Genomic DNA, 72,089 nt, shown 5'->3' with positions numbered 1-72,089 from the left:
CGCACACACTCAACAGTCAAGTCGGACGGACACACCTCCTTTGAGTACAGCGGGCGGATGGCGACCCCTCCTACTTCGGAGGCGCCCAGTTGAGGCCCCGGATGACGGCCGAGGGCATGCCACTCGAGCGGAAGCCCCAAGGACATGAGCAGGGGGCCCTATTTCAGCACTCCATAGATTCCCGAACTGAATTATCACCTTGGCGCGCATTTCTGCAAAAGGGGCGCCACGCTCTCCAAACGGCATTCCCGCAGTCACTTCACCGCCGCTCTCCTAGGCCGGCCGATCCACACCCCCAATTCTCTATTACGGCATTGTAAAGTATCATGCAATGGAGGAGCTTTTTTTAATGTCAATATATGGTTAGCACGCACATAATCCTCAAGTAGTTTTAGTACGAGTACCTAGAAGAGGCGACTGGCAGCTGAGGTCATTTGTGCCATTGGGGATGGATGGGAATGGAGGAAGGGTGGAGAGAAACTCGGCGGAGTCGCTTGGGTGCTCACCCTGTAGGACCCCTCAACTCCGGCCCCCGGTGGTGCGCATTCCTAGAGGCTCGTTGGGAAGACGTTTGCTGCAACGCGACCGGACAAATCATGGCGATTTCAACCTTCTGCCCAGAGAAATCAAATCTTGAGGAATTCGCCAGGATATCTTTGGCGTTATTTCTCGCATCTCGGAGAATAGGAGGACTTTGAATGCGATTAGGGTATTGAAATGGTGTGGTAAACTATCTTTGCATGCCGATTCATTTGGTTAGATCCCCGATGTCTGAGGATTTAAGAGCGATGTCCCGATATTCACGCGTTTGAGGCGTGGACTTATCCTTGGGATGCGCAGGGCGTCACTCGTCGGATGGGACCGGAGTGGGGTTGGATCCTTCCCTATAACGACCTTGCATGCTAAGCATACCGACTCATGATGATATGAAATACTTCAGCAGGTGAGAAAATAAAATTTGATGCTACTGCGAAAATATTGAGGCTCAAACACGTTCCCGGGGAATGTCATTACTGCCGTAAATTTAGCAACTTAGTGATTGTTCTCATTTTTTTAATGATATACTCCAGCCAGTTTCAGGGCCTACGCTTCATTAACAAGAGGGCTATGAGATGCAGTGTGCGTCGTGTTCTCTTTAGGTCACGAGGAAGTGAGAAGGCGAGCGGGGGAGTGGTTTTGGGATATGGTAGAGACACCACAAGGAAAGAGGGGACTGCGAAATTTAGGAATAAAACAGTTACAGAGATAAAAGACAAAGTGCGGCGGAGCCGAGGCCAGTTCTCTGGGAACACGTTAGAGGAGTGGGGGGTTTTGGCGGAGAATAAAGAGGTAATAGATCCGTGATAAACATAACATTAAACAGTTTCGAACCGAATATATTAGTTCAGGTTATGATGTGGCTTGTTATATGGCATTCAAACACCTTCGTATTCAATTCGTTAAGCACTATGATGTAATTCACTAGTGTGCATCGTATCAATCAATATTTTGGAAAACCCTTTTCTAGGTATTGCCCCGATCACATCTAGATGCCAAATAATCCGACGTTCTTGCATTATATATATGCTTTCTCTCCTTTCTTACATACTTTCTACCTTTTCTTTTTTAAAGTTCATTTAGGTAATGTTCATTTTAAAACATTAAATTCACGTATCTCAGCATCAAAGAAAATAAATTATTGGACCTACTATGCCGATAACAGACAAGGGCATTGTCTCTATTGGCCCTGCACAGAAGTATGGATGGACCAGGTATCCGTTGTTAAGTATTCTTGCAATGAAATCGGTTGACTTATATTTAAAGAGAACCAAGTTTTTGTCTCCCTTGGTCAACATTTCTGTGTCAATTGATGAATGCTTTTTATTTCGAGAGAAAATTTAAATGATGTAAATGAGAGTGGCGGCCGAAGTCCCCGGGGGTGTAACCCGCCAATCGCAATCCCTTCGAGCATCTCGACTCGTATTCCCCTTTATGTTCTCATTAACGATCCCCACCCCGAAACCATGTCATGTCCTGTTTTTCTCCTGTCAGACATGACTCTGCATCATGACACATCGATACCGATGTCCCGATTCTTTGAGCAATTGGTCAATTTTAAATAGCCCTTCCTTTTCCACATAGCGAGAAATGCATGCAGTTATTAAGCTTCTGATATAACAGTTTGTAGCAGTTTGTGTACTGTATTGCAGTGCGAAGGATGTCTCCAAAATCTTAAAACACAATTTCAATTTTTAGGAATGGGTTCCAGTTATGCAAAATTTGCCCATTCATGTTTTGTTTGTTTCCTTTTTCGATCCATTTTATTTTCTCCGTTCTTTTCAAATCCACGGCTTAAAAGCCTCCAATCTACTCTAGTGCTCTTGGTTTAGCGACCAAGCGTCGGATACATAAACGGCGACAATCCTCATTGATGTTCCCTCCAGTATTCTCTTCTGAGCTTAACTTAAGGCATCTACCTTCAACTCCCTTTTTTGTAATTCTGTCATCCTTCCTTCTGCTAATGTCGTTACTGCTTTACCCACCTCCTTCTAAAACATTTCCTAACTGGCCAAACTGTTCTAATTGTTCTATTTTATACTCCCAACTTTATAAATTTAATGACTATCTTAGCCTTCCTATTTCTTGCGAATGTCATTACCTTAGTACTGACCCAGTAAATATTGTGACCCTGTAGCTAACTGACTAATATATATCCGACCCCCCGCAAGTCTTCCTGATTTAAAGAGTTCCCCGGCTACTCCCACGCCAGCCTCCAGCCAACCCGTGTCTCTCCATTTTCTCCGCATATGTATACTCATAATGCTCATGATGGGCATCCCTTTCCTATCTCCATTCCTAGAGCTCCCCATCCCCACTCTCCATTCACTACACATGCCCTTGAAGGGTCTGCCACGCACACGGGTTTTACACTTAAGGTCCTCTCTACTAGTGAACTCATTACATGCAATAATACTGTCAAAATATATCCATGTGGACATGAAAAATATTTTAACACATATTTTATGGCAATTCCAAAATCTTTAAGAGCCATCCAAGGCTTCCATCAGTAATTACATTAATTGCCTCTATGTTTTGCCTTAATAGGCAATACATTATCATTTTGGGGAATATTTTGCGGAGAATGAAAATATATTCAACTAAATAAGAAGGAAAATGAAAAATTCTACGTATAATGGGGAAGAAAAGTAAATGCCACGTGAAATTAAAGCAAGGAATTAAAATAGCGTGGGAAAAATATGCATTGAGAGTTTGTAGAGATAGATAGTAGAATGTTAGATGAGCGGTGTGAAGGGAATAGGAAGGGTTTTCAAGTGGCATCACGTCTGGTAAAAGCTAAGAATGAGTAAAAAATAGTATCGAGACCTTAACGATGACGGATGCTGTCGAAATATGAACGAGTTTTTTCTCGATTTAGATGATTTTTAGAAACCATCTAAACCGAGCTTTAGTGGTTGGGCTATGAACTGTTATCAACCTCCAAGAAAAGTTTCATCAACCACACGGCCTCCTTCGCAACTTCATCATGGCCGTCGGGTCAATGTAAGTACAATTCAGCACCTGTAGAACAAAGTGCAAGGTGCCGACCGCTTGTCATGCTGAGAGAGAAAGGGCAAAGCCTTCCGGGAAGGAATTCGGGGATGAGTGATTTCAAACCTTCTCGCCTCTCTTGTTTTGCCGAAATGGGAACAGCCCGACGCCTCGCGAACTTCGACTCCAGGGATCTCGCGTGCTATCTCACCCGTGTCCATCGCGAATTTAAAAACACCATTTTCCAGAGACACTCCGAACGTACCGCTCAAATCTCTCCCGTCATTACCGCGAATTCAGAAGCTGATGAACGCATTACGCCTCGCCGGTGAAGCACCACAAAGACCAAGTTGGTGAAAGGGAGTCCGGTCGCGTTTCCACATCGAAGGAGCGAATCCCCCCACCCCTAATCACTCCTCCTTCCCCCCTCCCCCCAACCTCCGGATCCGTTTCGAGTTAAGTGTTTCACACGTGCGCTAATTCGACGGCGGCATTCTTTACCGCGGAGGTCACGTGCTCTCGCGCCCGTCCACGGCATTCACACCACAGCCTCCCCTCCCACCAAACGTCCCCTTTCCAAGAGCTCTTTCGTTGTGGAACTACTTTCCCGGAATTTCCGCGAAACACAAATGGTGTGCGCCGAGAGGGATTGCAGGAAGAGCATGACGCTCGAATCGGAAGGGTGTCGAAATTAGACTCGCTTCCTCCTCAGTCGAAGGCCATTGCAGTCCAAAGGAGCAGGTCACACGTCAAGGGCAGAAACTAATTACGGTCGTAGACAGATGCATTTGCCGCCGTGTTCTCTCCATTGGGAGAAGGGGCGGGGGACTCGAGGGGTTGCGACGATTGTGATGCAATTATAAGTGAGAACGTAGCATATTAAATGCGTGAGCTGCAACAGTTTGCAAGTCACGATAATCCCGTGACTTCGCGGGACACAAGCCGGATGAGTGCACTCCTGGAAATAAAAAAAAACAAAGGAAAATTTCTGCAATGGACGACTCGGTATCAAAGAGGTCGACTGACTGAAAGAATTCCCTCAAGCCCATCATCAAAATCCTCACTCCAAATGCCACTCCCATTTCTTACGCAATGTTCATGGCATATTGATCGGCCAAAGTAGGTATGCTGTTCTCATTCGTTACGTTGGGTCCACTGCACTGCAATCCCAACTCTTCCTTGGCGGGCACTTGCGCATGGAGTCCATGTCAACAGCATCGCCTGCTGAGAATCCCAAATCAAAGGCCCCGCAAAGAGTCATGAATCAGGGTGGAGAGAGCATGGAGGACTTATAATATGGACTTTAAATGTTCAAATAGACCCACAGCCGTTGGACATTCCCACATTGCTGGGCGCCCCTAGCCACCACCATTCACTGTGCTCTGATTGCGGCAGCACCGTTGACTTTTTAGTCGAAATACGCAAGAACTAATCATTTTGAATTGATGACCTCTCCGTTTCGTAATGATCCCGTGGGGACACATCCACTCTGCGTTAATCTCTTTGATTTTATGCGGGGGCGATTGGCAGGGGGTGCTCAGACAGCTACCATAAAAATAATTTTATCATGGCATTTCCCTGTCTTCATAATGAGAGTTTTTGCGTGGTGTTTACCATCTAATTTCACGCAAGTCACTGCATTTAGTGATTTCCATGATGTTTTGGAGAGGTTTGGAGGCCGTATATAAATTTAATTGGTTTATTATGTGACTGAATAAAACAAATCCGCAATAAATACGATCGCATTTTCTAATCTTCATTTGTTAGCCATTATATTTTAAACCATTAATGCGAATAATAATAATGATTTGTTTGAAATAATGTTAATTATTAATAATGGATAAGTGATTTAATTTTAGCATTTCACTGTAGCTTCCTTCAGTAATCAGACTGAAGGCAGAATGCTAAAAGGACCAGCACTTGCCTGAAGTAATCAATTTATTCAAAGGTTTAAAGTAAATATCATTAACAAGTAAATATAGAAGCCCATTCACAGGCCTTCCAAAAATATTTTTCAAAGTTTAAATTTTAAAATATAGAATATTAAATAAAAATCATTTTTCACCTTTTATATAAAATAAAGAACGATAAAAAGACAAATAACTTATTGAATTTGTAAATTAATTAGCGATTCAGGGAACAAATAAACATTATGAAAGCATTATTTTGAAAAATTAATGAAATAAAATACAGGAATTTGATATGTATCAAAAAGTAAAAGGCATATGATTCCGGGGATATGAAATCATTGCGAAACAATCTGAACTATCAGCGATTGTAAAAAAATATTTCCAGGTACGTATCAATTCAACAAAGCTGTATCACTAATTTTTTTCTTCTAATAATATTGCTTCAAAAATTTTATATCATGTGATATTGTTAGTTAACGCTGAATGAGTATGTGGCATAAGTTTTCATTGATTGGCCTCCAGTATTGAGTGAGCGGCGGTTGCCATGAAATATTGAAACACATCAAGTTCGCGTACGACAACGACGCAGGTAGCACGAGACCCTGCTGTGAAACTTTCCTTTTTCCTGAATAAATCTTTAGCCGAAGCCAATGCAATACTACAGAAGGCTTATAGATACCCTGCTCTTTCATTATGATGCAGCTAAAAGTGTATAACTTGTTGAAAATGGGAGATAATAATTGAATAATGGGGAGAAAAATCGAGAATGTAATTTTCCCCCGGTATCAGTGAAATCGAATATGAGGCCAGACTGTGTGCGTTGGTTTTCCAAAACCCCTATTTTATCGTAAAATCGATTTGAAGTATGCTCCTCATTTTTCGCACAGTCCGAAACTATCTCCATGTGACATTTTCCAGCACGCCAATGTGAAGGAACACTTTCCAGGAGAGTGTTTCCCATCATCAGAGGGCAGGCCAGTGTAAATGAAATGGAAATATTTCAATTTTCAATAGCTACCGCTTAAGCCAAACTTCAGGCCGAATCAATGAAACTTGAACCACACGGTACACAATGAGCATATAATTTAAAATATAAAATTTTTTGTAAAATATAAAATTTAAAATATAAAAGGTTTTGTACAAAAAAGTATGGGTCTTAAAAGAAGCAAAAGGAAGTAAAATAACTTTCTGTGTACATATTCAAAGATAGGTTACAAAAATATGTTATTGAAGAAAAGAAATTCAGAAGAGTAGGAAGGAATATATAGGGAAACCATATGGTATCAGGCCAGACTGGTTAGACACAGAAAGAGAATGTGAAGAGGGCTTTGGTCCAGGTTTACTCGATGGCGAGAGAGAAAGGGTATTCAGGGAATTAAAATCATTCAAGGCCGTGCGGGTGGACAACACTTGTATTCCCGCGGAAGTGCTCCTGGGTGCAGGAAAATATGGGAAGAGGAGTGTACGTACGGATTCATCCGCATCATTAATGAAAGAGGAGTTTGGCCGGAATATTTCCACAGATCAGTATCAATGCCTATCACAAAGAAGATAAGCTCAGCAATATGGGAAGACTACAGAATAGTAAGCTTTGTCTTGCAGGCTTCTAGATAGAGTGCTTCTGAGTATCATCAACAAGAAGAATGGAGGGCAGGGTAAATGATTAATTTGGGGATGACCAGTTTGGGCTCAGGGAGAGGAGGGACAAGTATGATGCTAAAGTAAATAAAGTCAATACAGAAATACAATCAGGAGGTGTTAATTTGTTTCGTAAATTTCAATAAGGTACTTGTATTCAACACCATGAACTCTGCCGAATTAATTGTTGCAGCGCAGAAAAAAAAGTAGTTTGGAGGGAGAGAGGGGGACTTAAACTCACCGCTCACTCCGGTGCGAGTGATGGATGGAGAGTCGGGATTGGCAGTACAGACCGACAGCTGAGGTCATTTGCGCCATAGAGGATGGATGGGAAAATATGAAGGTAGGAGAGAAACCCGGCGTCGGCATTAGCCTACTCTTAACGACAGGCGCCAAGGGGTCCGCAGCTTAACGTCCTATCCGACGGACGGCGTAATCACTCGAAGTGCCCTCCACAAAGCACCTCGAGTAGGGATCGGGATACCACTGAACGATATCTTCCTCCTCCGGGTTTCGAGCCCGGGCCCTCTCGGGGGAAGATAGTGGGCTATTATTTACCTCATCATCCCGACCCCTCTCGGTTAAGTTTTCACATGAAATGGCTTAAGTTTTGCCAGTCAGCCAAGGGATAGCAAGTATTTATAAATGCACCAGAAATCAGTATGATACATGTCGGTACAGGATTGAGATCAATTTTAAAAAGGATAATTAGGTTTTCAAGGGAAAGGATGGAAAAGTAAAAGTTGACCTTGGACCGCAAAAACTGGAGCTGTTGGCGGATTTTACCTCTCTTGGGAGTGTTTTGGGTGAAGATTCCGAAATTATTTGGGACCCCATAAGAAGAATTGCGATAAGTATAGAACTTGAGATCACCAGGAGGAAGGATTTGAAATCGACGCTGAGAGCGGATGTTAAACTGGAACTGTGAAACTTGAGCACGGAGCGTGGTATGTTCAGGTGCCGAAACTTGGTCGCTGAAACAAGATATCAGGCGTAGAGTTCAAGGCTCTTAAGCGAACAGGTTCGAAGAAAAATGGCAAAAGGAAAATTGACGAAAAGAGAAAAGAACCATAAGATACAAGGCACTGATGTTAGTTGGAAAGAGAGGGTTGTCGGGGGAACCCAAACGAGGCGGCAAAGATGAATGCAGGGAGTTTGAATTAACGCAGGGATACTGAAGAATATCATGGAGAGGGAAGAATTTTAAGAAAGCAAGGAAGGGGGAGTAAATTAAAGGCATGTAGGAGGAAACAAAGAGAGGGAGAATATTTGCGGAATTGAAGAAGAATTTACAGTTTCCGTTGCGCGTATGGTTTCCCATGAAGATTTTGAACCCAAGAAACCACACGGAATTGGTGGAGTAGCATTTTTCCGGAGTCATCACCCGGAATTGTACCAGGGCCTCACATCCCGCTAGAGTTGAGTCATGTGGAGATGGTGTAACGAAAGCATGTGCTGAGAGTCGCATGGTCTTTTCATCTTCCACCCCTGCGGGCCCCGCCCCTGTGCACGCACCTATCTTCTGTGCGCTCCCCAAAGGATACGGGGATTAGGGAGAAATTTTCACCCGGCCGCATGCGGGCCGTATTCCCAGGGCCCGTTTCTGATCGTACCGCGGAAAAAGGGAGCGGTGACTTCCCGCGCGCTCGGCCAGAAGGGACCTCCATCCATTCCCCACGGCCGCAATCGAAACTAAAATGCGAGTGGCCGCTCGAGGAGCAGCCGGCCCTGGCGAGGCGAAAAGGTTCTGTTTGCGTCGTCACATTGAGTTAGACTTCTTCATGGCATGCTCATTTTCCGCGAGTGCCGGCCCTCAGAGGCGCACGGGGAGCCTCCCTCGAGGGTGCAGTTTGATTTCACTCCCACGCTGCAATTTAACTGCTACGCACCGATCTCAGAAACGGGACTCACCTTCTCCTCACCATGCCATGGCCGCTGTCTTCATTCAATCACTTCTGCGAGCAATTTGTTTATCACGGAACCCCAATGCCTCACTTTAGAAGACACTTGATTTGTTAACTCCCGCGGTCACCCGACGTTCTCCAAGTATGTGTCATCGTTGGTTGGTTGCACCATCCTATGGGTATTTTATCATAAACTCAGAGTATAATATAAATAAATAAATTTTGGAGGCGTAAGATCGAACCTAAGCATAACCCTAACCTAGTCATGGAAAAACTTCAGTCAGAAATTCGTTTCACTGGGATCAATTCAGACTTCTCAGACACGTTAGTTTATCACAAAATCACTTCTTCTGGTTCCTGATAGTTCTCCCCCGTCAAGTACCGTAATACCAACCCAAGCGTCATATATCTCAATTCAGAGACTTCGACACAGTTTTGTAGCCATTTATTTACTGAGGAACCAACGCAATTCACTGACCAACAGAAATGATATCTCCGCTTTAGTCATAATTCAGTACTCTAGTCACTACTCCTAGAAAGCTATCCAGAATAAAAATACGCCAAAATAATGTCGTCATATTGAGGTTAGGGGGAATAAAAAAGTCCTCCGGGGCCGATTCCACTGGACAAGCTGGGGGGAACTGTGGCTAATCCTTGGGGCGAAACCATCGAAAGGTGAAGAGTTCGGCAGAGAAAAATCAAGGCCAAGAGCGAATGTTAGCACAAGTGAAGCATTTCTAGAAATTCAGGCGGAGGCAGAGTTCATCCTTAGGGTGAATACTTTCCGTGCGTTATCGCAATGGATTGCCGAATCGCGTCTTCAAATTCCCGGGTTGTCCACGACGATCATATCAAAAGTGAAAATCAAGGGTTTGACATGGAAATTACTGTACATTGAAGTTTCCCAATTGTTGGTTCTGCGCCAAAAGCAAAGTTGTGTTTCCTTATTTTTAAATTTCACATTGAAACAACCAAAAGATTACAAAAGCATGCGCCTTTCCCGATAAAGCTAAATTGAAATGTTCATGGGATACGGTGAGGAATGGCCCACCAATAAGACCACAAAGCAAACCAATGCCTGCTCGCGAGCAACCAGGAAGACCGGTTCCGGGTGCAGTGCGTTGCCGTCTGGTGAGTCAACGGTAAGGTCGTTATGTCGCTTACATTATATTTTGAGGGAAGTTGGGGTCAATGAAGTACGCCCGGGAGCAGTTTGGACGATAAAGCACGTGGCGGCCAGGGGCGGGGCTGTATGTGAACTTCTGGTGCGACGCCAGGGCCGAGCCCCCGACGATATTTACGAGGGAAATTTGTCAGCGATCGCTATTTCATAGCCCGGAATTCGTAACTCTCTCTCGGGAAATTCATGGGGATGCATTTATGTCGCCCGGCAAGATAATCGCTATAGTTTGTATCGCAACCACAACTAACGATGGCGTCGCCCTCGGTGACGTCACTTGAGTCCAGACGAACGGCCGCATCGCTCCAGCGATTCGTGAAAGGGAAACTCACGGCACAAAGTTATCTCAGGAATGCAACCGCTCCTGAAATTCGAACGAAACGCTTCCTCTCGTTGAGTTTAAGTGGTGAGACAGCGTCAAGCCTCCCAGGCGATTCAGCGAATGATACTCTTGGTTAGTTAAGTATTCATTTTAGATTGGAATTGATGATAATAGATTTTTTAATATTTTATTTCGAAGGCTCCTTTTATATCTTTTAGAAATTGCAGTCATAGTTCTCACATAATATTGCGTGTAAATATAAAGGGAAAATTAAGTGCGATCGATATTAATGCTGGATTCAAGAAGTCGTTTGTCCTATTAAAATTATTTGAAAGCAAATAAAATGTCTGATGGGCAATTTATTTCGGCATCAATTGACCACTCTCAAAATCCAGTCCCAATGAATACAGTCGAAGGTCACACCGCCAATATTCTAAAGCAACTAAACAGCGATCGTGCTATTGAACGAGAAAATCAAAATGGCCGCTTTTCCCCGAAAATCGAAAAAACTGGAGGCAGTCTCAATTCCTTGGATAAATCAAAAGGAACAGTGCTTAATTATTGAAGAAACGGGGCATCTTATTTGTGATTTTGGAGTTATCAATAATGATGCTGCCATTTTTGGCCATGAGAGATTTCAGTTCACGTGATGGTTTGTGTGAGGGAACGAGGTGAATGAAGAGATGGTGGACCTAGGCGATGCGAGTGGCAGGCGCAGGGCGAGAACATGTTTTCTAGAAGCGAGCTTAAAGTCATTTTGATGACGGGGAACTTAATTTTTATAACTTGAATCGGCATATTACCGAGGAGTTTGAAAATGGTGAAATTTAGTATCAAGCCACTGCTTTCAGGCAAAAGCTTTGAGGTATTAGAAAAACTATTGTAGGTTTCACCAAATTCTGGTGTAAAAATTGAAGGTGCGATTTTACAAGGTTGAGAGAGATACCGTTGTATTTATTTAGGGCGTACTTTATAATCTTTCATTATGGGCTCTTGAAATGGACATCGTTATGCTGATAGAGAGTCGCCCGGCCAGTCATTGTTTTGGGTTAATTGGCGGATGCAATTTCCACCCGACTCACGCCGCTGGATTTGGAGGACTCTCGCGCTTAAATAAACCCATTAGCGCAGAAAAATACCCTCGTTGCCGCACGCACATCGAAACACGCAGACAAGCACGCAAATGAACAACACCCGCGGATCGAAACGCGGCCATCCTCTAGCTTTTGTTTTCCCTCCCGCTTTTAATTGTGCTGGTCGAGTTCCCTCGCTCACACTTGCCAGTACTTAAACCAAGTGGACACATCGGCTCTCGAAAATAAATTCGCTCCTCTTCTGTCTTTTCTTGCTGCCGCTGCTTTCCACTCCGCGCCACCCGTCGCCTTTCCCCCGCACTTCCCACGAACGCGTTCCCCTGGAAATGAATTACGTATCCAAACAAATTCTCGCCTCTCTGGGAAAAGCGAATGCAGGGAGGGGGGCGACGTGGCGACGAGCCCCGCGTGCCATCTCTCGACGACTCTGGAACCAAGCAACGATACATGCCATCTACACCGAAACGTGACAACCAAAGCGCCAGAGGATGACGACAACTTGAGAGCCAGCTAGTTTACCTCCTCCTCCTCAATTATTCCTTTTTTTATATTGCTGATGGACTATTTTCCGTGCTTTATTCCTCGCCCATGGATAAGAAGAAGTGGAGAGCAGGGGGATTGGGGAGCCGTAAAGCTTCACTTCCACTTTAGCGAACAAGCGCCGCATTTGACGCCGACTTTCGCGTACTCCCCCCCTCTCCCGGCAACCGGCTTTTGTGACCAGCCTCCTCTGTGTGTGTGTTTGTACGTCACGCCTTTTTCCGCTCTCCTCCGCGGAAAACAGTGGAGGGGAATTCCGCGTCGTGCACGTTTGCGAACAGTGGTGCCGCCGCCGACGACTCTTCACAATTTTGAAGCGCCTCTCGCGGCGAAGAAACGAAACAAAAAAGGGAGAGATTTGAGCCAATTTGGCTGATTGAAGGGGCCGGGGAGGGCGTGGGGGTGGGGAGGCTGGAGGAGAGGGGTGAAGAAGGGGCGAGGAGACGGGTGAAGAAGGGGTGAGGAGAGGAGCTGGGGGAGGGGTGGGGCGTTCGGGGGATTAATTCACGAATGGTGTTTCCCAGGAAGAGGAGAGGGAGTGCTCTCGGAGCGCAGTGGCGTCACTCTTTCGTCATTTGGCCGGATTTTCGCGGAGCATGCCGGGGTGCTGAAATGCCGAGCGGACTCCAGAACTTCGGAGGATGCACGGCCTAATTCAATCTCCGGCTCCATTCCAAACATTATTTCGTTTTTTAAAGCTGCAAGTATCACTTGGTTACCCTTCTGGTGTGTGTGTGTGGGGTCATTTGGACGGGGCGTCAGGGTGCCGAGCGGTCCAGGAATTTGACCGAAATCGTCTGGGGTCAAACCTGGACAATTGTTGCGAGCATTCTCTGCTTCAGCCAGACGATTCGGTTCCCTGGAAAAAGTGAAAAAGCTCAGACCTCATACCCAGGGAAAGGAATTGCACTTCATGCGTGGGTTGCGGCGTACGATTCGGAATGAGTTACGCACCGAAAGAATCTTAGGATTGAAATGTAAGTTATTTCGACGGATTTTTTCTCTGGGGTCCATTAAGGCGGAAGCGTCACGTGTAGGCTCGTTGCATTGGATTGTAGTTATAGCGTTTACACTTTCATGCAGCCAAGGGCTGCTTTGATTTGATTTGGCAGCAAAGTGCCCTTGGAACCCGCCCACGAGTTCATCCATTAAAATTACTCCAAAGGAAGACAGTCAAGTAGAAGTCTAATGGCAGTCCTAAAATTGAAACAAGATATTGGTAACAGTGCAATTGTGCACCAAGTCGGTATCTTCGCTTTGCACCAAAAGTTGACATTTTGATAAAAACAGTCGAGTTTCATCATTTCTGCAACACGGGTTACTCATTAGATTTAGACTTCGGGGTTATTTACTTTCCGTCAGAAATAGAAAAGGAAAATGGAAAGTAGTTTGTTAGCAGAAAGATTCGATAGATTTATTTTGAATGTTTAATTTATTAGTGAAAGAGAAGCAAAGGCATGCCTTTTCATAGTTGTTAGGGACAATGTGAGTGAAAATGATCAGCGTTATCCGGTGTTGGGGTTTACCTCCAGATGCAAATTTAGGGCCATGGATCTGAAATCATTCAGACACGCCATTATTCGGTTGGCTCGTTCACTTTTTTTTAACCCACACGCAGTTTAATAGAAGTAACGTGGGGCAACGGAAAATTTTAGAGTTATTTTTGTCATCGAACTTTTAAATTATTTTTTTAAGTCTTCTTTTCGATTGTTTTATATTAAAAAAAGTAGGGTGAGTAGATATAATTAAAGAAAATAGTCAAAATTTTGTACGGCGATATTTAATATCATACGTCTATGCATAATTCCTGATATGAGAAAGTTTATTAGGCATATAAAGTGAAGCTAATAAATTTAAGAAATAAAAGCAATAACATGTCCAATAATGTTTAATAATCACCCTTCAAGTTGAATACTTGTCATCACTTGCCACGCTCACTGTTCGGCGGGAATGCTGCCCCAGAGGAAGGAGGGGGGGAGGGGATTTTAGCGTTGCTTGCAAAACCGGGGGGAGGGGGGGGAGCCCCTTCCACCGAGCTGGTGTACATCTGGAGGCGTCGTCGTCGCAGGTCGCGCCGCCTTCGCGTTTGTTTTATTCCTCAAATCGACCCCTGGGTCACTCCGCCCCTCGGCGTGAACAAGACGTCCCGGACATTCACGTAATCCCTCGCGCAGCCGGAGGGAAACATTTTCCGGCGGTCGCTTTCCAATATGGCCTCCCGGCCGTGACTCCCCGGGAGTAATTGAGTGGAGATGGAGAAGCAACCAGGTTTTGAAAAAGAAGGGGGAAGCGTGCTTGCTTACTGCAAACGCAGCTGACGTCAAAAAAGGATGCGTGATTGAAAAAGGAATCATAAATTGAAAAGGCAGTTAGTAAGCGCATTCTTACAAAGAAGGTCCTAGTTATCCTTTTTCCTTTCCGATGTAATAAGAGGGACGTGTTGGTCCAGGGGTAGAGCGTCGAACTACTGTGCGGACGACCCGGGTACAATATCCGAGCGCGCCTCTGGGCTGGGCCCTTCCAACTTGCAGCGTGAATTTTCGGGAACTTCGAGAACCTCGGGTTTATAACTGCGTTTATGGTTTACAAAAAGTATTTGGAACAATTTTGAGGGAGATATTGTGCTACGCTTATGTTAAAAATTAAGGTATGCACTTTTTATATGTATATATTTTACACAGATTTTAGTACTCAGGGCTTATTGTGTGACATGACGCTTTGGGAATACGTTATGCATCACATTTGAATGATTTTAAAATGCATGAGCTAGTAACGAAACAAGAGTTGCTGCAAAAACGTACGAAAACCCACACATTTAGCGTGAGTTCCGGAAATTTGTTTCCCAAACCGCAAAAAAATCTTTTGCCAATCCTTGGTAAAAACTTCACCTACTCTCTTTCCATTAATCATTCTTTTTCAGTTGATCCTGCCGTACATGTAATGTAGCCCTTACATTTCTTTCGGTGAGTTACAATCCTTTCAATATCTGAACCGAAAGAGTCAAAATGTGTCGTGTAAACACCTTTTTTCATTTAAGGTGTCTCAATTGTTTGGATTGCTGAAATTTATTTCCAAATATTAAGGGAAAACGACTTCAAATAGAGAACCAACCGACTTTCCTTTGCGTGTTGCTTTGTCCAGCACTCAGTGCAATCAACGCAGGGAACAATCAAATGATTCATAAAAAAATAAAAGTAAGTCAGGGGAACGGCATGCATTGCTTTTATTTATAATGACAAACCAGTAAATGGCTTCAAATTAATTAAATTTTAGCGTTTTGAGGCTACGCAAAGAGTAATTTCGAATATCCTTGGAATTTTAACAGTTCACAAACTCACGAAAATTTTAATTAACAGTTGGCAATTTTTCAATAGAATTTCGAAAGCGGTAGATATAGCGATGTCACTGTATGTTTGCGACAATGGTGGAAGTAGGGAAGGTACGTTGGACAGCTAAACAAATCAATTGGTGGAGCCAAGAGGTGCACTGCTGTGGTGCACGGCAACAACTTCCTCGCAGAACTTCATTTAACTTCCTCGTAAACGAATCACGCAATTCGGAATAAGCGACAACATTAATACAATATTTAGACGGAAGTTGAACCCTCACTTCACTGTAGAGCAAAAAGAATCAGGTCATGGATTCCGTGGTACATTTTTTACCTTACATCTTTTCCTAGTAGTAGTAGTTTTGAGGGGAGGCGACCGACAGCTAAGGTCATTTGCGCCATAGGGGATGGATAGGAAAGGATGAAGGGTGGAGAGAAACCCGGCGTCGGCATTAGCCTACTCTTAACGAAAGGCGCCAAGGGGTCCGCAGTTTAACGTCCCATCCGACGGACGGCGTACTCACTCAAAGTGCCCTCCACAAAGCACCTCAAGTAGGGATCGAGATACCTCTGAAAAATATTCAACACCGCCGGGATTTGAACCCGCGCCCTCATGGTGCATCTTTTCCTTTAATCTTTCATCGAATATTTATTTCTCGATTGACTTCACATCTGCTCATTGACACAGAGTTCAATCCAGCCTCCTGTGGCTATTGGATCAAAAAGGTTGATATAACCGACTTGCCCTAGCCTTGTATGGTTTAACCTAATGTCAATTAACCTTCAATTGTGATTCAGTTATCGTGTAAAATCTCTGCTGGAACCTCCATAAATGGCTTAGGATTTCGTAATATTTCATGTTCCCAGATATTATCTGAAAAAACATGGAAATGGCGGAATTTACTTCAATAATCCAAGGCCCTGCTAACGGCCATGGAAATTGACGTGCATACTTCGAGACCACAAACTGCAATAACTTCAATTGAAATTGTAAAAATAGGTCAATAATCAGTTTTCGAACATTTCGAGTGCAACAGTAGATGTTATTTTCCTTTATTGAGAGCCATGTGGTTGTCAAAATGTTCTCCTCGGACGACTGTAACCCTACTTTTGATTGTCGCTAATTCTATCAGGACGGTCAGTCAATTCTATCGGCGAAGTTAACACAAAACCCTGCGCGAGGTGGCGTTCGATCTTGTGATCTTTGGCGTAAGAGGCATCATGCACTTTACTCCATAGACTAAATGGGCCTACAAAAGAAAAATTAAAATGAACATTATGAAAAATGTACCTCTTTCAATTATAAAACCAGTGGAACTGTGCCTAAATTCATGCAAGTTGATTTGAACTGATTTCTCCATAATTACGATATATCTATTAAAACGATTTTATTTTATTAACTAGCAAGGGGATGGAGATGGGGCGGGAGCTAATGTACTGGATTCCCACCCAGAGGGCGCGGGTTCAAATCCCGGCGGTGTTGAATATTTTTCAGAGGTTTCAGAGGTAATCCCTTCAGGTTTCTCTCCACCCTTAATCCTTTCCTTTCCATTCCCTATGGCGCAAATGACCTCAGTTGTCGGTCGCCTCCCCTAAAAACTACTACTACTTAATTAGCAATGAGTAATAAATTACCAAGAGATATTAGGAAAAATATTTATCACACAAAAGAAGAATGTAATGAATATGACGTGTATATTTTTAAGTGTATTATCTGCTAATCTACAAAAGATTTTATTGCCAGTAACCATTTAAACACCAAAAATATCACCTTAATATAACCGGATGCTTAATATAGTTAAAATTGTCGCACCAAAATTATCAAACGTGATGATTAATTTATGAAAAATAAAGGAGTACTTATCTCCTAATTTATCAGTCTTGATTAGTGACTAGGACACATCTGTTACCAAGTCTGTCTCGGACGATATCTACCCTCAATATAAACTCAAGCGTCATTATATAGTGCTAATGTCAATTTATACAATGTACTAAGCTTGCATGCTAAAGAGTAAGCATTCAATTGCTATACTTGCGAAAGAAGTAATTCATTAATGTTTGTTTTAATTAATTTTGGAGGGAGGTTTTAAAAGTGTCGATGTTTAATCAATTCTTGGGTTAAATGGACATGAGGTGACATGTTTTTGTATAACTGCTTAGTATTAAATTGAAATTTATTTGAAATAAAAATTTGTTCATCCTTAAAACACCACATGACGTGTTTATTAATACAGCGCTGCTATTTATGTATCTGAAATTAAAGATCATGTGAATAAATCAAAGTGAGGGCTAATAATTTCGTGTTATGGAAATGAACCACAAAAAGAGGTACGGTGGACATTTGAATGAGTAATTTTCAATGCAATGCAGCTGGAATTAATCACGTTTACCAGTGACAATTAATATCGTAGTAACAGGAGCATTAGCAAATTGTCACTTCTCATATGGAATACGCACAGATAAAATGGACTCTACTTTAAATAATGATTTTGCTGATATCTTCGTTTTGCTCGCATTCAATTTATCGGGATTAAATAAATTCCATTCAAAATAGGACACACTCAAATATATAACGAGTCGAAAAATAGAGAAAATATTCATGGTGCGATCTAGGTAATTATCATATGCGTCGAATTAAAATGCATTTAGATTTTACATTGGATGATTCCTTATCACAGAGGAGTCTTTGTAGTGCGAAAACTTCCTTTACATATTAAACACCTTCCCGGAATGTGCCTTCGGCAGTTTCCTGTCTTCCGCACATTTCGCCTGAGACTAGCTTCTCAAGTCCATTCCCCTGAGGTATGGGCAATGAACTGGCCTCGCAGCAAATAATTGCTACGAGTACCCACGCACCATCAATAATGGCCCGTCCGTTCGAGGGCCTCCAAACCCTGAGAATGTCTGCCGGCTTTACCCCGTGGCACAATGCGGGAAGTAGTTCCACCCCGATGCCCGCACCATCTGGCGTCGATTGCGGGCACTCCGACCACCAGGCTGCCCGGCGGAGGGCGTTCGGATTTGACCCACTGCCCCTCCTCCCCTGCCCCGAAGGCCGTGCCCCCGAGTGCTTTGTTTCGCACAGCGGCTGTTGAGTCGCAAGCAGTCACGGGGAGGAGTGTGGGTGGGCTGGTGGAAGGAGGGAGCGGCACCGCACACCGCTGCAGGAGGGGGTGCGGGAGGGAGGGAGGTTTGGGGGGTCGTTTATTGGCTGCGAAGCATGCCCGCGCTCATGACTGTCACTCTCATCCGTTCCTTCTGACGGCACGAGGGTTGCGGGGCGGGGAAGAGCGATGCTTCCGAACACACGCACACACACGCGTGGAACAAAGCATGCGTTCAGCGTGCTAGCATCTTCTCCCCTCCAACGGCAACGCACGTCCAATGAAAAAATGAATTTGTGGCGGATTACCGGCCCCGGCCGAAGAATTCTTATTATACCAATTCCCAGTTTAATGACCATGCGCTGTGATTCGTTCGTTTAATGATTTTACTTTTAAGTTAAATAATTACTTTAATAATTTCCCGTTTATTCGCGCATATATCATGCATTGCAGGGAGGTGCCTTTTGCGTTCACAGATCTTTATATTCTTTTATATGTCCGAGAGGGAGTAGGTTACGAATAATTTGGCAAAACTGCCTCTTTAATACCAGGGGCGCTTTTTTTAAATACGACAGATATCGAGACGAAAATTATTTTAAAGAAAGAATCCTGAACGAAGCATTTTTACCTATTTCTTGCTTTCAAAGTATGTTGCAAAATTTTCAATGAATCTGATTTTTATCGTTAGATCTCATGAAACTCATTCTAACATCACGCGTATCGGCAAGCTTGCTCTCCCTTATTATAATAGTATATGCATTAAAATTGAATGGTTGGAACAAAGGAACAAAGTCCGGAGGTGAAATCGATGGGAGAGCACAGGAACGTCCGAGAGGAATCAGGATTGGAACTGCGAGCGGTGGAATGGGATTCTTTCTCTGGTTGATCTCCACAGAAAGGGGAGCAGAAGAACAGATTGCAAGATTTTAAGGTAGAAGAAGATTTTGGTGAACAGGAGGATCGAAGGAGAGAGACCACCTAGTCAGCGGAGAGGAGAAATGAAGTCTGGTGGGGCGTGAGAGACGTCGTCGCCTGTTGTGAATGGAGCAAGGGAGAGGGGGGTGGGGATGTGATGAGGATCTCCACAAATGGGACAAAGTAGGTGAGGAAGTGAGCAGGAATTTCAGACGCCACGCCGGAGAGCAAAAGATTTGGGAAGCCGAAGAAGAAGGGAGCAGTGGGCAGTGGGGAGTTGATGGAGGTGCTTCGGGAATCCTCGAGGTTGCGTTCATAGTCTTCGGGGGCCACCCAAGCCGTACTTCTAAACGGTATCGACCAACTACTCACGGGGTGTAGAGAAATGTAATAAAAAGTAAAAGGAGGTGTTATTTTGATGTAATCACCATTTCTCTTATTCAAAATGATGCATTAAAGCTTCAGTCGAAAACAACCATCATTTAATAATGTGAACTGGCATTCGTGATTGTAAGTGCACAAGTGCTTGAGCGTTTAAATGCACGTTTGTGAGTGTGTCGGGTGCCCTAACATCCCTGGCACATGCTCTTGGGCCGTCTTGCTGCTTAATACTCGGATTTGGAAATTGCCTCCTTCCTCCGTCTAGCCATGACAGAACTACCAATATGTGTTGGTGAATGGTAGATGGGAAGCTGCTCGACTGAAACAAGCCTGGATGGCACTGAGCTGGCTACACCGATTAAATCAAGGGAATTCTGAACTAACCTTGCGAATTAACTACCGAGGCAATTCATTCAAAATATTTCATTAATCAATGATGCACCTGGTAACTTTTGCAAGTAAACAGGATAGTAATTTAGGCCTTATAATTTAGACGCAGGGTAATGCTCTTACCAAGAAATAAACATCACCTTCAGTTCAGTGAATGAAATGCCAAGCAAAGTAGCTATGAGCAAGCACTAAGGATTTGCGGAAAACAATGAGTTTTTAATTTGATTTTCAATTTTTTTAGAATAAAGCTCTGCATATAGGCTTCGATAAAATGGCCTAGCGATTCATTTACAAATTAAATTTTTTATCAAGGGAAATTTTCATATATTTATTCCCGTATTCTCTTTAGCGGTTTGCTCATCACTGCGTTGATAATGGGACATGAAAAAATGTCAAGTTAAACATAATTATTCGAAGTTAGTAGAATGTGTTATATTATTTGAAGGTGGGAAGATATACCAAGAAATTCAAAAGCCGGCCCTTACGCAACTCACACGACTGCGACCTGAAGGACGAAATTGATTTCCGACTCTGATTAATCGGTGATTAAGCATTAGGCTATAATTTATTGGTAAAATGCGTCAAATGGCTTTCACCTCTTCCGCAGTTGGATGTGACCATTTTCCTGAAACCGGAGAGTGCTCAAAATATCAGTAAAATGGTAAATATAATGCAATTATTTAATAAATGTAATATTTGCAGTTCTTTGTAGCATATCAGTAATTACCAGATTTATTCTTTTTATTTTAAAATATTTTTTACATTAAAATAAACTATTTTTAATTGTTAGAGGTTACCAATTAGACCTAACTATAAAACTCCCCAGCAAAAAACCAAACGGTAAGTGGCATTGTAAACGTTAGTTTAGGTCACTGCAAAAATCGTCAAATTTATCAGGAAGTATGATAAAGTTGGCAGTCGTAAAAGCCTGAGCAGGATTCCGTGAGAATCAAGTCTTCTGGCAGTGCGGGTTGGAAACTAACTGACAAGCATTCAAGCCCGAAATGGCAGCGTTTATTAGTTACTTGCATTCCTTTAGCGACCTCTGCAGGCCCTTACATGTGAAACATATGTGAAACGTATGTGAGTATGTGATTAGTGTCAAAGAATAAATTCTCTTCAGATATTTCAGAATATGCACTCCAGGAGGCAGCACAAACTTCAAGATGTGCGTTAGAAAACGAATAAAATCGTAATTTATTCCGGAGAACATTGCTGCACGCATTTTTGCTTCCATTAAAAGAGAGAGCTTTTGATGAATCAAGAGTTAAACTTTGGTGGCATCGATGACTTACCTCGGATAGTGTCTGTTCTGTTGTGTTTCCGCTTTATTTTAGCAGGTATATAAGAATAAACTAATGCTAAAAGTTCGCCGAATCTGAAGACGCATTGCATTGGAGCAATACGTACACAACTTCCAGTAAGACTCTCGTTGGGTGCCACAAATAATTAAGACACACCAGATGCAGATGCAAGAAATTAATACGCATCCACTAATTGAAGGTTCCTATGTGCAAGGACCTGCTTCAGGAAGCTTAACTGGCAGCGAGGTTTTGGAAATTATGCTATATGCATAATAGGAGCATGTGGGTTCTAGTTCCGTGACTTTAGTCTCGGCATGATGGAAGGGATTGCGCGCTAAGACGCTAAACTGGCGGAAGAAGTTGCAGTTTCTCCTCGTTGGGTCGAGTAGGCATTAAGGAGCGAGTCAAGTCCGAAAGTAAGAAAGGAAGCTCATTCGCTCAATAAGAGATAAGAGAGGAAGCGTATAATTTAACCTGAAAAGTTTCAGTTCGAGGTGGGAAGAAAACATAGGAGAACGCATATAAGATGCCGGCAAAGGCCAGCAAATTTAAGCGTTAAAGTGGGGTATTATGTCGATGAGGGCTGATGAGGTGAAAGCTTCTAATAGCGAGAAAGCGATGGGATGAAAGGCAAGGAAACGCACTTTTCTGTCAGGATGATATAAAAAGGCCCTTGTCGTTCATTATTTCTGTTTTAGCATAAATACGAAGGGTCAAGTAATTGAAACCAATAGGCTCAAAAACTGTTGACACAGGATTAACTTAGATATAGCAAGCTGGAGAGTTTCAATTTTGTTACGATGCAAAGTAAAAGATGCATAAGAGAGGAAGCGACCATTAACGAGAGGATTGATTTGGGTGCAGAAGGTGTAGGGGTATGCAAGATGTGTAATGAGATTGATATAAAAATGTATAAATCATAACCAGAATGCCTTTGCTTGCTTCGTGAATTGCATGAAGGTGTTCCACGGAGTACTTAGGACAACTCTAATTTAAGTGCTGCAGAAGATAGAAGTAGCCTGGAGGAATAAGAAAGAAAGAATAGGATGGCAAAAAAGTTATCTGTAAACTGGAGGAATTGTACTTAACTTAGCACCTATTGGTGGTATGAAACTTGAGTTCTGCCCTAAAAAAATGAGTATACTATATAAGTGAAAATAGAAAAAAAACCAGTACAGGATTACGATATGGTTCAATATTTCAGAGGACTGATGTATTTCAAAGTCGCGGTATATGTTTTCATAAATCGTTATGCAATGAAATCGGAAGGGATTAAATATTTGTTGTCAACACGAATGCGATAGGTATAATTGCCTTCTATTTCATTAAACTATTTAAGGCCAATTATGCCACTGAATATGATGTTGAAATTTCAATTTCATCTTACACTCTTTATCTGATGACAAATCATGGCTTTATGGTTATGACGTGGAAACTAAAGCACAATCATCTTTATGGAAGCTGCAGCACGAGCCAAGACCGAAAAAAGTGCGCCATGTTCGGTCGAATGTGAAAGTTTTGCTCACAGTTTTCTTCGATTGCAGGGGCGTGGTGCATCATGAGCTCTTGCCAAAGGGTAGAACGGTAAATAAGGAATATTACTTGCAAGGTATGCGAAATTTTGCAAAGCAATCCACCACAAACGCCCGGATTTGTGGAAGAACAAAAATTGGTTTTTGCACAATGACAACGCCCCTGCTCTCACTTCGTTGCTTGTGCTGAATTTTTGGCCAAAAATAGCACACCAATGATGCCCTAGCCACTGTATTCCGTAGACCTGGCCTCAGTAACTTTTTGTTGTTCCCGAAGCTGAAGGGGCCCATGAAAGGACGACGCTACGCTACGATTGACGAGATAAAGACTGCATCCAAGGAGGAGCTGAACAATATCATAGTAATGATTTTTTGAACGGCTTCGAGGATAGGAAAAAACGTTGGCACAAGTGCATAATATATAATGGGGATTACTTTGAAGGGGACAAAATAACAATTCACGAATAAATAAAAAATTTATGAAAAAGCACAAAAGTCGTGATACTTTTTGAACAGACCTCGTACGATGGAGGCAATAATACATTTGCAGTATCACTGCTAAAGTGACATGTTTCCAATTTATGCAGAAGCTTCTATCTGTAATTTAATCTCTGATCCACGGGGTATTCCAAGCTTAGCTGCTCTATTATTTTGGATATGCTACTGTTATTTATCATAATAACTTTTTGCAAATTTAGCTCCTCTACGAGGCACGCGATCCAATTCGTCAATCGATCCAACTTCGTGATGATCCCATTTACTAGCAACATATTCTAAATGAGGCCTGATCAACGGCAGATAACATTTCTATTTGACCTTTTTATCATATTTACCGAGTAACCCTCTAATAAATACTATTTTTTGTTAGTTTTTCCACATATTTCCCGTATGTGTGTCACCCAGGAGAGATCATGAGTGAGGGTAACGCCTAGGTACGTATTTCATTGAGTCTGTACACATTCCATTTCGGTGTTTCCCATGCATTACGCGTTCGGGAGGGAATTCCTCTTTTTCCAAAAATGCATGTCTACGCACCTTTTTAAGTTTAATTCTGATTACCAAGTGTCGCACCAGCGTTGTGAAAAATTAAGATCATCTGATTAAGCTACTATGTTCTAAGGATCCCGGATATTACGGCAAACCACTGTATCGTCGGAACTTAAACGTATCTAACTAGTGACTACGGAGTCAATGTCCTAAACGTAAAGTAGGAATAAAAGAGGCCCGATGACACTTCCCTAAGGAACAACTGAACTTACTTCTACTGCATTTGAGCTAACTCAATCCATGAATACTCTTGGTATAGCCGACCATTCAAAAAGTCTATAACCAAACCCCGGATATTTTTGTCCAAGCCATATTATTATAGTTTTGCGAGTAGTTTACCATGAAGTACTTAGTCGAAGGCTTTATTAAAGCTTAATATTTTTCAACAAACGTTCTATTCCATTACATGAGATTTCAATTTTGGGCATTGTTGGCCGGTACGATTTGGTAAGCTACCTGGGGTATTCTGTGAGATATTAGTGAAGACGCTTCGAAAGAAGGAATTTAATAAGTTAGCCTCTTCCAAACTGCTGGTTGAATTTATTTTTTTCGTTTCAATCAACATTTGACATGTTTCCCTGAACTTTTCTGACGCATGACCAAAGTGCTTTTGGATTCTGTTTCAAATTTTCCGCCAACCTTTTCCTTTTGAATTCCCTTTATGCTTTCCGAAATTAATTCTTAACATAACACCTAGATATCTTATAATTATTAGTGATCTGATTGTTTTTGTCACTAGAGACATCATTTATATTTTTTTTCATTTTGGCATAACATAGCTTTTGACGTGGCAATGCTTTGTAACATCTGCGCCGTACCATCTGGGCTCCGTGGTATTCTTTTATAAATTTACTGGCAATGAACACGTTGACTGCTGAGCGCATGGTCTCGAGGAAGTTATTACACGCAACCTCATAGTTTAGTTTACTACTATATTTCTAAAAACTTGCAAATTGAATCTGCAACACGCATTTTTAGGCCATTTTAGTTTTCTTTTTTAAACAAATTTAATTAAAAATTTTCCTCTCAGGCACCTTACGAGGTTTGTCCCATAAGTACCCGGCCTGACCTAGATGTAGTGGTGGTTGATTGAAAAATTTCACTGTATTAGGAAGTATACAATTTATAAAGCACACGTTTCAAGGTTGAAGACACGACGTTGTTTAGTATTTGTTTGAACAGTGAACGTTTTCAGTGAATTTGTGAAAATGGAGAAAAATGGTCATCGTTATGTGACACAATACTTCTATTTGAAAGGCCTCAGCCCAAGCCTCGGTGAGTCTGCTCCTTCTTCGTTAACAACAGTAAAATATTGCGTAGCAGAGTTTAAACGAGACCGTACGAGCAGTCAAGACGAGGATCGCATTGGTCGACCAAATGAGGTGACGACTCCAGAAATGGTGAAGCAAATCCACAAAGTGATACTGGTTGATGATTAGCTGAAGGTGCGCGAGCTAGCAGATGTAGTAGGCATTTCAAAAAGTGCGTGACGTCGCGTATTAACTGAAAATTTGGACATAAGAAAGCTCTGTGCCAGATGGGTGCCGTTAATATTAAAGTTTCTCTAGTGTAGACCTTTTCGGGATTATTCGTGCTAATAAATCCAGCATATAATCGCCCCTAGTTGTTGAATTGACAAGTTGATGCAATGAGGTCAACGTAAGAGAATTCAATAGCGATTCGCAGATATCTTTGTCTTCACCCCCCGTCTTAAAACTGTGTTCTCCAATCAATTGATGGGACATTGAAATCTCCACCGTGTCGTATAAAGTAGCGATCATTTTGTTGGGATAAGAAACCTTTGATTTGATTATTCAATTCTAGTATGGAATTGCCCTTGTTAACTGTCGGTCAGTAAAACGCGCGCATATAAATTCTTTTGGATTGCGGACTTTTAATGGAGCACCAAAAGCTTGCCAAACCATTCCCCGGAATTACCTCAGTCCTGATGATGCAAAAAATTATACCTGCAATAAAGACACCATCCCTGATTCTATTTGTTGTGTCAATTCAATTATCGGAAAAGGATTTTGGGGAAATTTCACCGTCGGCAATGTCATTGCATAACCAGCTTTCTGTTCCAACAATTATGTCAGCGCCTGTGCTTTGAATGAGATGATATTCAGCGAACTTCTTTTTTGAAACTTCGGCAATTAACTGCCAATACAAATAATTTTTCCATTACATTATGGCTTTTTGAATTTTTAAGGAAGATCCTCTTCTTATTAATGTTGAATCCCTAATGAAATATTCCATCCGATGGTATCTGATTCGTGTTAAATGAACTATTGCTGGCACTGAACCTCAATTCATTTAACGCTACATAATTTGGCAAAGAAGACTTTAGAGGCTAACTATTTGACCTATGCGCTGACCTACAATTTAATATAAAACCGGCTCCGGCCGCCGCCTTCGTCACCTGGGGAACGCCGCCTCCAGGAATGCAGCATGCTCTCAGGCGCTGGCTCACATCCTCGTCGTCGGCCTTCTCCCGCAATGGGGCCATCACTCGTCGGACGTTACTGCTACCTATTACTAGGATCCCCCCTTCCCAATCTGATGGTTCCCTCTGGGTGGTGGTCTCACAGGGGCGGAGGTAGGAGCTGCAGATACCGCTGGGTTATCCTCCGATAGCACCTGATAGTACCTGTTGGAGACGGGGATGAGGCGTGCCTTCGCATCCCTCGCCGCAGCGGTAACTTTCTCCCGCCACTGCGCGAGACAACCTTCCAATCCAGTATTTTATCGGAGGTTTTCTTAAATTCTAGAAAAATTGCGTCCACTGGAACATTGCTAATTGCGATTGCCAAAGATGAAAGTGAAACAAATTTGAATTAGCCAAAATTATTTTCAAAGCAAATTTACAATAAAAAGGAATGGCTCAAATCTTTCTTTCAATTGTGATTAAAGTAAAGTAAAGATGTGAAACATACTATAACAGACCATTCCTACGATGTAATAATATCACGCGCAAATGTCGCCCATGCTCAGAAACTGGTTGCAGAAGAGGATGATTGACACCGCAATTATTTGGGGACTTTGGTGCGTGGTGATTAAATTTGTTTCAATTGAAATCCTTGAAAGGGTGTTCATTATACAGCCTCACCACAATGATGCAGTCAATACATCTTGGTAATTAGTAATCGTGCAGAATGTAGTTCCATCAACATATACAAATTAGGATCACGAGCGTTCATTGAGTTCCTCTCACCCATCTACCGTAAACAACACAAAACGGTCTGTTTTCCGTGTAAATATTATGTTCTTTAAAATCTCTTAAAATATCAAAAACTTTCATAAAAATGTGCTTGACTCAACAATACTTTCTAGCAAATAATTTTGAGATTCATATGTCTCAGACTAGAGAAAATACAGAATTAATTATCTGAATTTCCAGATGTAAATATTTGATATTTTCGTGAGTTTTATGTTCACTATACTTCTGTGATGAATGATCACGGGGTTAATATTTGCTCTTAAACGCCCCTACGGTTGAAAACTCTAGTAATTGGGAAGGATTTGAAATTCACGGCTTACCGAGACTCGGTTCAATGGAGGGGCATGGCATTCGCACCCGCCGCCTCCAAACCATCCAGAGGGGACCCCTCCCGCAACACTGCCCGTGGTCATCTCCGGGGTTGACGAGGATGTCAAACACACCTCGCGTTCTGAACGAGCGGCGATATCGAGACTTCGCTCCCCTCTCTCAGGCCAGCCTTCCGCCCTCTTAGGTCTAGCCGGCCTGGTCCAATCCCACGCCCTCCCCCGCTGCAAATCCTTCTGAGTCCATCTCCTTTCCTTCACCCGCGGTTGGGTTTAACCGTCGTGTTATACGGTCGGGGAGTGGTCAAGGGGAACAAAGGGGGACCGGAGAGCTTACTCCTGGGCAAACTCGGCATCGAAGTTGTTCACACATCCGACAGGAAGCCATTAGTTGGATTAAGTCCGCGGTTCGCCTGCGGGGCAGGTGGGTCCCATCCCGACCGCCTCGCTTGGCCTTCCAAAGGTATTGTTCTCACTATCAGGCACGTGCTCACTCCACGCAATTGGTCGGCCCTGGAAGATGACATCGGTGGGGATCGAGCTGCCGGTTGCCGAAGCAGAATAGCGAAACATTTGAAATAAATCTGCAAAGGACACCAAAGGAAAATCGAAGATATTTTGCCCCACCCTCCTGACTTTTAAATAAGCATTTCAACGAATCAGTATGCTCAAGCTTGGTCCGTGCTGATGCTAATTAGGTCCGTGCAGACTACCTGCCGGAAGGCAACCAACTGGTATTCCACGAAGATGATTATTTTAGGGATGTAAACAAGGTCATTGAAATGAAGGGAACTTTGCATCCCCTTATGCCTTATAGCTCGGAAACAAACGAGTCGGGGGAATGGAATGTAAACACGGAATGTGTAGTTGCATACACTCGTGGTAATTTCTTCATTGTGTACGCTTGATGATGGGTCGTTACCGTGGGAGAAATTCTGCGGAAACCCAGGGTATTTGGGAGTGGGACCCACGAGGGTCACTCTCCGAACCGGGACGGTGGAGGGTACTTGCTCTTAGGTGTACTTGTAACTCCTCAAAGCCTTTATAAATCCTAGAACCCCCTGACTGCTATAGCATCAGGCCTTTTAAATTGCTCTTTCCTGAGGGAGGTTTTCTCTCCATTAATTAACTTAATTAAAATTCACCGAGATCCACAGATCCCTTAACATACGGTCTCAAAAACATTTATTGGATCGCCGTATATGTTAAGCGTGCCAATTACTCATGAAATAAGTATTCTGAAATTACAAGGATGGTCATCACCAAAGGATCGGTATACTGCTGCCCTAGAAGTTCAGAGATATCCGCATATTATTAGGTAATCTACCGGTTAAGGTAGGTTTTTGGATGGACACAGCTCCTAAATAAATATTCTGTGACTCCTAGCAAAACACAACATCCTACTCTACAAAAGGTCCCTCTTTATCTCTGAGAACCTTCACCTTAAATTAATCTCCCTTAATGCCCTTTCTATCTCATTGTCTAGTATGCCTGGACCTAAGCTGTCCTCCTCTACGTCATATTCTTTTTCAATGTCTAACTTTGCTGGTCGAATTTCTTTACCCTATAGTTCTTCTATATATTCCTTCCACCTATCTTGGATCTTTCCTGCGTCAGCTCTTATCTTACCCGCCTTGTCTCCAACCGTTAGCATAGATCTCCCTTCCTTACTTCCCGATAAAGATTTAACTTTGCTGTACAGCGCACCAATTTCACCCTTCCTCTGCAAACTTTCCATATCCCCGCACTGCTTCTTCCACCATGCTTATCTTGCTTTATTTGTTGCCCACCTGAATCGATTGTTTGTACTTCATTTTGCCTAACTCCGTATTTACATTCTTCCATTTTCTCCGCTCATCCATTTTTGTAATCATCTCATCCGTGATCCATGGTTTCCTAGTCCTTTTAGCGTTAACGTTTCCAATAGTGTCTTTTGCGGCTTTCGACAACCCTTTCTTGATACTTTCCCATTTTTCTTCGATAGTACTTAGCCGTTTACCATCCTTCATGATTTCATCGACCGCTTATTTGTATTCCTTCCTTTTAAAATCATTTAATGCTTCCATTTTCTAACCCGCTGCCCCAGCCTTATTTTTTGAAACGGCCGCTACATTTCATAACAACTAAATTGTGGCCAGAGTCCGCATCCGCTCCCGGGAAGCTGTGCGAATTTATCACACTGTTCCTAAACCTGTGTCTAACCAGAATATAATCTAGCTGATACCTTTCTGAGTCACCTGGCATTTTCCATGTATACCTGCGTCTTTTGTGGTGTCTAAACCAAGTGTTGGTGATAACTAAGCCCTGTCTCCTGCAGAACTCAACTGCTTTCTCCCCGCGGTCATTCCTCGTGCCTAAACCGTAGTCCCCCACCTCATCACCATCTCTTCCTTCGCCTACCGTTGCATTCCAATCCCCCATTACTATCAAATGTTTCCCTGTAGGAACACACGCGATCATGTCCTCTAACTGATCGTATATCCTATCGACCTCTTCTTCCTTATGGTTGCTCGGTGGCATGTATACCTGAATGATAACCAAGTTCGTCGGTTCTGCTTTTATCTCCACTATTAATAATCTATTCGTTACTTGCTCTATGTTCACTACGCTTCTTCCTACCTCTTCATTTAATACTATGGCAACCCCTCGTTGGCTCTCGTCCCCACCGCTGCATATTATTCTATAAATATCACTCCAGTAATCCCCTCAATCCTTCCATCTCACCTCGCATAGACCTAAAATATCTATTTTTCCCCTTTCCATCTCCTGCTTAACATTCTCCAGTTTCCCTGTTATCATACTTGTTCTAACATTCCACGTTCCTGTTCTTACTAACTTGGTCATCTTCTCCTGCGTCTTCTGTCCCGCTGCTGCCGGGTTTCGTGGGATGACGACCGCGGAATCCTTGCCTCCCTCGCTGCCGGGCACGACACACGGCCGATTGGGCCGAGCCTCGTAATATCCAGGGCTCAAAATCTCTGTATTGTCCATCATTTAAATCTTGGGAATGATAATTGAGGTGGTTGCCCGTTGCCTTCCTCAATAGTGTTTTTAACGTGACACCATCACTTACTGGCCGCCCCGCTGGGGTCAGACGCCATTGCAGCCGCCTCACTGAGGAACAGACGCTCCGTGGACTACCTTTCGTCTGGCTCCTAACCTTTTATCTACGAGCTCGTATGTGGCATGGGTGACCCTAACAGGAGCAATTATTATTACTCCCGCCAGCACAGCTCTAGGGGTCATCGGAACGCGCAAGCCCTTCCACCACGTCAAAGTGGTGATGTCTTCATAATATATACATTATTTTATGCGTCCTGGCACTGGATTCTTCGATCACTCGCTCCCTCTAACACATTCCTCTGCTCTTTTTTCCATCTATGGATATTTCTTTTTCTTATTAAGTTCAACCCTTGGTGAGTTGCACTTGACCCCTGGAAGTTTCTCATTATTCGATGATAACATCAAAACATACGAGTACTCTCATAAATCAGGATTGGAGGAATTATATATTTTGCGATAATTTATGCGATATTACAAGTGTATTTGCTCTTCTTACCCTTGAAAGATTTTTTAATCAGTTTGATTGCTGGATCAAGTTTACCACCCTTTTTCAGTGGAGGGAATGGTTGGGCGCTGGGCGTCATTTTTCAACAATGGATTCCAGGGGTGGTTCACGGTCGATGATTTTATTGTTTTATTAAACTTTATTTAATATTTTATGTTACACTTTATTATTTGCATTGAAATAAGAAAAGCTTACTTAATTTGCCTAAATTTAATTCCAATGGCTGTTTCTTAGTTTCTCCGTGTGTATATTCCAATGATATACACTTAAGATAATTCAAGTTTGCCAAGTTATTCCATCTAAAACATTATTTTCCCAAGGTGACCTGTGAGATCGAGAAGTATGAGTCGCAAGGCCCATTGATAGATGAAGACTACGAAACCACTCAACATAGGTTTATGCTTCGAATTGGTATTTCAGCCAAATATGCTCGAGTGAGAGCTTAAGTAATGATGTCTTTAGAGCCGGAGATACATTATGATCTTCAATGGTTGAGGGCAGAAATCGAGTGGTGTTCCAACTAATTAAAGTCTCGTGATCTTTCATCGATTAATTGTCCCTGTAGACTAATAAATGTCGAACCAATTTATGTGACTTCCAATGGGTCCACGTATTCCAGGGCGCTAGGGTTGCTGTGCGGGCGGTAGGAGTGCGGCCTTGGGCACCCTCAGCTTCACTCAAGAGTGCGATCTTTCGGATCCCAGTTGGGACCATTGGCTTCGCCCAAGCAAAGCAAACACCCCCTCCCTCACCCTTATACGTTCATTTCACACGTCCTATATATTCGCAGTATTTAGCATTATATGAGCTCTACTGTCAAATAAATCGTATTGATTACTCCAGTATGCTAGTCGGTTTTCTGATATCAATTTTCTTTTAATCCTTCAGATCGCACAATTATGCGCCATTATACTCTTAATGGCTTTAGCATCTTGTTCTCTTTCAGAAGATATGAAATTACTTATCATCATTGGTCTTATGAATGGCCCAGTCCTCTTATGTCTACAAATAACTCTTCATGGATTTCAGCGGTACATACAATTAGCGTTAGCGCAAACCCCATCGTATCAATAAAGACGCTGAACGGAAGTGCAAAAAATAAGCTCCATATTCGCGGGAAACAATTTTTGTGGAATCGTGTGAAAATAAGTTGCAGCCAAGAGACCACTTTGTCGGTGTTTTAGACATAATGGCCCCACGAGATTTACTTTTTATTGGCTGGAAACGGTTATATCCAAACGGCGCTTCATTGCCAGAAACTTCTCAAAGCGTCGGCGTAACTTGAAAACAACCGGCGACATGCAAACGATCCATCATCACCCACGCCCCCCAAAGGCACGCAAATCCCCATGTGCGCCACCCGCGGGCGGGGCCCTCGCCGACTTAAGATACCTCTCTATCCAGCCAGCCGGCCCTGGATAACCTTCCTCCCTCCCTCCCTCGGAAAGAGCGCGCGCCTTTCTTTTATCTGTCCCCTTTTCAATGGAGAGAAGTCCGGAGGGTAGAGGGGGGCAGCACGCGACAAAGACACCGCAACAATGAATCCGTGGAAGAAAGGCGACGGCAATCAATCAATTGCCTTTCTCCCTCACTCACTCTTCCTCAATCCCTCCTCCTCGCGTGACGTCAGAGGTGGGAGGGAGGAGTCGAGGGTGGTTTCTCAGGAAATTGAGACCCCCAGGGGAGGAGGGGGGCGAAAGCGGGGGGGTTGACGAGGAGAGTTCTTTTCATCCCATTCTCTGGGGCTCTCTTCATTTATGCCTCTAATGGTGGGCCTTCCTACAACTTCACCCCACGCAGCCCCCCCCCCCGTCCAATGGCAGAGCCACGGCAGGGTGGGGGAAGCGGGGGTGGGCCTCCCCCCGCCTTCTCCTCTCTCCTCATTCCTTTAACCCCGCGGCCGCCTTGCGGCTGCCCCCTGACGCCGAGGCGACGATCGAAGGGGCCGAATCACGCGGCGGAGGCGGAAATTAGTGCGACGTCTTATTTGATTGGCTGCGAAGGTGTTTTTGAAGGTGGTCCATAGGAGGAGTGGGCGTTGAGGGACGTGGGGAGACTGCTTTTGCGAGTGTTAAGTCATTCGGGCGTTCGCGGTTTAATCCTTTCGGGTCCCAGAAGGGACAGAGGAAGATTATCGAAAGAGAACACTTTGATCACTTGGATTGGAACTCAAGGGCCCACGACCAAAGGCATTTATTTCGATGTGGTTTCAATTAACTTGTGTGCACTATTGTGGTTCCATCACTGAAAGAACTTAATTTTTGATTGATGTAACGAGATCGCCCCAATTCAAATCAAAGCGAGTGGTTGAATGGTCCCATATTAATCTAAGATTTGGCTTTTATCATTTTTTCTAGTGTTCTCTATATTTGATTAAGATTTTGGCGTAAAAACCCCAATTATTTTCCACCTTCATCACAACTTGCTTCATATCCTCAACTCCAGCAAAAGCCTGCAAATCCCATTGCCTTGCAATGTCTCGGCAACAAACCTTTCCTGCCTTTCTCGCATAGCAGTTAGCAAGTTTTTCTCTTGCCCCGTTTAATGAAAAAAGAGCCCATAATTACACCATGCTTTTTCTAGTATATTTTTGACATAAGTTTTTATAGGCACATGTTAAGTGTCTTTAATTTACGTTTTTTTGCATCAAAGGTCATTTTTCCGGCTTATGTAGATGCATGCTCATAATCTAAGTTCAAAATTGTCTTCTCCGGAAGCCTTCCCTGGTTTCCAACTTGGTTCAAAAAATGAAAATGGAAGCGTTAACAGGAGCTGTAAGAGAGGAGTATCAACAGTCTAGTAGACAAATTTAAGAGAGAGGACAGGGAGCCGAGTGCTCTTGAGTAAAAATGGATACATATCAAAGAAGGGTTAGCGACGGCTGTAAACGAAACGATACGATCGGAAAGGAAAATACTGTGTTCTTCCGCACATATTTTACTGTACATGACCTAGGTTTCTACTTACAAAGTCATCATCAGGTGTGCTTTGTAAGTGGTAAGACTCGCAGGTGGTTTTGTTGACTTGAAGATACCTCGCACGTTGAAGGGCGTTTAAACGAAACGAAGGGACAATGTGGGAACAAAAGTGATGCGGACTGACTGGTATTAATAATTGGGAATATTTTACGGATTATATGTTTAATTTTGTGGGTTCCGGGGAAGAAAAAGGTGATACGATTGGGGCATTTTGGGCGGTTTGGTGTGGGGAGAGGAGTGTATTGGGTTGATGGTTTGAGAATTATATTGTGCAGTAGTTTTTCAGGGGACCCATATTTCCTGATAGAGTCATTTAGCTGATCATGTATTTCTGTTTTGCGAGGGGATTTGTTTCATAAACGAAGGCCACGGACATAGTGAGAAAGGGATTGAGCGTTTTGTATGTGATGGGTTTTTTCTTGTTATTGGTCGGTTTACTGTGGACTGAGGTTTTAAATTTATTTTCCTGGAGGTGAATATCGGTATTCAGGAAAGTTATGTTCGAATCAGGTAGAGATGAAGCGAAATAAACCGAGAAATAGAAGTTGAAAGAGGAAATAAAGGAGGATAGTTTCGCACGGGTGGGGCAAAAGGAGGAAATCGTCGTCAACGTAGCGTGCACAGAAGAGTGGTTTAAGGATTGTTGGCGGAGAAAGGTATGTTTGAGTTTTCCCATAAATGGATTAGCGTATGCAGGTGCCATAGGCGTGCCCATTGTAGTGTCTTTTGTTTGTAAATACATTTTGTCGTTAAGTTTGATTTATCTAAATATATATATATATATATATATATATATATATATATATATATATATATATATATATATTTATACAGGCAGATGTCTTTGATAGACAGGTGTCTTTTTCACCCCCCCCCTCTTTTTATATATTTGTGCTTCGCCGAAGAGCGGTTATCTTCGAAATGGACCGCTCTTCGGCGAAGCACAAATATATAAAAAGAGGGGGGGGGGTGAAAAAGACGCCTGTCTCTTTCACCACCCCCCTCCCCCACGCATGTAACACTATATATTCTTCGGATTGCCCTTACCCTTTCTCACTTCGACTTGTGTTGTCGTGACGATTGCCCTTCAGTACGCTGAAGAGGGCTACTTTGTGGCCCAAATACGCGTATTCGTATTCACCTTTCTTATCCTTTCCTTTTTTACCTTTTACCCCTTCTTGACTTGTGGCGCTAGCCAACTAATTTCATTTGTACTTTGTTTAGAAAGGTAAACTGTTTACGGCTATTGGAGTTTTACATTCATTCAATATTACAAGCCGTAAGAGCTCATTTCTATCTTTATTGCCCTCCCCCTGCATTAATACACTCGCGGAGGCGGGTCTGCCACACCTGGAAGCCACCCTGAAACTCCTCTCTATGGGAAAATCTCTCATGAACGTTGTAGCACGATTTTGAATGTTCTGTTTCGTGTTTGAATGAACACATTTAAACGCGAAATTCCGCCATGCGGCAAACAAATATTCATTCACATGGAAAAAGATATAATAATGTATATTTGGCCAATGTGGCTCATCTCTTTCTTCTGGCTATGCGTTCCATGAAATGCACTGTTCCTTTCCTGTATGATGTTGTATGAATTCTAACCCACTGTCCTTTCCTCTTGTGTGTTGTCTATTTCTCCTTTGGTGGGTGAAACAGCCCCCTGACAGCCCAAATCATCGGGGCACTTGGCGACATATTAGACCCAAGGATCTCAGTGTAAATTACGTTTCCTCGATAGCAGGACGTGCCTGTGTTCACCGAGTGACTGAAATTCGCCGGCGTCCGAGGCTTCGGCCGCCGTGATTTGGAGAGCGGCATTGCCGGACTCTCTCGGAAATCGAGGTTCCGATCGTGTTTTGTTTCGAGCGGCGGTTGACCGCCTAGTTCATCAAGAAGCGTGCGGTTCGACTCCCGGCTTCCTTGACTGCCCCCGGTGCCGGACACACTTCGTCCGTAGTCGAGGAGTTGTTTTTTTGAATAGCTGTGCTTCAAAGCTGTTAATAATTCCCACCAAATGTAATGTTCCGCTGCTAATACAAATATTTTCTTCTGTATCTTGTTAACCCTGCCTTCATTATATCCTTCCGAAGTATTGCTAATGGTCAGAATTGTTTATGCAATTTATGTGAATGTATGTCTATGTATGTATGTATGTATGTATGTATGTATGTATATGCATATTTATATGTATGTGTGTATGTATGTGTATACATATTAATGAAATTAAGAATACAAAGTAACTTTCCACTGTCGTTTATTAGCGTACAACCAGTTTCAACGCTCAAGCGTCATCATAAATGTACATGATGATGACGCTTGAGCGTTGAAACTGGTTGTACGCTAATAAATGACAGTGGAAAGTTACTTTGTATTCTTAATTTCATTAAAATGAATTTCCGCAGGGTTGAGCCAGGAACAATTGAATATGTGTATATATATATTTATAAAAGAAAACTACATGCTGTAACAGTAATATGTTAGCTGATAATGTGTATAATGTAAACACCAGCAGTGTAATATACTAGACCAAATAAAATTAAATTGAACCATAGCTCTAGCGTTTGGAGCATCCGCCCGGTAAGTGGAAAGATCCGGTGTTCGAGTTCCGGTCAAGGAAATATTTTTCCTCTTGTGATCCGTTTCATCCAGCCTTCCCCACCTCTCCTGTGTTCGTCCTTTAAATATGTTCCTATCCCTTTTCCTCACTTCTATTTCTATCTGAATGAATATTTGCTCGCCGTATGGCGGGATTCTGTGTTTGAATGAATGTATGTATATATATGCATAGGTTTTTTGCCGTCACGGACTGCATGGAAACATAGACGGCCTGAGTATTATGTAATGTTGCTGTGTCATGCCATTAGTGGGAGATAGGGGAAGGAGATGTAAGGACACCCACCTTCATTGTGTAATCGCCTAATTCCAATAAATGCTATATGTCAGTAAAAGGCATAATAATTATTGATTAATTAGTATCCACGGAATGGACTGCAAGTCACCGCAAAGGCGCGCAGTGGAGGGTTTAGGACACGCATGCATGAATATTACCTAACTCATGGGTTGATAAGGTCAACCATCAGCTGACGGGTCTCTCGAAGATCTCTGTCTTCTATGATGAATTATTCGTCTGGATTCTACAGCAATTCTGCCACTATAACGTTTTTCTTGAAACGATGTTTCCGCTACTTCTATCGCTCATGGAATTTTATCCAAGTTTTGAACTTATCCTCCTGCGAAACATACTTGCCATGTATCCAAAATGTGGCATAAATTACATGCTACAAAACTCTATTTTTACTTTCCATTTCAGTTCATCATAGTCTATTTCATGTATCAAAGCGCCTCCATAGTGATCATGCATAAATTGTCCACCCGATGGAAGTTTGGAAGGAAGATTGACCTCGATTCTTGTTACGGGCTTCTCAGCGTCCCCTTTGCAGAGAAAACTTTTTATTTCCAGAATTTAATTTTTATCCACGCACCACCTCCGTGTCTTGCTGTATTGTAAAATTTTTAAAAGGCTCACGCGTTTTTTTACTACAAGAAGATTTAGATTTGTTTTGTTTATTTCCATGCAACTTCTGTTTGGATAAAAAGTTGTATCGAACGAAATGAAGGAAGTCGAATAAGGTGCGTGGGAAGCAGGAAGGGATTTCAAAGGAGAAAGGACGAGGTGAGGAATAAAGAGGAAGAAAATACGAGAAGGCGAGGGACGAAGTGGATATTGGAGGCATTGAGGGGTGTCAAAATTTTGAATGATGTTATAAAAATGAGAAATAAAAGAGTTAAGCCCGGAAGAGCGGGAAATACTTATTTTAAGGAGAGAAAAGGCCACGGGAAACTGCGGAAGTTAATATAATTATGTTTTCTCTGTTCGAAACTACTTCTTTAAACCTCGGGAATATATGTATACAGGTCGAACGCGGGTCACTTTGTGGTCGGTTTGGCTGGTTGACGGCCGCCCGACGGCGTTGTTCCTCGTGGTCCTCTTCTTCCCGGCCCTTGACCTTCAAGGCCTCGAGGCCACCTCGACAGTTGCTAGTAGGACGGAGCAGAGTCCCCGTAAGCCTCGCCAATCATTTTGTTCGTCTCCTCGAGAGAGATGTTTTCAGTTTAGCACAACACTTAGTCATCAATTACGTGCTATGTGCTGTAGAAGCGGAAGAACTAACGCTCTGCCGCTTCCACAGCTCGGAGAGCACTGAGACGTATCTTTCGGCCGCACCTATCTCAAGTAGTTTGATCTCACTTTAACTAATAGTAGCGGGGCGGGAAATTTAAATGCATAACTTTCGAAACGCACCCTTTATGTATGTTTTATAGATAAATTAGCTGGAGGATACGATATGCCGCATAAAGTTGACATAAATGTTACGTAAGTGCTAATTATTGCTTAAGATGGGTGCAAGGACTGGATGCTGATGCATATCTAAGTACCATATTTTAAAGTAAAATAGAAAACACCGACCCCGGTGGCGGCGGGGTAACGTCCTCGTCTGCCATTCCAAGGGTCGCGTGTTCGATTCCCGCCTGGGTGAGTTTTCCTTCACCTAGGGCTTGTGATCATTGTTATCGTTGTTAATAGTTCGATGTAGAGGCCAGAATGTGCTGTTTTCGGACTTATACTGAATTAATAAATCAATTTTTTACCTCTTATACTCCCGCCAAATATAAAGTTCCTTTTTCTCCCCCAATTCCACGGTTAGCACATTCGCATCAATCTCAAAGGCTCCGCATTTTAATACATCCTGTATTTTTGGCATAAATGAAGTATATTGCTACAGATTTCCCAGATATCATAATTTTTAATTAAGCCATTAATTGGTTGAAGCCAGTCAAGCTCAGCTCATTTATTTCCCATTCGACGTACAGCATACGCAAATGAAACGGATGGACTCGATATGCTATGCCAGGGTAATATGTTTCCCTCAAGGCAACGAAGGGGCGCACTTGAAAAAATTACGGCTGCTCCGCCAAGGAAGGCCATCTTCAAGAGTGGTAACTACAGCGGTTCTCATACTGCAGAGGATGACCGATATTTCAAAACTCCGCAAACAGAAGAAAAAGCATTGAAAACACCGCGCCGTCGGAATGCTCACATAAATTAAGAAAGGGCATTTCAACGAAAGCTTTACTATTTCGAATAAAACGGATACATTCCATCCCATGCTTGAATGATTCTGAGTAGAACTTTTAGGCTTGTTGAAAATGCCCAGAATGATATAAGCGTGCATGATAACGGCAACAGACGACCATTCCGAATTAAGATGGTAATTAGGGCCATATTTAGAGATACAGCGGCCAAAGCAAAAAAAGATGCATACATATAAAGGAGGAAAGAACTGGGAACTTGCCAAAGGGGAGTTAGTGTGGAGGTACTCATTTAGTTTGGCACCGTGCCACCTCAAAATCCTGGCGCTGTGATGCAGTGAGTCATGTAGCCTTCAACACTCTCTCATCTGTGACCTTTGAATGCAGATATAAAAAGCCTTTGCCTGTTTTTTTCACGTGGAACTTTAAGTTACACTAACGATAATTACCACACCGGCTGCGTGGGTGCCTCTGCGGTCCACCTAACCTTTATTAAGTTGTGAATACATATTCACCCACTGATTACCCATTTCCATGGTCGTAATGTCCTACGCCATCTCACGGAGAAGTAAAAATAATTGCTGCCGTATTGCTCTTTCCAGTATACGCTTTTAATTATGACCAAAAAACTTAATTTTTTCATTAAACACCAATGTAGACAGATTAAAATGGATTTATTAAAGAGAAACAGATAAACTTCATTCCTAGGTAGGACTGGGAGTGGGCTGAGAATTGCTTTTGCTGTCATGTCAAGACAATATTTTAATTTCCTACAAATATTTCTCAAAGAAGCACCTATTTCAGCTCTTTGCAGCCAAGGTGCGTATCCACTTGCAGATTTTGCGACTCGTTCCCCTGTCCTAATACTGGTTTTCTCCGCACCATCGCCTTATTCTCTTCTGTTTAGAAAAGCATTCCCTATTTCCGTGTGCAATGGCGGTGCAGTTCACTGGCCAGAGGCAGAGTTGCTGACCAATTCCGAAAAGAAATTGAGGCTGAAAAGAATGCATTTTTCTCATAGTCACCAGTGATTTAAAACTGGGAATCAACCGCCTCCATCTCGCCCAAATCTGATAGAAACTAATATTCAATATTAACTTATGCTTAGTTCGTCCATTTTCACGTGCCCTTATAGAGAGAGCACGTTTTTAATGACTACGCTGGATTTTCATCGAGTACTCTCATTTTTTATTGAAATATTGCACACAAGCGTAAAGTAAATATTTTAGATCCTTTTTTCTTACAAATTATATCACTTAGTCTTGGATAAATTTCTGGCAAGAGAAATTATCTTCTCTTTTTATATTCTTGTTTTTTATATAAGAGGATGTTTTTAATTTAGTTTTAATAAATAAGTAATGCTAGCGAATCAATTTATATCAAGTCAATGCCAAAGAACAGCATACTGGGTAGTCTGACTTACTCGTGCTGGCGGAAGCGTGATTTCATCTTTCGCAAAATAGATTCATGTATTTTATGTGTTGAGTCTGCCGTGTGAATCGGTCATCTATTACCATGGTGTTTAAATACTAAATATCACTTTTTAATTATTATAATTATATGCCAGAGCATGTAGTTCACAAAGAAATTTTTTCAAAATATATTTGTATAATCAAATAAGCATTTAATGTTTTTTACAGATTTCCATCCATGTCTTTCTGAAGTACGGATGAGGACTGTTCTCTATAAACGCTCACGCATTCCCCATCTATCCTTTCGCCATTCATTTTTACATGGCGGGAAAAAAGACTTCGTGACTTACTTATCCGAAGTATTTTTCGCAAATATTCAAGTCGAAATATGAGGCCCTTTGAAACACTCTTAAATAAAAAGCATTAAAACTCGCATGTATCTTCAAGTGACAAGTTTTTTACCACTTAACTGGGTGTTTCGCTGCATTTTTTTCCTTTGCAGGGAAAATCACATATTTTGAGCATTGAAATGAGCTAGAATTGAAATAAATGGAATTAAAAATTTGGATAAAAGTTCAATGGTTTTTTCTATAATTATGACTATGAATTTGCTGATCCAAGTCCTGCAAAAATTATCCATGAAGCATATTTTATACACGAATTTTGCTTCTCTGGAACATTTTTCACTTGAAACGCCATTTTCAGTCTTCCTAACTTCAATACATTTCCTCATAGAAATCCCAACTTCAAACAACAGTTGTTGCATCAAAATCTTTTTTCATTTAATATTTAAGGTAGGGCCCTGAGCGCTAGGAGACCTCTTCACCCTTTGGGCACGTTCTCATAAAGAGTCTAACAGGTTCATCACATTTTCTGCATCACATATGGAATAATAAAAAAGAACTTCTGGACCAATCTACCTCCATCATTGTCAGCGGATGTCTAAGGTACGATCGGATGCCGGTGCATTTTACTTCTGATATGAGCGAATATTTAAGGGAGACTTTAGGCCAAAGGGTACCAGAACAAGGCGATTTTTCTCGCTTTGTATTCCGTCACCAAGCCTACCACCGATTGACTCTCTCTTTGACCCTACTTGAAACGGCTCATTCTGAAAAGTCCCTTTGATCCCTTGCGGAAATATCTGTCAATTAGGTTTCAAGGAAAAAGAAAATGCTAAATATTTTAGAGTGTCTCTGGGTAAATTATTGCAAGCATGAACGAGTTTGCATTGTGGCGAGAAGTCGTTGAAAAGAAATAGAGAAAAAATAAACTTTCAGTTTCAGATATTAACGTACGAATGTTAGACACTTCAGCCAAATGTTTTCTTTCGTATCATTCATTTAATTTTAGTTGGTGTGGTCTAATGAGTGACACAATTAATCATAAATCAATTAAACTATTTTTAGCAAAAGCTACTGCTACGCTATGAAAGGAAATATTGCAGTTTGCAGTTAAATTGATCAATACTATCAAAAAAAGGCCCCTCACATGAAACTGAACAACTTTTAGCTGTACTAATTGTCTTAAAAATGGCTAAGTAATAGTTGATGATAGGAAATACATTTCTTTTTCGTTCATCAAGAATGTTAATTCATTGAAAATCCAAGCATGACGCAGTTACACAACCAGTCAAAAGTTTATGCAAGTTTAAAAGCGGTTTTCCATTTCTATGGTGCAACAATTTTTTCTTTCATACATTGAAATACGTAAATGGACATCGATTACCTTTTTAAAGTCATATGGCATAAAATTATAAATGGCATTTTATGCCATTTTTTTGCTTTGTGCGGCAGATTATTTTTAAAATATGAAATCCATTTTTAATATTCCGAAATTTTTATTAATTTTTCTAAGACTATAGTAATTTATAAGACTCCAATTGAATCACCTTCAATTAACCAAACGATGAAATAGTGATACAGTTCACATATCTATTTTGTTTTCACACCGAAAATATTTTTTTCCAGAAACGTAAATATTTACTTTTAATTATTAGTTATTTGCGTAACACATGTGAAAAACATTAACGATTATTCACCCAACTCAGTTGTATTTGTACACATTCTGAACTTCATAATGTGACCTACCTTTACATATATGCCAAAGTGTGTGGCGTAGAAATGACTCGGGCACGGCTCATCCCTGATTGAATGTGGTGGATTACTCCGTGTTTAGTCAAACGTTTTCACAGAATTCTCAGTAGATAACTAAGAAAACATTTGAGCACTTGTGGTAAGAAGTACAACGGAAAAAAACGCGGGAAGAAACAGAGATGGATCACGGTAACTTAGCTGCAGTCCGGACGGGTTCGAGAGTGTTCGTCGAAGGATCCCTCGCCGGTTAAAGCACATCGACCGCTCGAATTTCCCAATGGCTCCTCTCGACGCGAATCAACAGAGACGTCTCCCGTCCGTCGCCAGCACGAGCTAATCACCTTACGGTCGCTCGGAACTCCCAAAATGGCACTGACAAACCTTATTTTTGTTTCTCCCCACCCACGTGTATGATAAGACGTGTACAGCCAATGACGCAACGAGTGGTCGGTCTGATGAAGAGAGCTTATTGCATTCGCCTTGCATAAACCGCAGTTGGCGAGGTGAAATATTGAGCAGAGTCCGTTTCAGTGAAGCATGCTGCTCTGAGATGGCTTGGGCTCTTTCAGATGCTCAATCTGCCGAGGGGCAGAGGGTTTGCGGAGAAGGAAGACTCCCAAGGATTGGAACTTATGCGGACACTTACGCCAAAACAGTAAATGGAGGGGGATGAATTTCAAATGTTCTCCGTCCTTAATCAAGTTTTTAATTATATATCAGTATTTCTGGGTTGATAGACTTTTAAAACCAATAATACGGATGTAAAGCTCAAAGTCTATGATCCAGGAGAAATGTGAGGCAATAGAAATCGCTTGAGCCATCCACGCGTGCTAAATAAATGACTACATAAACACGCTGGAGGGTAAGCTACATGAGTTATGAATGCATTTTCAGAATTTATAACAAATTCTTTCTCAATGTGTTACAAAAGCTTGTCTTAGCAATTTCAATCTTAGCCAAAAAATAGGCAATATTTTTAAGCCAAATGGCAATTACAATTTAATCTAATAGCTCATAAAAATGGGACGTGGCGGTCCAAGAATTGAGTGTTGGTCCACTAACCGGAGACGTCGGGTTCGGTTCCCGGACACGTCTTCCTAGGCACCCTCAGTTCCATCCGAGCTGTGTTAACTTTCCGGGACCAGAACTTCCGGGAAAACCATAGGTAGCAAAAGAAAAGGATCAACCCCCCCCATTATTACCCTGTTTATGTAGACATAGCGGCTATAAAAATATTACTGTCAATGAGAACTTAGCCGTTATGACTTGGCTGCAATTTTGACGGGTGCAAGAATCTCCGAGGAAAGGTGATTAGAGAAATATTCAGTCTTAGATGAAGGAAAAAGCGAAGATAAAAAACTGGTGGACGGAATTAATGAACAGAAAACCAGCATAATGCCTAGTACTCGTAAACTGGCACAAAATTACTGTGATATCAATGAACTCATTTTCCGTTCCCTTGAGATTCGTGTTTACGAATCTGAAGTGCACTGGTATTTTGCTCGAAAATAGGATTGCATAGATTCAATTCAAAACAGGAATGGGTTACTTCATGAAAGAGAACTTTAATCAAGCGTGAAATGCTCGGCGGTATCAACTTCAATTATTAATTACTCGAGGAACGTGTGAAAGTGAAGTGTTTTGACGATCTGTAAAATTTTTATTGACGAAAGTCTCGGCGTCCGATTTAATTCATAACAGCAGCACTCAAGATTTCATTGTCCCATGAATTTCTTCAATTAATTTAATGATCTCCGTCTTTCGTTTTCAGTGAGCGTGTTTTCTTTCGCCCGAGAGGAAAAGGGAGTGAATGGCGTCCTCCCGTCTTCTTCCCCTTGCCCCCTCGTCAGGAGACTCTTCCACCAACCCCGGGGCCCTTTCTTCTCGGCTGCGTCCCCACCTTCAAATGGCCCCGAGGGGGAAAGCGCCCCCCTTGGACGATGGGATGCCACCGACCGACCCCCTCTCCATTTCCCCTCGGGCATCCCTCCTGAGCCACCGCCGATCCCTCCCCGGCCATTCCGCCCCCGCGTCTCATCCCCCCTGGATCAATGCACGGCCCCGCTACACCACTCCTTTGACTCCCGCAAGGCGGTTCCCGCCAGCCCTGCCTCCGCCACCCGAAAGCGGCTTCATCCCCTCCCGCCCCCTCTGGCTCCCTTTGGCCCCCCTCGGAGGGGGCAAGTGGCAGGGGCTGCGAGGGCCGTCCCGGTCTCCTTTCGCCCCAAACGCTCGCTTCCTCCCCTTGGCCTCTCGAGAGGGCAAAGAAATCTTTGAGTGAAAGACATTGGGCGGGACCAAGGGGACATTCGTTCCCTCAATTTCAATTACATTAAGCTAATTGGATCCATTGCGCGCGATTCTATTGTCCATCGCGTGCGTCCGTCAGTGTCCGCCCGCTCCGGAATGTGCTCTACGGATGGGGCAAGCGCCGCTCTGTTGTCCGCCCGGAAGACTTAATGCTCTCCCGGTGCAGCGGGAGTGATTAGAGCGCTCAAATGCCGAGAGAAGAGTGAAATAAGGACTGGGACCGTTCCCTCTTTTGGGATCAACTGCCGATGCAGGCCCGTGGATGCTATTGCACGAGGATGCTCTGCCTGATTTTTCCGCAAAACTAATATTGCAAAAAATGTTTCGCGTTGGATAAAGAATACAAAGCCTTGTAATTCCTGTTGATCAAACCTTATGACCCTGGTTCGATTGTAATGTTCCATTTTGATTTGGTTCAATGAATTTTTCCTTTATAACATTTGCCTGTATTTTTCACTCAATTGTAAAATTTGTAAATTTGGCCGTAAAAGGTATTGCATTAAAGTAGTTAATTAAGTAATCGTGAATCAGTCATTTACGATATTTTTGTTTCTTCAATAGTTAAAAAATGGCAGACTAGGAATGAGAGAGATAACATAATATTGAAAAATATTTGCATTTTCCAGTGATGTTTGTCATTTATATACACAATAAATAGTGATAGTTGCATAGAAAATTTTGAGCGAACATTTAGGAATTCCTGTTAAATATTTTAAAATAACCCTTAATGGCAGCAAAAACTTAACAAGTGAATTTTTGATGACTCCGATACAAGCATAAACCCTAAAATCTCTGACGAGTTCAGGAACTTCAGAAACGCAGGTTTTGAAAAGAGGACGGTCGATGGATGGAAGGAATGAGAGCACTCGGGTTGTGTTGAAGAAGCAGGTTTCCGAGGTATGAGATCCGGTAGCGATAACATGAACGATAGCTTACCAGCAACAGCAACGAGGGCGGGTAAGGGTTGTTGTTGTGGCACCAGTGCACCAACAAATATGCAGATGGGTGCATCCATTTTCAGATTCCGGCATAAGTGAAAATATAATTACTGTGACAAGCACAAATAAGTCTCTAGTAAGCCATCATTTTCCCCCACGCTGGGATTCTCGACTTAACTGACATTAACATTTATTGAAGAAAAACTCATTTTAAACTTGGCTAGTATTTTTGTATTCTCCTGAATGTTTCACATAAATTCACTTTCTTTTTATGTTTTAAGCCATTCCTATACATTTCTCTGCGGAATTTTTCCCGCAGAGATAAGCGTCAAAGGGGCCTTTTTTCTGATTTTTTACATTTTTACCTGTGAAATACCACTTCATTTAACCTGTGAATTAAATAAGGGAGTTTTCAAAAATTCTGCTATACTTTCTTTAATTCTGACAAAGTTTGAAAATAATAAGGGTTGGCTTTTGGCATGTTTATGCTAAAATTTGGGGCAATTACTGTTTCAACCCTCCCCGGACTACAACCTTGACGCGGTGGAAGGGCTTGTGTGTTCCGATGACCCCTAGAGCTGTGATTCCGGGAGTAACAATAATTGCTCCTGGTAGGGTCACCCATACCAGATAGGTCGAAGGTTAGGAGCCAGACGAAAGGTAGTCCACGGAGCGTCTGTTCCTCAGTGAGGCGGCTGCAATGGCGTCTGACCCCAGTGGGGCGGCCAGTAAGTGATGGTGTCACGTTAAAAACACTATTGAGGAAGGCAACGGGAAACCACCTCAATTATCATTCCCAAGATTTACATGAAGGACTATACAGATATTTTGAGTCCTGGCAACTACGGGGCTCGGCCCAATCGGCCGTGTGTCGTGCCCGGCAGCGGGGGAGGCAAGGCTTCCGCGGTCGTCATGCCACGAAACCCTTGCAAGGGAAAACCAGCAGCAGCAGGACAGAAGGAGCAGGAGAAGAAGATCAAATTAGTTAGAATAGGAACGTGGCATGTTAGGACAATGATGAGGACGGGGAAATTGGAGAATGTTAAGCTAGAGATGGCTAGAGGAAATATAGATATTTTAGGTCTATGCGAGGTGAGATGGAAAGATAGCGGGGATTACTGGAGCGATAAGTATAGAATAATATACAGCGGCGGTGACGACATACAACGAGGGGTTGCCATAGTATTAAATGAAGAGGTAGGAAGAAGCGTAGTCAACATAGAGCAGGTAACGGATAGAATAATACTAGTAGAGATAAAAACAGAACCGACGAACTTGGTTATTATTCAGGTATATATGCCACCGAGCAACCATAGAGAAGAAGAGGTCGATAGGATATGCGATCAGTTAGAGGACATAATCGCGTGTGTTCCTGCAGGGAAACATTTGATAATGATGGGGGATTGGAATGCGACGGTAGGCGAAGGAAGAGATGGTGACGAGGTCGGGGACTACGGATTAGGCACGAGGAATGACCGTGGGGAGAAAGCAGTTGAGTTCTGCAGGAGACAAAGCTTAGTTACCAACAACACTTGGTTTAGACCCCACAAAAGACGCAGGTATACATGGAAAATGCCAGGTGACTCAGGAAGATATCAGCTAGATTATATCCTGGTTAGACACAGGTTTAGGAATAGTGTGATAAATTCCCACAGCTTCCCGGGAGCGGATGCGGACTCTGGCCACAATTTAGTTGTTATGAAATGTAGCGTCCGTTTCAAAAAGATAAGGCAGGGGCGGCGAGTTAGAAAATGGAATGTAGAAGCATTAAATGGGTTGAAAAGGAAGGAATACAAACAGGCGGTAGAGGAAATCATGGAAGCTGGCAAAGATCTAAGTATTATCGAAGAAAAATGGGAAAGGATCAAGAAAGGGATGTCTAAAGCCGCAAAAGACACTATTGGAACCGTTAACGCTAAAAGGAGTAGGAAACCATGGATTACGGATGAGATAATCACAAAGATAGATGAGCGGCAAAAATGGAAGAATGTAAAAACAGAATTCGCCAAAATGAAGTACAAAGAATTGAACAACAAATTGAGGCGGGCAACAAATAAAGCAAAGAAAGCATGGTGGAAGACGCAGTGCGAGGCTATGGAAAGTCTGCAGAGGAAGAGTGAAATCGGTGCGCTGTACTGCAAAGTTAAAAATTTATCGGGAAGTAAGAGAGGAAGAACTATGGTAAAAGTTAGAGATAAGTCGGGTAAGATAATAGTTGACTAAAATAGTTGAGGGAAACTACGCCTTACCTTACCTGCTTTATCTCAAACTGCTATCGTTGATCTCCCTTTCTTACTTCCCGATAAAGATTTAACTTTGCAGTACAGCGCACCGATTTCACCCAGTTGACACAGGAAAGATCCATGAGAGATGGAAGGAATATGTAGAAAAACTGTATAGTAAGGAGCTTAGACCAACAAAGTTAGACATTGAAAAGGAACATGACGTAGAGGAAGATAGCGAAGGTCCAGGCATTTTAGACAATGAGATAGAAAGGGCATTAAGGGAGATGAAACTAAATAAGGCTGTTGGGGTGCATAACATTCCCGTGGCACTTTTAAAATTCTTAGGAAAATGCGGGAGGAAGAGGCTATATGGGCTGATCCATAGTATTTATGAGGAGGGAATCTGGCCGGAAGACTTCGTGAGATTAGTTTTAGCTCCTATTCCGAAAAAGGTAAAGGCCACGTCATGTGAGGACTATAGGACAATTAGTTCTATAATATAATCCTTCATCCTCTCTAACTCTATATCTGGTCCCTCTTCATCCCAGAGTACTTTCTTCCTCCCTTCATCCCGTCCAATATCCCTATCCTGTTCCTTCCCTTTCCTCTTTTGCCCAGCATTCTACCCTCTATCACCGTCTTCAACATCCCACTGCCGGTCAAAACCCCCTTCATCCACTTTTCCTGCCTCCATAGGATTGCTCCCAACAAACCCCTGTCCTCGCCCACCATTTCAAGTACTTCCTCATTTGTTTTCTTCTCTGTCCATTTCACCTTCTCCAATCTTCTCCACACCCACATTTCAAAAGCCTCCAATCTACGTATAATCCTCCTGTTTCAATGACCATGTTTCCGCGCCGTACATAGCTACGCTCCATATCAAAGTTTTTACGAGTCTTTTCTTAACATCCTTACTCAATGTCCCTGTCATCAACTCCCTCCTCCTCGTGAAAGCCTCTTTGCCTCGCGCAATTCTTCTCCTTACGGCCCTACTACTTTGACCGTGTTGGTCCAAAACACTACCGAGATACGTAAACTGTTCTACCTGCTCTAGTTTTTGCCCTCCTATTTTAATGTTAAGCTTGGCCTTTTTCTTTCTAGAAAATCGCATAACCTTTGTTTTACTATTGTTGATTCTCATCCCATACCTGTCGCACTGAATTTCCAATTCACTCAGCAATGCTTGCAGCCCCTTGGCTGACTGACAAACTAGAGCTTGGTCATCAGCAAACCTAACTGATTTTACGAATTCCCCGCCCACTTTCATTCCTACCTCGAGTCCTTCCCATGCCTCTTTGATCATTTCCTCTGCATACAGGTTGAACAGCAATGGTGATAATGGGCAACCCTGCCTTACACCCCGTCCTAACACTGCCCATTCTGACTCCCCGTTTCCCACCCGCACCTGAGCAGTCTGAGACATGTACAGGTTGCGGATTAGCCTCCTTTCCCTCCAGTCTATACCTATTTTTTGCAATATACTCATTAGTTTTTCCCAATTCACTCTATCAAACCCTTTTTCGAAATCTACGAAACAGGCAAATACCTCCTGGTTGTGTTCTATATTCCTCTCGATTAATAATCTCATTACTGCAATGGCATCACGCGTCCCTCTCCCATTCCTAAACCCAAACTGATCATCCCCTAAGTAATCTTTTGCCCTACTCTCTATCCTTTTGTTTATGATCCTAAGAACAACTTTAGCTGCGTGGGATATCAAACTAATTGTCCTGTAGTCCTCACATGACGTGGCCTTTACCTTTTTCGGAATATAGTAGGAACTAAAACTGATCTCACAAAGTCTTCCGGCCAGATTCCCTCCTCATATATACTACGGATCAGCCCATATAGACTCTTCCTCCCACATTTTCCTAAGCATTTTAAAAGTTCCACGGGAATGTTATCTACCCCCACGGCCTTATTTAGTTTCATATCCCTTAATGCCCTTTCTATCTCATTGTCTAGTATGCCTGGACCTAAGGTGTCTTCCTCTACGTCATTTTCTTTTTCAATGTCTAACTCTGTTGGTCTAAGCTCCTTACTATACAGTTCTTCTATATACTCCTTCCATCTCTCTTGGATCTTTCTTGCGTCAACTATTACCTTACCCGCCTTATCTCTAACTGTTAGCAGAGCTCTTCCTTTGGTTTCCTACTCCTTTTAGCGTTAACGGTTCCAATAGTGTCTTTTGCGGCTTTAGACATCCCTTTCTTGATCCTTTCCCATTTTTCTTCGATAATACTTAGATCTTTACCAGCTTCCATGATTTCCTCTACCGCCTGTTTGTATTCCTTCCTTTTCAACCCATTTAATGCTTCTACATTCCATTTTCTAACTCGCCGCCCCTGCCTTATCTTTTTGAAACGGACGCTACATTTCATAACAACTAAATTGTGGCCAGAGTCCGCATCCGCTCCCGGGAAGCTGTGGGAATTTATCACACTATTCCTAAACCTGTGTCTAACCAGGATATAATCTAGCTGATATCTTCCTGAGTCACCTGGCATTTTCCATGTATACCTGCGTCTTTTGTGGTGTCTAAACCAAGTGTTGGTGATGACTAACCCCTGTCTCCTGCAGAACTCAACTGCTTTCTCCCCGCCCTCATATATATATATATATATATATATATATATATATATATATATATATATATATATATATATATATATATATATAATGATCTGTTCTGAGATCTTTGGCGCCCCCCCGTGACAAATTTCCCAGTATTTCCCCAACTTGCAACCGCCCCCGATGTAAAACCTGTCTTCTTATTATGCGTACTCCCTTCTCCCTACAACCCCTCATTGCCCCCTCACCTTCTTCCCACGCTAATTGCCTCTCAAAAAATATTATTTAGCTTTTCTCATGCAAACATTGCACTTCCTTTTTCATAGGCGAATGCATTACCCCCTTATCTATTCGAATGAATAATCACCGGTACTCCTGCAATTCTGCCTCACTCTTTTCTCTTCCTATCCCTTCACACGCCAATTCCCACAACCTTTCATTCGACCAGTGTTTAGCTCTCAGTATCCTAAAATCCCTACCTGATTCAGCCTCCAATATAGAGGTGAGACTTCGTGAATCCGCCTGCATATTAGCTTTCCGTTCCTTTAAAATTCCCACCCTTAACCGCCATATTTAATTTCCCTCCCAGCATTCCCTCAACACCTCCCCTCCCCGCCCATACCTCTTTCCCCTCTCCAAAGCAACAGCATATTTTCAGTCTCTCTTGAAGAAGGCCTCTGAGAGGGCCGAAAGCTCGAACAATTTACCGTGTGAGTGTTCTTTTAAATGTGTCTATTCTTTTCTATTTGTGTTATATTGTGTCAGCCCATTATTGTGTCGCTCGTGTGAGTTTTTCCGTACAATCGTTATATATATATATATATAAGTAATATTTTGCAAATTACATTATAATAGCCTATTTAATCATGCCGAAGGAAAAGTGTATGCATAGCACAAATACGTCATTCAATATTTATTTGTGTACAGCTTGTTTTTCATCAGTTGTTTGATTTATGAATATATTCAATGAAACTGAGTTTATTAAGATATTATGGATAACCTAGAGCTTCGTGATAATAGAATAAGGCGCTTTAAATTGCATACGGTGAATTAAACTATTCAACAGAATCTCTAAAATAATGAACTGTATCGGGAATGAATCATCCTATATGAAATTGTGTATGAATAGCATAAGTGAATAATATAACGAATTCATAATCCTAGAAGAACTAGTAAAATCTTTGTGTAGTCACGAAATAACCGTTGTATTGAAGGAGGACTCAAGATTGCAATGAAAAATAATTGGTGAAAATATATTAAAATTAAAAATTCCAATATTTGTTTTTATGCATGGAATTTTGAAATTCTCTCTCACCCTAATCGCGGCTTCTTGTTGCCGAACTACCATTCCATACCGAACTTCATTCAAGGGTTATTCAAAATTATTTTAAAAAATACTTTCTCCACGGCACATCAAGTTGGTATACCTTGAGCATTGGTAACGTACTCGTAATTTCGCCTGAGGAGAGGGGTGGGACGGGAGCGTGGGAAAGTGGGGGAGGCCAGAGTTCCTCTCGCACTGGCCGACGGCGATCGGCAGCGGCTGCAAAGGGTGGCGAGCGGGGGAGAGGTCCGGCGGAAACCTTAGCGGGGCACTTCCGCCGAGGAACTCTTCCCCCGGCGGCGTGAGGAAGAGGAGGCGGCCCAGGCGCACACACACCCTCACACTCGCTCTCAGACAGCATTTCCTTCCTCTATCACTCCCCCGGATTCAAATTCGCCCTTGGGTGGGCACTTAACCGCTTAACTTTGGAGTGGACCTCGCGACGTCTCCGTAGAAAGTTGCCGAGGATCTCCGTTGCCTCTACTTGCCTGCAATTGGGATGGACGCCAGGGGGCGTGTGTGATTTTTGCGGGGCGAACGGCAGGGTGGGGAGGTCGCCCCTCACTCGACAGCATTCACCTCCATGGCGCCTCCCCGGGACGAGGACGCGAAGGCTCGCGGCCTGGCGCATCTATGCCCTCGTCATCCATATCACCTGTCTACCACGAGTCAAGGGGGAGACGCCCCTTGGTCCATTCGCTTTAATAGTAACTAAACGCATCGTAATTTTCGTCAAGGGATTGACTTTTTCAATCTCGACTTTAGACTCACAACGTCAATTTCACGGACAAATCATCTCGAATCAATTAAGTGATTTGACGCTGACAATGACGCTGTGACGTCAACATTGATGGAAAAATAAACACTCTAAATTGTCTAATTATCAACGGACGGAAAGGCGTCCCATGAATTCCTTTGAGCAGCCACCCTGCGAATGCATTTCGCCGGAGAAATGGAAGGTCATGCCCCGCTGAGAAACCAGTCTCCAACCGGACGATCGCACTGCCACATACCTCCATGGCAGCTCGCAGGATATTCTGAAAGTTTATATGAAATTCTATCCATGTTCATCTATGAGTGAAAATCAATACTTGAATGGCGAATTTTGACACTATATTATCAGTATAAACTTTTACACAAAAGTCATTCATTTCCTTTGCAGATGCGTACAATTTTTAACGGCTCAAAAATATATCTTTATCTTGGACTATAAAACAGGCGCTTTGGCCAGGAACTTACGCATTCGTAGCGTGCTGTTGGCAGGGGCGCTGTGGTGATGGAGTTGCCGGATAGCGGAGATGTCCTTTCTAGTCCTGATGGCCCTTTTTCGGAGCCTTTCCAGCAAATCCACGCAGCAGGCAGCGTTAACTGTATGTCCTTGAAAAAAAAATCCTTATGGGCCAACCCTTGACTGTCGGAAAAGACAATGAGCATTATTTTTACTTTTGATTTGCTCTTTCTTGCCTTTTTGGGCCTGTTCGTCGTGAACCTCTCCCCAGCCCTCCTTAAAGGTCTTTAACCACATCGAAACTCGTGAGAAGCAAAGAGCAGAGTCCCCGTAAGCCTCAAAAATCATTTTGTTAGTCTCTTCAAGAGATTTGTTCAGTTTAGCACAAAACTTGATCGCGTAACGTTGCTCGATCGTCGATTTCATTCTTTAGTGACACAGAAGGCCCGCAGAGTTTTACAATGGCTGACATCCTGCTGCTTCGACAGCTTGGAGAGCACTGAGACCAGTTTTGCGGCAAAGCGTAGCGTCCCCCTCAACCTACTGTAAGTGATTCGATCCCACGCCAACCAATGGGAGCGGCGCGAGAAATTCAATCGAATTATATTCGGAATGCACCTTGGTGGCGTGGGGGAAGGGTGAGGGGATCAGAGGTAAGGAACGAATAATAAACGGACAAGGGGGTTGGAGGGGACATGCAGGTGGCTATTGGATGGGCTTGATTCAACGCGGAAGGGTTAAATGACCGGAGCAACCAGAAATGAGCCATATTGCGGGCTTTGACCTCTTTGCTACTGGCAGATTTGGGAAGGGTTTCGATCACTGGAACAAAGAAGCAGTCATCAAAAGATTGATTGTGGGAAGCAGTGTGAGTAGGGATGGGATAATTTAGGAAATATTTGGTGGAATATAAGTGGTTATTCATGCGGAGGGAAAGGGTGGTCGTGCATTCGCCCACGTAGAAGGCAGGGCAGAAATTACAGGAGAGGCGATATATAATGTTTTTTCAGGTGCAGGAGGCATCGGGTAGGGATTTTGTAGTAAGGAAGGTGGAGGGTCTTAGAAGATGGCAACAGTTGCAGCGTGGGCGGTTGCATGGTGCGGATAGGGGCGGGGGAGAGACGGGGGTGCTTGCAGTTGGTTTTGTAGACTGGAAGATGTCTCGCAAGTTCGACGGGCGCTTAAACGAAATGGAGGGACAATGTGGGAATAAAAGTGATGTGGACTGTGTTGTTTATTAATGGGGAAGAGGTCACAGATTAAAGGTTTAATTTTGTGTGTTCCGGTGAAGAACGTGGTGACAAGATTAGGGCATTTTGGGCCGTTTGATTTGGGGAGAGGAGTGTATTGGGTTGACGATTCAAGGATTTTACTTTTCAGTAGTTTTTCAGGGTAACCACATTTTATGAGAGAGTCATGTAACTGGTCCGAGTATTTCTGTTGGGAGGGGGTTTGTTGCAGAGACGGAAGCCGCGGGCTGAGAGTGAAAAGTGGATGGAGCGTTTTGTATGAGATGGATGGTAGCTGTCGACATGTAAATACTGTTGCTTATTGGTTGGTTATAATGTGAACAGAGATGTAAAACGTATTGTTTTGGAGTTCAATGTCGATATCTAGGAAAGTGATATTAAATTCAGTTATAGAATAAGTGAAAGATACCGAGGAGGAGGAGTTAAGAGAGGAAATGAAGGAGGATAAGGTTCATGCCCGTGAGGCCAGAAGAGGCGAATGTCATCAATATAGCGGGCCCTGAAGAGTGGTTTAAGGGTTTATTGGTGGAGAAAGGTATTTTTGAGTTTTTTCATAAATAAATTGGGGTATGCAGGAGTTATACACGTGCCCATTGTGGTGCCTTTTATTGTAAATAGATTTCCTTGTTGAAATAAAGGACATTTTTTGTGACAACGAGTTGAGTCAGTTCGACGAAAAACCGGTGGACAGGGTGTGAGGTGTGAGTCTCTATTGGGAATGGTTTTGCAGAGAGAGGCGACGTACATTTTGTCCATGAGATTGCTCGTGCTTTGAAAAATTGGATTTGAGTGTAAACCTTCAAGGAAGTGGTGCGACTCTTTGATATATGAAGGGAGGTAAGTGACAATGGGTTGAAAGTAGTGGTCTATGAATTCGGAGATTCGTGCAGTGGGTGAGTTGATGCTGGAGACAATGGTGTTTCCGGGGTAATTAATGTTCTGAATTCCGGGTAGCATGTAGAAGTGAAAGGTCTATGGCTTAGAAGTAGAAAGAATGCACATATCTTTGGAGGAGAGATATTATTTTGGACCAAAATCCGAAAAGAAAAAGAGAATTTACTATCAGAATAGTTAGGATCTTGGCCATAGTAAAAAAGGAGTTCAAGTAAGCGTAATGCCACAGATTCCAAGTCTTTTTCTTGGGCACAACGGAGGATGCCCCTTGGTCAACCGTCAAGATTGCAATATTTTTGCTTGATGCCGAACGTCTGAGAGCTTGCCACTCGAAGGTGAAAGGTTTTCTGATGGCACTAAAGAAACTCAAAATATTCCATCAGAAATATTTGTCAAAAGAAGGTTGATATGAATTTTATTGAATGGTTGAATTGGAGTGGTTTAGGCGTATTTTCTGTGGCCGGACGAAATCGGGTATGTGCTGGGTTAACGGTAGAAGAGTTCAAAGGGCAAGGCTGGATTTTCCAATCAGCACGCCAGGAAAAATATGTATGTGCATATATGTTTATATCTATACATATTATATATATAACCATAAACACAGTAATCAACCCGAAGGTCGGTTTAGTAGGTGATGGTAGAGTTCACCCAGTACTAAGCCCGGCGGCGTGTGAAAATTCACACATCAGGGTAGGGGGGCCAGTTCCTATCCCTGTGCCGGTTATGGTTTCCCAGGAAGACCTGGTACCCGAAAAATCACTTTAGCTTGGATGGAGCTGCAGGTGCTCAAAGTGCCTTGCCCGGGAATCGAATCCGGGACCCTCCGGTCAGCTGTTCAACGCTCTACCCACTGGACTACCACGACCCATATTATATATATACATATTATAAGTCCCTCTTCATCTCTGAGTACCTTCTTTCTCCCTTCATCCCATTCAACTTCCCTATACTATTGAAATGTAATGAAATAATTGACTGTAATTCCACACACTTTATTTTAAAAACACGACCCAGGTTTCGACGTTGAACGTCATCATCAGGTGGTCCTCCTCGTCTTCTTTTTGCCAAAACGTTCCCTTTTGACGCTTGGCTTGCAGCTGCGCGATGATTTAATCATTCAACTGCTGTGTTTGCGGCTTCTTAGCCCGTCGATGAAGGAAGGTCCAATCAACTCCTTTTCCTTTTAAATGGTGGATGGTCGTCGTCCCGTCCGGTTGCTGCTCTTGGGTGTTTGTGCATTTCCCAGGAGACAGGTTTTAAGCCGCCGATCGACCGCAAGTGCTCTTCTTTTTTGCCTTCAAGCTCATCATAAAAGACCGTCGCGCGAGTCTTGATGACATCTCCGATGGGCGCAGTTTCAATTAAGGCGTGGAGAACTTTTGCTGCATGGTTCCATCCAAGCCACAGTATACTGTTGAGTGCCCCTCTTTCCGTCACCTCCAAGTGGTGGAAGGCCGTCTGAGTCATTCTGCCACTCCATGCCGGTGAAGCGTACATCAAGATTGGGCGAACTGCCGCCACGTATAGATACGTCTTCGTCTTGATAGAGGGGGACGGTGAACGCAGCAGCGGCGAGAGTTCCAGTCGTCTTCCTCTTGCCTTCCTGGTGGCAGCGAGGGCGTAACTTTAGAATGTCAGTCTTTTATCCAGTATTACGCCTAGATAGGTCACCTCTTCCTTCCATGGCGCCTCCTCGGTGCCCACGAGGATTTCTCCTGGTTCTCGCAGTCCTCCAGGTGAAAAAAGAATCGTCTGTGCGTTGTTGACGCTGATTTGCCACAGGGCGTACCACTCCAGCAGTTTGTCTACTGCTCGCTGCAGGTATGTTGCCGCCATGTGTGCTCTTCGCGAAGTGGTCACTATTGCCGCGTCATCCGGATACAGGGCAACCATGGTATGTCGTCCATGGTCCACCGAGAGGTCCGCCGTGTATAGATTAAAAAGTATCGGTCCGATCACCGATCCTTGCGGCACGCCTGCGTGGACCTGTTTCGGCTGTGACAGCGCGCGTCCCCAGACGACACGGAAAGTCCTCCCTGTCAGGTATGATGTTAGCAAGCGGCGCTGCCAATTTGGAAACCGCTGTATTGTAAGTTTTCGCCTGAGACCAGCGTGCCATACCCGGTCGAAGGCTTTCCTGATGTCAAAGAACGCCGCCGTTGAGCAGCATCGCCGATTGAATCCGGCCGTCACCTGTTCCACGAGACGGACGAGCTGGTGTGTGGTGGAGTGTTCCTCTCGAAAACCGTATTGTGATGCCGGCAAGATGGAGTAGGCCGCGATGTGCCTCCTCCAGGAGGAGATGTGGCAGCAGTACCCTCTCAAGCAGCTTTCCCAGGGTCGCTAGCAGGGCGATCGGGCGGTAGTTCTCTACGTTCCTAGCGGACTTCGGCGGCTTCGGCAATAGGATGACTTTTGCCGATTTCCAGATGGCCGGAAAATGTCCCATGGAGAAGCAGGCCGTAAAGAGCGTAATCAGGTGAGTTGCGAGCGAGACAGGCATCTGTCGAAGGGCCTCGTTCGGGATGTTGTCCTCTCCTGGTGCTTTCTTGCAGCGTAGTCGTCCAAGGGCTGCTCTCAGGTCGTTTTCGGTAACCTTCGTTACCGTCATGGTGCCCTCCGCCGTTGTTTCATCCTCTTCAGGAAAGTCGCTAGGATCATCTGGTACCGGTGGATCCGATGTCGAAGTGAAAGTGGCCTCCAGCGTAGTTGCTGCAAATTCAGCCTTTTCCTCTTCCGTGATAAGAGGGCCACCAGGTGAGTCGATCGGTGGGTCGATCCGAATGTTGTGGCGAAGAGAAGCTGCCATTCTCCATATGCTCCCATCTTCGGTTCGGAGGGAAGCAACCTTCCTTTCCCATGTCGTCTGCCTGTGGTCCTGGATATGCTGCCTCACTTCGGCTCGTTTTCTTCTAAACCGTGCCCCATCCGCGGGACATTTAGTTCTTTGAAATCGTCGTCGAAGCCGATTTCATTTGCGGATGTGGCGAAGGATGGAATGCGGCAGCGTCAGATGTCCAGAAGGGCGGATCACTTTTATTGGCACGGTGTCTTGTGATGCTTGGTCCACGCCAACTGTTATGACAGAAGTATATTCGTCCAGTATAGCTTGTGACGTCAGTGATGGCGGCTGTTCCGGTAAAATGTCGGACAGGATCTGCCTGTACCCTGCCCAGTCTGTTTTATCCAGGCATCGCACCTGCCGTGGGGGAAGTAACGTTGGGCAGCATCCCAGATAGGCGCAGACTGGGTAGTGGTCGCTGTCCAACGTCGGTGTCGCCACGAAAGAAAGCGAACTCGTGAGCCTACGGTGCAGCGCAATATCTAAGACGTCTTCGCTCCTGCCGTGATGCTGATCCGTTGGCCCATGTGGACCCGCGACGGGTACTCCGTTGTTCTGAGCCCATGTGAGCAGCGCTTCACCCCGAGGGTTTGGTGTAATTGAATGCCATGCAGCATTCTTTGCATTTAGATCCCCGAGAAAAAGCGACGGCCGTGACCCGGAGAAGATGACTTCGAAATCCTGTGTGGCTAGAGGTCGTTTTGGGGGGAGATAGAGTGACCCCACTGTGAGAGAGCCGAGCGAAGAATCTACTTCAATGGCTGTCGCCTCTAGATGCAGTCGAGCTGGTAGGTCAATTTTTCTCGCAGCCAGATCAAGCGAAACGAGGACCGCCGTGCCCCCTCCTCTTGTTTGCCGGTCATCTCGGTAAACTACATAGCCTGGAACGCCGTATGAAGTTCCAGGACGGAGATGAGTCTCTTGCCGACAGACGATTGAGATTCTTGCCTTCCGTAGAAAGGCAAGCAATTCAGCGGTCTTTCGCTTCAAAGCGCCGCCGACATTCCATGTGGTTAGGATGATAGATTTATTTGATTCTCACCTATGGTCCATTTTGGTTTGGGAAAATAGCGGTAAGGGCGACAGTTAAAGCTTGCAGCTGTTGTTGCAATAGCGAAGCAGAGGACGTCAATGCTTCCAGGATGGAAGAGAGGGATTTAGCCAAAGTTGGAGTCGGCATCTGCGAGTCTGCAGCCCGCCTCTTCTGGAGAAGAGGAATTTTTATTTCTTCTGCTGTTACCCTGGCGACCGGAGCCGGCGTCGAGAGTGGATGAAAGTCAAGATGCTTGCACATGGTCAGACGTTGGGTTGCGTTGGTTGGGTGTCCCGGCTTCCACGCGTTGAAGGTACCAAGCGTCTTCTGTTGATGAGAAGGCAGCTCTGTTTCAGCGGCGGTGTTCTTCGCCCCCTAGGTTGGTGCGCCTTTCCTCCGGAGGCTAGCCATCTTCATCTCCTTCTGTTTGGCGTAGACAGGGTAGGTCCTGAAAATGAAGGATGGTTTCCTCCGCAGTTACAGCAACAAGTCTTCTTCCTTTCCGTATCCGGACATTGGATGCCTTCATGTGCACCAGCACACTTGTAGCATCGCGGGGCTGCCGTGCAGTTGGAAGATGCGTTTCCGAATCGGGTGCACCGGTAACACATTTGTGGCTCCCTGTGCTGATATTTTGCCACCCTGACACGGGAATTGCCGATGTATCTTATGGCAAGCATTTCTTTTGTTTGCCATTCAGGATTTTCCTTGACAACGACAAGGAAGAAGGTTCCCTGCCGCACCAGATGCACCCGTTCCACCGGAATCCCCATGGAGTCCATATCCTCTTTCAGTAGCTCAACTGGGTAGGTGGACGGAAGTCCACGAACCGCGTAGAAATTGGCTCGTTGCGATTTCGGGCCCCAGGTCGAGAATTGTGCATTTGACTGCGCCAACAGCTGCTCTACGGCCGCATAATCAGCCGCAGTCTTTAGTTGAAGTCTCGTCGAGTCGACTGTGTGGATTGCAGTAAAGGACTTGTCCGTTGCCTTGGATCGGACAAGCTTCAGCAAGGCCGCGTGGTCTACTGCATCGTATATGATGAGTGCCGGGGGGCGTGGTTCCTTTTTTCGGCTTGCCGGGGATCCAGATGGTGCAGATGAATTTTCAGCCTTCATCGCTACGGGAGCAGAAGAGATGTCCGTGTCCGGATCCGTGACGAGCTGTGAGAATTTATTACTCGTGCTTACCGGGCGCTTATTAGTTGCTTCTTCAATGGAAAGGAATGGTGCGCTACGCTTCCCGGCTCCTCGGGGATCCTTGACGTGTCGCCAGTCGTCGTTGAATTTCGCGGCAGGGGCAGACGGCCCGTTCTGATGCATGGAAACGTCCATATTTAGAGCGCCGGCAGTATGAACAGGGTTTGAAGAAGTATTTTCCAGCTGCTGGTCAAGAGGAGTCCTTATAGTGTCCGCTGGCAGCGGCACGATGTCCATATTGGGCGCCACCGGCGCCTTGCTTCGCTGTCCCTCGATTATTTAATGATGTCAGCAACCAGGGTTAGAAGTATCCAGTAGTTTATTCCAAGGGAGGCGTACGTCGAAATTTCAGTACGTATATCCAGGTCTGATGGTCTATCCTCCGTCTCCAACGTTCTTCCTCTCACCAGGTCAGGTCAGGTCAGGTCAGATCGCTAATTCCTCATAGAAGCACGCGGGCTATATATACCTTCTGATCATAGGAGGGGGGGGTTCGTCAGAGAGGGAGGTTGGAGGGGTAAAAAGGTTACAATGTAGCTGGGATGAAAAGAGAATTACATTTTTGATTTAGAAGAGTGGTAGGTCTAGGAGTGGGGAGTGGGAGGGATACAAAATTTCGTTGGCAAGATCATCTTTCCAACGGACACATTTCAAAATTTCTAACTGCTCCAAAGAATCGAGCCTTTGACCTTTTTCTTCAAAATGAATAATTTTTGTCACAAAGTCACTTTTGTGGTCACTTTCGATGAGGTGCTTTGCAAAGAGGGATTTTATGTTCTTATTTTTTAGACGTTTGGTGTTCTTTAATCCTTTCTTTAAATTTCCGTCCTGTTTTCCCAATATACTTTGTGCTACAATCTGAGCACTTCAACTCATACACTCCACTCCTCTCGTTTTTGGGGACTTTATCTTTAGTGTGAGAGATCAGGTTTTCAAGGCATGAACCACTGTAAAAGGCACATTTAATTTTTCTTAAGGAAAACATTTAATTACTTTTTGAGAAAAAGTCCCAAGATATAGTATTCTCCGCCATTTTGCAGTGGGGTCTTTTAAATGTTCGGTGTTGTAAATGTGGCTTAAGGCTATTTTTGTAAGTTTATTCCGGTAAAGTTTATTTATCAGATCTTCTGAATAACCATTGTTTACTGCTAACGTTTTAATTACATTAAGTTTCTTATTTACATTGAATTTTGACATAGGGATAGCGGACACAGTGATGGTGGATCATTACATGAAATGCCGAAAGGAAATTTAATGGATTTTAAGGCCTCGTACTCGGTAGAATACTTTATCTTTTCTACTTCAAGTTGTGAGAATTTAAGGAGCTCCTGGGAAACAACTTGTTTAACCGCGATATTTTCTTTCTGAAGGGCAACTTCAAGGTCAACCGCCAGGTTTTTAATATCTTTAACAGAAATAGGAATTTTAGGTACCTCCTTAAGGCCTTTCTCTAGCAAAGAAATCTAACTATTAGAAAAGGAATGTCCTGAAAGGTTAACCATTCGAGGCCCAAACTTGTGGTCACACTTAGAACTTGTTGATTTTGAACTGGACTCCTTATTTTTCCGTAGTATATCAAGCTTACGGTTGATTTTCGCTCTATTTTGAAAGGAAATCTCACTGCATTTCTGACGAACGTCATTATCAAAGTATAGCCACTCGATCCAATGAAGTTTATGGGACAATTCCACGCATAAAAGTAGTAAATAATGGGATATCGCATCTCGTTTAACATACCATTCGTGTAACTCCCTTTTAAGTCAGGCTTTCTTGGCTACTCCTATAGCGAACTTTCCTGACGAGGATTGAGGCTTCTTACACTGAAGGTTGATGTACTTCGGGAGAACTCCAAGGGAGATGCAGCGGCTGTTGAAGAAGATGTTCAATGACGGCTTCCGGTATTTTATGGAGAGTCCCCATCCAGTTCCTTACCTTTCCTCTTTTGGCCTACATTCTCCCCTCCATCACAGTCTTCAACATCCCACTGCCGGTCAATACCCCCTCATCCACTTTTCCTACCTCCATTGGATTACTCCTAACAAACCCCTCACTTCGCCCACCATACCAAGTACTTCCTCATTTGTTTTCTTCTCAGTTCATTTCAACTTCTCCATTCTTCTCCACACCCACATTTCAAAAGCCTCCAGTCTACGTCTATCCTCCTGCTTTAATGACCACGTTTCCACACCGCACATGGCTAAGCTCCATTTCAAACTTTTTACGAGTCTTTTCTTAACATCCTTACTCAAAGTCCCCGTCATCAACTCCCTCCTCCTTGTGAAAGCCTCTTTGCCTAGCGCAATTCTTCTCCTTACGGCCCTACTACTTTGACCGTGTTGGTCCAAAACACTACCGAGATACCAAAACTGTTCTACCTGCTCTAGTTTTTGCCCTCCTATTTTTATGTTAAGCTTAGCCTTTTTCTTTCTAGAAAATCGCATAACCTTTGTTTTATTAATATTGATTTTCATCCCATACCTGTCGCACTGCATTTCCAATTCACTCAGCAATGCTTGCAGCCCCTTGGCTGACTGACAAACTAAAGCTTGGTCATCAGCAACCCTAACTGATTTTACGAATTCCCCGCCCACTTTCATTCCTACCTCTAAGTTCTTCCCATGCCTCTTTAATCATTTCCTCTACATACAGGTTGAACGGTAACGGTGATAATGGGCAACCCTGCCTTACATCTCTTCCTGACACTGCCCGTCCGGACTCTCCGTTCCCCAGACCGCACCTGAGCAGTCTGAGACATGTACAGGTTGCGGATTAGCCTCCTTTCCCTCCAATCTATTCCTATTTTCTGCAATTTCCCATTAGTTTTCCTAACTCACTATATCAAACGCTTTTTCAAAATCTACGAAACAGGCAAATACCTCCTGGTTGTGTTCTATATTCCTCTCGATTAATAATCTCATTACTGCAATGGCATCACGCGTACCTCTCCAGTTCTACAGTTTCCTCCTCCCAAATCACCTTCCTGGATGTAAATGTTACATTAAGAAACCAAACATTTCACACCTCTGTACATATTAAACCCACAAACAAACAGCAATACTTACACTACAATAGCTGCCACCCATATCACACAAAACGCTCCATTCCTTACTCCCTATCCACAAGAGGACACAGAATTTGTAGTGACCCTGATTCCCTGGATTATTTCCTTTCAAGTCTACACTGTTCCCTCCTCAAAAGAGGTTATCCCGAATCCCTCCTGAACAAAAGAATCCGAAAACATGCGTACACGCCCAAACCTTCCTCCACCGCGGAACCCCACCCTCTCTCAATTTGCACAACATACTTCCCGGGCTTAGAATCTATACGATCAATCCTGAAAGACCTCTACCCTATCCTAAAAAATCATAATGCCACCGCCAACCTTTTTCCCAAATACCCCTCAGTTACTTTCAAACTCCCCGCCAACCTATCCGATCTCCTCAAATCAACAAATCCACTCACTCCTTAAATCCCCAACCCGTCCTAAAACCATTCCAACGCCATGCAATAAACCCAGATGTAAAACTTGCCCTATTTTCCAAACCAAAATCCCATCCCTCTCCCACTGGCTTTTTAATTCTCTCCCACCAATTCCCTCCTCTACTTGCACTTCTAGCAATGTAGTGTACCTTCTGAAGTGCCAACTTTGCCCGGCCTATTATATTGGGCAAACCACCACACCCCTCAATATCAGAATCAACAACCACCGAGCCTCATGCAAAAACTCTTCCTTAATTGACATGCTCCCTATCCCCAAACACGCCTCCGAACACAACACTCCCTTTGATAAATGTTATAGTGTATCCATCATAGCATCCCTCCCACCCTCTGATCCTCCTCTGAAACTGAAAACACTAGAGCAATCCTTCATCTGGCTCTTGGAGTCCTGGAACTGGCCAGGAATCAATATTAGGCACTAATTACCCTGCTCTAATTATATTTTCATCCCCCTTCCACCCCCATCACCTTCTACATTTTCCCCACCCTTCTAACGCTGCCCCTCCAAACCCGTCCCTTCGGAATTCCCTCCCCACCTTCCCCTTCCATCCATCGCTCCAGCCCTCGTATTCCCTTCAGTTCTGTCCCTCTCTTCCTTGATAAAGGTGGCAACGACCACCGAAAATTCGAAAAATAGTGAGTTCTTTTTTTTTGTGTGTTTCTGTGTTTTTGGCTGTGTCCACTAGTGCTAAGTGTTATACATTATTATTCACGTCCGTGAGACTTTCAGAAAGTGTTATATATATATATATATATATATATATATATATATATATATATATATATATATATATATATATATATATATATATATATATATATATATACGAGGGTCATCCGGAAAGTAGTACCCGTTCGTGCCGCATGAAGTGCTGACGACGCGAGTAGGCGCTGGACGAGGTCAGATAGCTTCAGTGGCTTGTCTGCCTTCTCTGAGCCAAGTTGCGTGACGCTAGCATTGCCTGTGTTGTTTCTGTGATTGTTTACAATGTTTAAAAAAATTGAGAACGCCGCCAGTTGTGTATTGAGGGCAGTGATTAAATTCCCTAATGCAAGAAACGTTCGCCCATGTGATATTCATCGCCAATTAAAGGAGGTGTATGGAGACAATGTAATGGACGAGTCGTCTGTTCGGCGGTGGTGTCGCAACTTCAACATGGGGAGGGGGAACACACACGACGATGAGCGTTCGGAGAGACCGTCTGTCATTACAGACCAACTGGTGAGCTCAGTTGACGAATTCGTTAGGAACGATCGGCGCGTCACAATTGATGACATCTGTGAGCATTTTCCCAATGTTTCTCGAACAATTGTTCATGAAATTGTTAAACACCATCTGCATTATGCAAAAATTTGTGCAAGATGGGTCCCTCGCGTATCTCAATGAGCTGGCGGCGAAGGACTATGCAGCAGGAATACAGAAACTTGTCACACGTTATGACAAATGCCTTAATTTGCTTGGAGATTATGTTGAGAAGTAGTTTAAAGTATCCTCTTTCAAATAAAATTTTTTATGTTTGTTAATATTTACTTTTGTGTCTTTATTTCACGAACGGGTACTACTTTCCGGATGACCCTCGTATATATATATATATATATATATATATATATATATATATATATATATATATATATATATATATATATATAAGACTGTTTGAGATCAGTGTTAGTTCCTATTCCGGAAAAGGTAAAGGCTATATCATATAAGGATTAAAGGACAATAAGTTTGATATCCCATGTAGCTAAAGTGTTTCTCAGGATCATAAACAAAAGTATAGAGATTAGGGCAAATGCTTAGTTATGGGATTATTAGTATTTGGGTTTAGGAAGGGGAGAGGTACGCTTGATGCCATTGCGGTAATGAGATTATTAATCGAGAGGAATATATTCCTGAGAGGTTGTGTTGCATATTCTTCTCGATTAGTTATCTCATTAAATCATTACTATTACGCGGACCTCTCCCCTTCTTAAATCCAAACTGTTCATCCCCTAAGTAAGCATTTGCGCTACTCTTTTTCCTTTTGTGTATGATCCTGATAAACTTGCTAAAGTTGTTTCCTCAGCCACCTAAGTTGTCTGTTGGCCGCTTCAGTATGAATTCTACCCCTGGACTGGGCTCCAGTTTGAGGGTTGAATAAAAAATTCTCGATACTACGTCACAACACGATGAAAGGCTCTATCGAGCTCAAAAAACCAGGCTTGGTGACGTGTGCACAGGTAGAGAATATTCCTGGGGTGCTGTTCATTTGTCACGAGATGAACGCCCTGGATGTCCGTCAACTACTTGATACCTCAAATATATGCATAAGGTAAGGGGCATGTTCCATAATAATTGACGCAATATTCTAAAAAACACATTACATTGTTTTCTAATGGGCGTTATAGCTTTGAGAAATGGGTGTCCCTAGATTCGTTCATATGGTGTCGTCGGAAGATCAGAAGGCTGCTCGGGTGACAACCTCGCGTTCCATCTTGGACGTTGGCCCAGCCACCCTAACAGCCCCTATGAGGCCCCTTCGGACCTCCTTTTGTTTTCCAGAATAAAAGAGCTTGAAAGGTAGCAATTCAAAGTAACTGGGGGAGATGCCGCAGTTTCTATGACGATTAATTGCCGGTTTCTTGATGACATCATCGAGGCCGTGATCAGGTTCCTGAACAAAGCTCCCGTCGACGCCTTTCAGGAGGAGTGTCGCGACTGAAAGGTATTGGTGGTATATGCAGATGTACCACGAAAGAGTTTTGAAGATCTTCAGTGATTTGTACTTTGATCGGTGATAAGTTAATTTTCTCCCAGATAAATTCCACTTATTTGTGGAGCACACTCTACATATTCATCATGAATGGCCCGCCATTACACATGGACACACGAACGCGCTTGCGGTAGGGAGAATTGAGTGATTAAAAAGGATACTTGTGATTTTGGTTAACAACAGAAATGGTTTCGTGCTAAACATAAATTTACAATAGTATTTCTGCAAATATGATGTTTTTTTACTCTTGAGAGTTTGCCGAGGCACTTGCTAGTCATGGTATACACAAGAAATTACCTAATTAATTCAAAGCAATAGGAAATTTATTTGAATTTATCATGAATGCTTGCTTACGTAACGCAAACATTTGAATAAGCCGGAAAATAATAAGAACCGGATTGAAGAAAATTAAATAATCATTTGAAAATACATATAATATTCTGCTCCAAACTCTTGAGAGATATTTGTTTCCATTTCAATATTTCTAGGTTTGCAAAAAGCAACGCCTTTCGCGGGGCCATCGTCTCTAACAGAAATGTTAAGCGGCATACTTGAACTCTATCTTGACTTCGCTAAAATAAATCGTTAACTTTGCCCACGTTCGAGTGCGCTGGATCCGAAGTTGACTTCAAACCGCACTTTTCCCGGCTTCCATTGCCATGCCCTCGCTCGCTGCAAGAACACTTTCATATCTTGGTTTCAAAGTCAACCTACGCCCGGTACAGAGCGTGCTACGTAGGTTTAGGAGTGGAACTACGATATCAGCACAACATAGTCAAAAACATCTGCAAACTTCCTAGAGGTTTCAGTAACCTTTCAGAAAAAAACGAAGAAAATAGTGTTTGTACATTTCATATGAAAATTGCTCAAAGATAAACTCAAGGATGTGTTTATCGCAAAGAGGATTTTATGTCGCGCGCACTCCAAAGAATTTGGATGTCTTCGTATTTGCGGAGTCACGCGCGGGGAGAGAATGGGAGCGAAGGCGGGGTGAAAAGGAAGGAGGGTGAAGGGAAAGGGGATTGCGGGAGTGTTATTGTGAGAGATGGGTGGGGGAGAAGGGGAATTACGGTGGGGAGTGAGGTTGCGAGGGGCAGAGAGGGAGGGAGATGGATGGCTCAATGCCACGGAAACGCGCTTGTTATGTTGAGTCCCGTCTCCATGCTCCGACCCCCACCGCTGCCCTCCCCTCCCATTCCTCCTCCAGCCAGAAGATGGATCGGGGTGGCTTTCTGAGTGGTTATGAAGACTTGTTTGAATATTTTATCTCCAGGAATAGCTCCCGGAGCCATTAGGGGAATCGAAGGGTGATTGAGCGCGGAGGGTTAGACGGAATTGGGGGGGGGAGGAATGGTGGGGTCCCTGGCGCCACCCTTTGCCCCTCACCAATCTACCGCTCTACGGGAGGAGAGGGGTCTGACTGGGTGCGTGCGGGGGGTGGAGGAGGACCCCGCACCCACGCACGCACTCATCTGCCGGCCGAGGGTAAGTAAAGCGAAAGAAGTGAATGCAAAGCGGAGGGGTTTAGAGCCACCACGCGGGAAGTTGTACTGCCGTTTCGAGTCGAAATATGTGAATTGAAGTAAGGTTACCTACGTCAATGACGGCTCCTGCGAGCTCAATGCCGAATGCTCGTGGGGGGCGATATATATTCTACTCGTGAAAGTAACATATCTAAATTAACTTATGCATATTAAATTTTGGATGTACACGTATCGATATATCAAATACTTGACAAAAGGAAAAAAATTATTACTTGATCAAAGGCCATCAGAAATGAATTTTCACCATTAAAAGACCACGGACCTCATCCCGCCACTTTCAGTTTTTAAAGGGAGGCGACCGATATCTGAGGTCTTTTGCGGCATAAGGCATGGTTGGGAAAGGAAGGCTGGAGAGAAACCCGGCGTCGGTATTAGCCTAATCTTGTCGAAAGTCTGCCACTTCCAGTTTCTCTTTTTTCGAATTCGATAAGGATGACAAATACAGTCAAATTTAATTATTAATGCTGCGTTCAAATGCATAGCTTTCAATAATTTGACACCTGATATATTGAAAAGAGAATGATGCAGCGATACTTACACATGAAATCCATTTTGAAATTTGTCATGAAGACTTTGTGCGCTGAAATTATCTTGAATGGACATTATGAAATCAACTAAAATGCTATCAAATTGTTGAAATAAAAGAAAATTTGTGTTAAACCATCGATTGTTATATTGATTTTAATGATATTAATCTTTAGGACAGAGAAAATCACTTGGATCTTTGTTAATTTTTGGAATGTTCAACTTTCTCTGGATGATGAATACTTTTAAAATCCTGCTCGCATATGTTTCACAATGCGTAAATCATCAGTGTTGAGTGCCAATTGGTCAGCCAATGAGTTTAACTTTCATACTGCCATAAATATCAAATTTACCATCGAAAAGGCATGGGAATGTATAGTGGAAATGGTGCCACCATTTAAGAGTAAGGGCGAAGGACAAGAATCAAAATAAAATATCCATATTTTTATATGGAAGGACAAGAATCCTTAAACATATTTTTTATCAAACAGTGAGACAAACTTTTCAGATGGAATTTGGGGCGAAAATATCTGGAAGGAGTCAAATCCAACTGCATTGCTACTGGAAACAGTTATCTCATTTGAACCTGCTTCAACGGCTAGCTTGGGAAAGGTCTCTGAACGTGGCAGAGAAAGGAAAAAATCGTCTAGAAATGAACTTATTAACAGCTTTTGAACAATAATATTTAAAACTGCACAAATTGAGACACTGAAATTTTTTAATACTGAATTATTTATTCAGGAACAGATGACCATCAATAGATTCCATCTATTCATAAAAACATATTGCATAAAAATTAAGGCAGAAAGAGCTTTGATACGTCATTTCTCAGATCACTTATATAAACAAAATGATAATTTTATATTTAGGTCAATTATAAAAAAATTATATCAACATCAAGAGCATGGTAGCTCAGTACGTGGACTGCTGAGTTATTGGCCGGAGGACCTGAGTTCGATTCCGGTCGATGCCTCTACCCTGTGTGTGTGTGTGTGATTTTTCGGGCACCAAATATTATTTGTAACCCAAAGCGACTCAGGGATGGGTATTGGCCCCCTTACCCTGATTTCGAGATTTGTCAAACGTTTTAGAGAGATCGGTATTAAGTGAGCGCTAACCATATCAATCAAGTCAGCGTTAAGTTGAAAACTGCTTTTATATCCTAGTCGACAAATTTCTAGGTTGTACTATATTATTAGATGATAGAAATCGTATTAAAAATGAACATTTTAGGAGAAAACTGATATTGATGGGAGCGTGCACAGTGGCGGCAGGTGAAGGGAGGGACGGGGGTGGGAAAGAAGAGCCCACGATCAGCAGTAAAGCCCACGATCAGGCGTGTAGAAATGTCGCAACTGAGTAGTGCCCATTTATTATATATTTTAAATAATTGTCAGGCATATTAACTTAAGAAGTTAGCTGAGGGTCAAAAGCAGAGTAAATAACTCTTGTGGGGTGACATATATTTACAAATTTATATTGGCGTTGGGTTTGTAGCCAATGTTTAGAGCATCAATATTTTACGCATTCTTTCCTTCGTAGCATTGACAGCAAATTTAAAGTAATTCCAGCTGATGAAGTTCATGGGTTTCTCTTTTTAAGATTTAGAGTTTTAAAACTTTTGTTAAGCTACAAACCAAGCAAGTGAAAAATGATTAATTAGTGATTCATCTCTCAAATTATGAATGAAATATTATGAATAAGAGCTCATTAATTTTACTTTTTCACAATATTTAAGGCCAATAGTTATTCAAAAAATGAAAATGACAGAAAATATTTTTGCATGCTTCCATGCTTTTTTATAAGGTTTAATAACATATAATTAATTCAAGAATTTGGTTTGAATTATGTTGAATTTGCCAATAACTGAACGCAAACTAATTATGTGATATTGCGGAAGTACTTGAAATTCACTCGAAAGAGAGAAAATAAAAACAATTAAAGGATTCAAAGTCGAATAGTTGTGCTTCAGTCTTCATAAGATCCATAATCAAATATACAATTTTTGAATTCAAAGATTTTCATCTAAATTAATTCATCATAAACAGAAGACAAAGGATTTCTATTTCTATCAGTTCTTCTCTTTATCCAACGCTTCCTCCGCGGTTAAACAAAATATTACTAGTTTTGGGATTGATTCAGCAGCCGATCCCATTTATGTTCTCGTTTTCAATCGCAACGGATTTGTGAAAGGTCGTCCGGTAAAGATACTTATTAGTTTCAATTTTAACTGAAGCACAAGCTACCAGAGAGTATGTTGATATCTCCCAATGTTTATGGCGAAGCAAAAAAGTATCATTATCGTCATCAAAGTGTGCGAAAAAATATATCTATAGTGAATGGTATTTCTGATAGGTACCTACACCCTTTTAAATACTATTTTCTGGTAATTCATACAGCAACAATCCTCTCCATGCAATTGCAACGATGTATACGAAGTTTTGCTAATATTGGGATGATTTTAAATCATTGTACAAATTACGAAGAAGCAGTCGATGGCATGCCTTCGGTAAACTGCTGGTATTTTAAGTGGTGCGGAAAATTGCAATTGCCTTCTCACGCAGAAACAGAGAAGCTCGCTGTTCGAAATTCTCTAAAATCGTGCGATATATCCCTGGTAGTTATATGCTGCAAAGGGCTGAACAAAAACTGCCAGTCGAAGTTAACAAAATATACCCACAGCCACTTATCACGATTTATAAAAGCCGTCCCATAATATTTCGATAAATGGTATGTCATAATTTGAAACACTTAAACGAAAGAAGAAAACTTTATATTAATAACTCTAAATATAATTACATTGAACTGTTTAAATTTATATACAATATTCACGCGAAATTATAGCTTCGATTGTTCGTTCGGAAGCTTCTTGAAGAAATCTCTTCAACATATCCACTCCCAGTACCAGGCCATAACATTTACCACTTATCCTCGTTGAACGTCTTAGTGAAGAAATTTAGCAAATACTTGATGGCCAAGGAGTTTACAGGAATAGGGCTCATCATGACCGGTGCTAAGCATGTCTTCACATCATAATATTACTCAGAAAGTTTCACTGTTGGTCGTAATAATGCATCGCGCCTTTAGGGTCCATTGCACGCTCAACGATTGCGAAAAAATACTCCTAAAAACAAAGATTTAATCTCT

Source organism: Hetaerina americana, unplaced genomic scaffold, assembly GCF_022747635.1.
Source record: "Hetaerina americana unplaced genomic scaffold, ioHetAmer1.1.p SCAF_9, whole genome shotgun sequence".
In the NCBI taxonomy this organism is placed as follows: Eukaryota; Metazoa; Arthropoda; class Insecta; order Odonata; family Calopterygidae; genus Hetaerina; species Hetaerina americana.
Note: the sequence above shows the minus strand (reverse complement) of the source record.